The sequence below is a fragment of the Mus musculus genome, chromosome 6 (assembly GCF_000001635.26).
Source record: "Mus musculus strain C57BL/6J chromosome 6, GRCm38.p6 C57BL/6J".
In the NCBI taxonomy this organism is placed as follows: Eukaryota; Metazoa; Chordata; class Mammalia; order Rodentia; family Muridae; genus Mus; species Mus musculus.
In genome coordinates, this window is record NC_000072.6 from 76,287,976 (window position 1) to 76,360,064 (window position 72,089).

A 72,089-nucleotide genomic window follows, 5' to 3' on the forward strand; every position below is an offset into this window, starting at 1 on the left:
CTCTCTTTGGTAAATTTATTCTCTGATAGTTCTTACACTTCTCCAGTGATAAAACAAAGCACCCATTAAATAGCATAAAGGAAAATACAGTGTGGGTACTTTTCCCCATGCTGTGTTGTAGTATTATTCAAATATGTGTAGAGTTTTCAGACACTGACAAATTGTTATCTATATTTCAGCATACTAAAAACTAAAGAAAGATTGCTTCAAAATAAAATAATTTAGACTACACAGTGAATTCATGAAAGATGTCTTACATTTTTAGGATATATTCAGAGTCATTCAGCTTAATGCATCTTTCAGTGATCATACACATTGCTTGTTTAGTACTTTATTGGAAGGGATGAATGTCTGGAGTCCTAGAACAGGATGAATAATGAGACAAAATGTTTGTTATATGGTGTTATTTAGTAGCAAGAGGAGGAATAGACACAGGGACAGAAGGAAGGGAGAGAATGAGAGGAGAACAGAGAAAGATAAAATAGAGGAGAGAGCAGCAAAGATAAAAATGTTTAGAACCTAATTTTTCTATCTTTATTTAATAGAAGAATCACAGTTCCAATAGAAAAGTACTTTATAATAAAAAAAATCCATGTTTGGTTATTTTTGCACAGATAACTTTATAGGGCCAGTTTGGCTTGGAGTTGTCTAGGTGATGTTCAATTGGTCATTTGAATTGCAACACTATAGCTGATATTGTGATGCGTTCTCCATGGCACCATTATAATGAGATGTTATGTAATGATATCATCAGCACAGGAGTTTTGTTTATTTTTTTATTTAAGTTTATGCATATGTGAATGTATGTCACATCCAGTTAGGTGGCTGAACAATCTAAAAGAGGCTGTTAGTGCTCTAAGCGATTGAATTGGAGGCAGTTGTGAGTTGCTTCATTTGAGATCTGGCAACTGAACTTGGGTCACTTGGAATAGCAGAAGGGCATACGTACTGAGCCATTTCTACAGCTCAGGTATTGTTGTATTTTTTAATTTTTTTCTTTATTTTATGTTTATGGGTTTTTTTTGCCAGCATGTATGCCAGCACAACTTGTATGAAAGTCCAACAGAGCCCAGAAGACGGTGTCAGATCTGGGAATAGAGATAAAGACAGTTATGAGCCACTATGTCAGAGGTTGGAGTCAAACTTATGTCCTCTGGGAGAGCATCCAGAGCTTTTGTTTTTTTTGTTTTGGTTTGGTTTTGGTTTTTAGAGACAGGGTTTCTCTGTGTAGCCCTGGCTGTCCTGGCACTCACTTTGTAGACCAGGCTGGTCTTGAACTCAGAAATCCGCCTGCCTCTGCCTCCCCAGTGCTGGGATTAAAGGCATGCGCCACCATGCCTGGCCATCCAGAGCTTTTAACCACTGATTTTTTTCTCCAGTACCCTGCACCATGGTTTTAAATAATTGGTTTCATACAATTTGCAAGTACACTGTCTAGTGTATCACTTTACTAGTTCTATTTGTGTTGCTGCGGGCAAAGACAATAATAAAAAGCAAATTAAAAGCAGAAATGATTTACTTGGTTTACAATTCCAGGTTACAGTCCAGCATTTTATAGATAAATTTACAATCAAGCAGAAATATTACATCCACAATCAGGGACCAAAAAAAAAAAAAAAAAAAACAATGCATATCTTTAGTTGGTTCCTTATTGTTAGTGTTCAGCTAGGTTTCTGTTCTCGTTCAACCTAGGCAAATGTGTCTTTTAAGGTATTTATGTATAAATTAACAACTGAGGCAATCCCTTCCATTAATACCCATAGATAGATAATTCATCATTAAGCCTCTCTTCCCAGGAGATTCCAAGATGTGTCAAATTGAGAGTTAATATATATAGGAGCTAGGGAGATGACTCAGCAGTTAAGAGCACTTGCTAATTTTGCAAAGGATTTGGGCTGAGTTCCTATAATACCCATATCACAATGCTCAAGATCAAATGTAACTCTAGTTCCAGAGGAGATTTTGCATCCTCTTCTGGCCTCTGCAGGTACCTGCATACATATGGTACATTTGCATAAACTCAGGTACACACACACACACATTTAAAAAAACCTAAATAGCCTAATAACCAAAGGCAAATATAGAATCTACATATATTGCAATCAATAAGCATTACATGACACCAAGGCTACATAACTGGGATTAACCCAGAGGGAATAAATTCTAGTTTTCTACTAAACTATGTGACTCTAGATCAGAGGAATACATCAGACATTATAGGAGAAATAGAATTTTTAAAAACTAGAAAAAATAAATTATTTTGATCTGATCACAATATGTTCTATACATGTATCTAAATATTACAGTGAACTCTCTACATGTATAATTACATGTCAAAAGATGTATTGAAGATAAATAAATTTTAGAATCCTTTTGGTCTCAGTTATTCTACATCATGTGACTTTAATATAATATCTGCTAAGGGCTGTTGAATTGACTCAGTAGGTAAAGTTTAGTGGCCTTGCCTAAAGAATTGAATTTGATAACTGATAGCATAGAGTGGAAGAAGGAATTGTTCACTGACTTCCACACTTGTACCATGATATATGTACCCACACACTGTATACACAAGTGAACAAAGATATGTAATAATTTTAAAAAAAAGAACTGAAGCCACTTAAAAAGAAAGAGTTTCTTCTAGCTTATTTTTCCCAGATGGTAAAATCTATCACAAGATAGTGGCAATAGCATGGAGGTGTAGCATAGACATTCAGGATCCACAGACTGAAGAGGAATTGGGCCCTATTTATAAACCTAAGGACTCCTCTTCACCATCAGCTCTCTACCTTATAATGTTCTACAACATATTTTTTTATATCGAAACATGTTCTCTTTTTCATTTTTAATTTTATTTCTAATATTCAATTTACATCCTGCTTAGTACCCCCTTCCTGGATCAGCCCCTCCCACATCTCCCTTCTCCCCTGGGTAACCCCCACCCTGACTCTTCAAGTCTCTTTGAGGCTAGGCACTTTCTTTCCCACTGAGGCAAGACAAGGTAGCCAAGTTAGAAGAACATATCCCGCTAACAGGCAACAGCATTTGGGAGGGCCTCTACTCCAGTTGTTCAGGACCTACATGAAAACCAAACTGTAAATCTGTGTCATATGTGTCAGAAGGCCTAGATTCAGCCATTATATATTCTCTGGTTGGTGGTTCAGACCCAGAGAGCCCCAAGGGTCTAAGTTAGTTGACTCTATTACTCTTCTTCTTCTTCTTCTTCTTCTTCTTCTTCTTCTTCTTCTTCTTCTTCTTCTTCTTCTTCTTCTTCTTCTTCTTCTTCTTCTTCTTCTTCTTCTTCTTCTTCTCCTCCTCCTCCTCCTCCTCCTCCTCCTCCTCCTCCTCCTCCTCCTCCTTCTTCTTCTTCTTCTTCTTGTAATTTATTTATTTATTTATTTATTTATTTATTTATTTGGTTTTTCAAGACAGGGTTTCTCTGTATAGCCCTGGCTATCCTGGAACTCACTTTGTAGACCAGGCCGGGCTCGAACTCAGAAATCCGCCTGCCTCTGCCTCCCTAGCTCTTATGAAGTTCCTACCCTTTCGGGACCAGCAGTCCTTCTTCCTATTCTTTTTTAAGAATCCCCAACTTCCATCCACTGTTTGGCTGTGGGTATCTGTATCTGACTGAGTCAGCTGATCAGAGAACAAAATGCCTTTATCTGCAACCACAACAGAGCTTCATTAATAGTGCCAGGGATTGGTGTTTGCCCATGGGATGGGTCTCAAGTTGGGCCAGTTTTTAGTTTGGATTCCCTCAGTCTCTGATCCATCCAAATTGCCTTCATCTTCTGTAGAAAGAATAAATTTTGATTTGAACATCTTGAGGGTGGATTAGTGATTAGTGTCTCTATCACCCCTCTGAAGTTTCTGCCTGGGTGTAGAAGGTGACCCCTTTAGGTTACATACCTCCAACGTAGTGAGTGCCTCCCTTATCCCAATTCTCTGTCTCTCCTTGGAGATAGCCCCTACCTCATCGCCCCAGTCAGTTGCAGATTTCCATTCACATTCATGGCCATGGAATCAAATGGAAGACCCAGAAATTAAACACACGGATCTATGGACACTTAATTTTGATAAAGAAGCTGAAAACCATACAATGTAAAAAAGAAAGCTTCTCCAACAAGTGATCCTAGCCTAACTGGATGTCTACATGCAGAAGAATGAAAATAGATCCATAGTTATTATCCTGCACAAAACTCAAGTCCAAGTGGATCAAGGACCACAATATAGAAGAGAAACTGAGAAATACTCTTTAGCACATCGGTAGAGGAGACAATTTCCTGAACAGAACACCAATGGCTCAGGTTCTAAGATCATAAATAGATAAATTGGTACCTCATGAAACTGAAAAGCTTCTGTAAGGCAAAGGACACTGCCAATAAGACAAAAATGGCCGCCTACAGATTGGTAAAGAATATTCTTCCCCACCCCTACATCTTTCAGAGGGGTAAAATCCAAAGTTTACAAGGAACTCAAGAAGCTAGATACCAACAACCAAATAACCTAATTAAAAATGGGGTACATTCACACATCTTTCAGGTGTACCACCAGCTGAGGACTAAGTATTTAAATGGTTAAGCATAGAGGAGATAGTCCTCATGCAAGCCACAACTGTTACATCAAATGAAAACAGCCAAAGAAGAAATAAGGCTATGTGGCAAAATGTCATTTACATGAAAATTTAAAACCATAAACCAACATGTACACACTTATCCAAAATGTATGTTTATGAAAAACTGCATTTACTGTTGTGTAGAATTGAAAGAATGCAAAGGAGGAAAAAAATACAGAGAAAAAAGCAGGACACCTTTGGAAGTGAGAAGTGTGCTAATTGTCATGAGTACAGTGGCAATCACATGAGCTTATAAATATGTCACTACATAAGCTCCATAGCTAAATGTAGCCATTTTATGGTGTCAGTTTCCCTTCATAATGCCGCATCAGTTAAAGTCATCAAACTGTAAAAATGCAATTATATTTACTTAAAACAGGTTATTTGTTATATGACAATAAAATAATATCCATACTCTGAACAAACAAGACAAATAGAATATGAGTTTAAATGTGCTTTGCCAAACTGTGCCTTTCTTCCTTCTCATGGGTTCTGAAATGACTCTGCCCTTTGGGAATGTTTATCTAGATAAGTAAGCCTACTTAAAGCTTCCTGACTTCAAAGCACTGAAGTGTACTATTTAGATTCACATTTAAAAATAACCACTTGGATTTATGAAGATCTTTATATTCAAAGGGATTTAAGAACATCAAGGGTACACATGTGCACTGTAAGAGGGTCAAGTTTGTGAATGGTTCCACAGTATGATATTGCGCTGTGACCTCACAACACCCTAAACATATCTTCTTTAATCATTGCAAATGTTCTTACCAAGTTTTCCTGCAACCTCCCCAGGAACTTGTTGTGTCCTGTGTATCTTGGAATACCCTTCCCTGTTATGTCCACTATCAGCTATTCAGTTTTCATCTCCAATGCAACCTAGAATCCACCTAAACCCAAAGGTGCATATTTGTCTTATGCGATAAGCCACAACTTGGGACAATTTTGGAAATCATCATAATGCTCATTTTACCGATACGAATCTCATAAAACTCTTTGTCTTACTAAGAAATTCTATAGAATCTTCATTAAGGGTCTGGTAAATTTAACACACTGTAGCTGACAATTAAAACACTCTGGAGTTCAGTGTTGCATACTCCCATACTCCTACCAAGTAAAAAACTGAGACAAAAATTGTGGACTCAGAGACAGCATGAACTACATCATAAGGCCCTGCCTTAGAAACATTTCTTAAATAATAATAAATAAGGAAATAATTAAGTAGATCTTGAGACTTGGCTCCACCCTGGCTTTTCTTCCAGAGATCCTGGATTAAGCTCCCATAAGCTCGTGATAGTTTGTGACTCCAATTCCAGGGGATCTGAGGCTCTCTTCTGGTATCTTCTGCAGAGAGTACATGTATGTGGTACAAACATACATGAAGGTCAAATATGCATATACATAAAACAATAAAATAACAATTTGGAAAAAACAAAAGAGACTGTGTTTTTGTTACTGCTCATTCCTAATATCTTTATTTATACAAATGTTGTTTTCTCTCCATAGTATATTATGTCCATAATTCTCAATAAGACCTTACTAGCCTAAATTTAATTTTGGTATTAATGTATTGTATTGAGTAAATTAAGCATAAGATATATCTTTAAAGAATATTTCAAGTTTAACAATACTAGTGTTGTTGAATGGTATTTGTAAATTTGTTTAAAGCCTTGGAAAGGAGGTTGAGGTATAATCTTTATAGAAATGTGACCTCCTTCTACTGCTGTTCCATTATACAGCAAGATCGTATATCAATGACCAAGCTGTCTGCATTTCACTACTTTGTCTTGGCACCAGGATCTAATCTGTACACAAAAATAACAGGTTAACTATTGTTGAGGAATTCACAGAGTGATAGGTATTAGTTGGTGTGTACACTTGATGTGAAAGACTCCAGGATGCGTGCATTCACAGTGTTCCTGCTCAGTCCCCCATTCTTTCACCCAAAGGAGAATTTAACTAGCTATTATACAACCTGATATATGCATGACATTACCCAATTAAGTTATATTAAAGGCTGACTCCCTAAACCCATGTTGAGTTACTACATGAGAATTCCAAACAAAAATGTGCAAAACATTGTTCATGTTTGGTTTTCATGTGGTGCAATAAAACATTCGCCAAAGCTATCTTGGAACAGAAAAGGATTTCCTTAATTTTTCATATTCTAATCTGCCATTGAGCAAAGCCAGGGCAGGAACTGAAGGCTGGAAACTGGAAGTAGTAACTGAAGTAGCGACCACCGAGGCATGGTGCTTACTGGCTTGCTTCCCTAGACTTCATCATCTACCTGTTTCAACAACCCAAGGTCACTTGCCTGGGATGGCATCACTCAGTGTGCTAAACCCTCTGCATCTATTTGTCATCCAGAAAATGTCCCCACAGACATGCTCACTGGCCCATTTCATGAACGTAATTCCTTAACAAAGATTCCCTCTTCTAGATATGTTTTGGTTTCTGTCAAGTTGACAAAATCTGAGCAGTGCATATATCATTTTAAATGTCGTTGTTGTAGCATTTTTTGGAAAACTGATAAACACGTTGGAAATGGGTCAGAAAGTCATTCACATAAAAAGTTATGCAATTGTACTTTATACTCACATTCAAGTACTTTGAAAACTTCTTTAAAATAAGTTCCTATATCTAGAATTTTGACTATTTCTTTACAGAATATGTACTTTAAAAAATATGTGCCTGAAGAAGCATAAAAATGCTTGGTAAATTCTGTCAAAATAAAGCATGGCATATAGATTTCTTTTGCTCGGAATGATGGCAAGCATGAGTATATGCTTTCTGTACTGCAGATATCCTGAAACATTCACCTAGAGCTACTGATTAGTGATACTAATTAGAATTGGAGCTAAGGACCACCTGTAAAAATGCATTAGGAATAGATTTCACACAAGGCATCCTGTAGATATGGAAAGTGAAAAAAATGGGATGTACAGGTCTATCTCACGTACACTATACACTTATATATATATATATTTTTAACTTAAGCTGACTTCTATGACAGAAAAGTCAAGCATGTTCATATTTAATCTGAATTATATTTTCATTTTATTCTGTTATTTCTTTTAGTAGTTTGTATATTATAATAACCATTATTATTGTTTTAGATTTTCCCCATTTTCATCTTTCAATAACACCAAAAGTTATCATTACTCTTCATAATTTGGTTGGAAAAAATCAATACACCAAAAATTTTTATCTGCTTTTCCTGGTAACTAGTATTTTCTGAGAGTTATCAGCCACTGAAGCAAGCATGAATTATTGTGTGTATTGTGTGTCATTAAGTGCTTATTCCCCTGACGTCTTTCATCTTGGATCTTCATTGTTTAAACTGACCACACAAAAACCAGTGTGTTAACTATTCACCCTGTCGAAATCTAAGAAAGAACAATATAATTATTCAGTAAGTACTAAAATGCTTATTGAAAAATCTAATGAGAATGCTCAGTAGGAGTTTCTATTCACACAGCTCTTAAAGCAGACACAAAATTGATAGGTTGCTATAGATGTATGGTAAATTTAATATTAAAATGATCTTGTATAAAACCATAATGCAAAATTCTGCAGATTCATAATCACTAAATTGTTAAATGTATTTTAATAAGAAAAGACAAAAACTGTGTCATACCATGAGCTACTTAGTATCTATTCCTTACAAATCTTGTCAAAGTAGATCATCTATGAGTATTTTTCAAAGTATTGTACATTTTTATTGAACAACTAAACACTAGAGCAAGAAAACCTTCTCAATACACTCTTGAGACTTTCATATGCCAAAGAGTTTCTCAGCCCGTGTCTTCTTCCACTGTCATTGGATGCTTATAATTCACCTTTAAGAATTATTTGTTTCTTTGTTAGTTCTTATTATTTCTGAGGAACTTCCTTTTGTTTCAGAATCTCTAGGCCCTCACACTTATTCCTATGATGAAATAAACTACACACTTAATGAGGTGTGCCCATAGAAATCTTACACAAAAATGATTCACTCTGCTGAAATATTAAGTGGTATTCTTTTGAACTTTGCTTGTCCAGCAACTGGGGTTGCTGAAGAAAAATACAGCAATTTAAAGACCTAAAAAGTTTACTATTATAGTTCAAGGACATTCTTGGCAACTTAAAGAAATAGTATATCAAACTGAAGTACAAAAATAAGAAAGGCAAAAACAAAAGGATTGGCATATACCTCTGAAGTAAGAGTGGGAGGTTGTTCAACATGCATAAGCTCAATCGAAACTACTGTGATGAAATAAATAAAATGATTTCCTTTGTTCTTCTCCACAATATTCATTTTTTCCCATTATCCAAAGCTATCAATTACTCAGTCATCTCATTCCTTAATGATCTGATGGATTTAAATATTCATCAGTTAGTTACTTTTAAGAGCATCAAATCTGTACCGGTAAATGCAGTAGTGCACTTCACAGCTACCAAAACTCCCTCCAACCGAAATAGCCTTAGAAATTAATGGAATCGTCGAATATTTTTTCTTATTTTCTCCATATAATTTAATCTTAACATTCAAATCTATGAGAGCATGTTTCTGTAACCCTGATTATTGTCATCTCCTCCAAGGTCACTGAGAAGAAATGCCATCAACTCCACCATTAGACCAAGCTTCAATTTTGGAAATACTGCTAAGAGGCACTAGAGCCTAAGTATGCAGTTCTGAATCTCTTACCTAGCAGAAGGTTAAATTCATGAACAGTGCAGCAATGGAGATTCTACCATAGCTGCATTAATAAAACCATCTTGACAGGTAAAGTTAGGTCAAGACTGACATTATTTTGCCAATCACAACCCTTCCTTCCCTGAAATCCAGCTCCATCTAACAGCATGAGGATGCAGTTGGTACGCTAGAAGTTAATGACTCAGGTTTTCTCATTTCTGTCATGTTCTTGAGAATGTTGAAATTTTGAGTTATAGTTCTGACAGCCTAGGACTGACTATCAGCAGTTCTATGCATTAATTAGATTCTATTGGAAAAGACTTACTCTAATATTTAGACTGTATGTATATATTAATAACATTTTTTAAAAGAGACAAAAGAAGGAAGAACATCAGCTATGATAGGTTAAATCAGCATCATCCATATGTTACTATTATAAATGCACACATTGCTTTGTGTTAACCATTCAGTGGTATAATAAATCCAAGCAACCTATATAGTCTTCATTAAGACAAAAAATGAGATAAAGTTGCATACCAGTAAATCTTTTTACCTAAGATTACATTTTTAAATATCTTGAGGAAAGTAGAACAGGCAACATTTTCTGACAGCCCTATAGACTAGTTTTTCATTGCATTGACTCCCTAGAAAACAAAATGTACTATAGATCACCTTGCATGCCTGTAATATTGAAATAGGGCTAGCTTCAGGTAGGGCAATTGAATGTATGGATGCTCTCTATAGCTATGGAATGAACCATTCTTCTATAATAAAGGCAGAAGAGATCATTAACCCTTTGTTACCTTCTTGAGCTAACAAATACATTTACCAGATGTTGTAATTATATGTGTGTATAAGTGTCCCTTTATTACTGTATTAATGGTTACAGTCAATCACCACTAATTCACCATGTTTACAATACACTCTATGTAACAACAGGAGCCAAATTATGTTCGTATGTCCTGCATGGTACTGACATCATGAAAATGACTGATTTTGAGATAATAATATAACCTTATTGGCTATCATCCTGGAAAAAGCCGTATCTTTGACTTCATGGTTCATATATCTCCAAATTACTGCTATAGTCACGATCATTTTCCAACAAGATAAGACAGGACTTGACTTGAAAGAGAACACTGGTTCTCCAGAAGCCTTCACATGGCCATTCTTGATAGGAAAATCTGTGTGAAACATTGACTGCTTCATAGGTCAAACAGTTTCTCCTATGATATGGAGCCAAAGATGTTGCAGAAACATGTCTTTAGTAGAGTCAGAAATTAGCTTCAGCCTCTAGCAGAACAAATCTTGAGTAAAAAAATATAAATCTTTGGTGCCGTAAAGACAGTGTGCACGCCAATCTCAGTAACACTGTAATCAAATTTAGTTTGTTGATGTTTTTTAAATCTAGGCCCAACAAAACTTGCAAAATGTTACTTTGGTATTTATGTGTGAAAGTTTTTCATTCATTAGCATATGTGGGTGGGTGTTTGTGTATGTGTGAGCTGAAAAAGGGAATGTCACAACATAAAAAGTGCAGGCTGAGGTCAAAGAAAATCTTTGATGTCATTTCTTAATCATTTCACCTTATTTTATTTTTTAAGACAATAACTCTCATTGGTCTTTCATTGGTACCCTTGTTAGAGGTTGGTCAGCAAGGCCAAGGATCTAAGTCTACCTGTGGGAACCAGTGCTAGGATTATAAGTTTATGCCACCAAACATCATTTGTACATGGTTGCTCCAGAAGGAAGTCATGCTCTATTGCTCACACAGCAAGTTTACTGAGTAAATTGTCTTCATAGGCATATCCTCTGGTTTCTGGGTATCCCAAAATCTATCAAATGATGTTCATCTCCTACCTTTATTAAATTTAAATGCAAGGCCATACTTGTATACTTGTAACAAAAGGCAACAGTTCAAAGAAACGAATTCCTGGAACAGAGTTTGTATACATAGTTTCACATGTAGTAGGTACCCCCCACTATATAACATGTTATACTTCATACTCATCCAGTGCCATTCACTGGCCTTAGGAAGTTATTACTTCATGCTTATAGCTTTTAGATATCTATCTGTCCGTCTGCCTGTCTATCCATCCATCCATCCAACCATCCATCCATCTATTCGTCTGTTTGTCCATCCATCTGTCTATGTATCCGTCTATCTGATACCCAGACTGTGTTTTTTAGTTTTGAAATTTCAAGAACATGTGTTCATATTATAACCATAGTCTGCTTTTCCATTCTTTGAATATAAAATATTACATTTGTTCTTAGAGATTTATTTATTTTTATTTTGTTTTATAAAGCTTTTGCCTACATGTGTATTGTGTGTACCAGATGTGTTTCTGTTTCTGTGGAAGGAAGAAAAGGGCAAAAGAAAAGAAATGCACTTAACCATTGACCCGTCTTTCAAGTCCTGATTTTCTTAATGATTTCTCAAAATTGGGGAGAGACAGACAAAAGTTTAAAAAAAAAAAAAAAGACTATTAAGGGAAGCCAGCATTATATAAAACACATTCAGTCCACTCCCCAAGGAACACAATAACATTCTTTTGACATTTCTACCCCAGTCTTTATAGTAGTTAGTGGGAATAGAGAAAATACATTGATTTTGTTAGATTAAATAAAAATACAACGATCTCTTAGCCCATTTGGGGCATTTGAAATTATTATAGTCCCTTAGCCTATTTTCCCCACATTTTTTATTTTTCCAGTGTGTTCCTAGTCACAAAACTTTTATCACAGATAAGAATACACAGAGATCACAGTCTTGAAGCAAATATATAGAAACATCAATTGGACCAAGAATGCTTTTATAAATGACATCATGTGCATTATGACTGAAATAAATTCTATTCCAAGCATTGGTCTGTCTGGTCCCATATGTAGGATATACAACTTCAAGAGCCCGTGACAACTTCATCAGTAGAGTTCAACTCTCTCTTCTGGGTGCATGTCATAAGCAATCCGTTAGTCTGTCAGCAAAAAGATCAAGATGTGCTTAAAATGACTTACTCTGTGCAAACTCTGTTGATTTTTATGTCAATTAAACCATTTTTAATGTGATGCATCTTCTACTCACAGATGTCAGGGGGCATATGGGTGCTTTTTGGGGATTCAGAAGCCTCTTTTTAGAACTTTTGAAATGTCTTAAGAAAGTTGATGATTATTTTCCCAAGTTGTGAGATTTTCACCAGGCTCATTTCAACTTGGGCTTACTCTTCTCTGGATTAGTTATTGCACATTACTCAAAAAGTGAGGATTGGAAGAGAACAGATTGTGGAGATCAGATAATACAAAGTTTCCCATGTGTATTTTACACAGTCCACCAGGAGATATCCAGGGTAGGTGACCAAATAAGCTCACAATGGCTGGCAACTTCAGTTTCAGGGGATAGAAAGCACTATTTTGACCTCTTCAATCATCCACCTATAGATGTATATACATGTATATACACATGTATATACCAAAATAAAAATAAAAATAAATCTTAAAAATTCATCTAACTTTTTGTTAGGATTTTGTTTGAAAATCTTTCTGCAAAACTGCTTTTAAACTCACGGTTTTATTCATCTTCTACCCTTCCTTCCATATCATATGATATTTTCCACATCATTCTTTGTGTCATCATGCTTATTACTAGACTAGATTACTATCACTTAGGAGAAACGCTTGGTGCTGCTTTCCCTTTAGCTTATCTTCGCATTTTAAAGTGATAAAGTGAGTATGATCAAGGAAATAGCAAACATGCAGGCATTATAAACAAGAATGGAATATTCATGTGAGAAGTACAATTTATGCATAAGCAGGAAATGTACTGGTCGGAAATAAAATTAAAAATGTATTTCTTCCTGATACTAGTCCAATGGTCTAGAGTTCAAAGTTGCTATAAAAATGTTTAAAGAAGATAGATACTACAAGAAGACAATCCCCAGATTTTTTCTTTACTTCCAGCTGGTTTCTCAGTACCCTTTTATCTCTTTTCTTAGTCATCTGTCATGTTTTTACCTCTTGTATCTGCTTTCTGAGCCTGGATTATAGATGGGTCAATATTGATTCCTAGCAATTATATGTGTTCTGAAGATCTGAATTCTAATCCTCATGCTTGTGTCTTGAGTGATTAGCTTCTGAGCAGTCTCTCTAGCAACTAAAATTATATCTTTACATAAACTAGACAAGGTCTCACCATGTAGTCCAATCTGGCCTTGAATTCACTATGAAGACCAGACTGGCTTGAAATTGATAGAAATCTACTTACATCTGATCTTTTAGCTTCAGTTTGGAGAGAACAACCAATAGTCAATGGGGAGCCTCTTTATCCTATTGCAATGTTTGTGTTTTCATAGATTTCACTAATGGATTTATTTTATACTCTTTAAGGTCCTTGAGCATATTCATAATAGCTACAATTAAAGGTGTGCACTGCTATGGTTTAAGCACCACCACACCTGTCTCTAAAATAAAATTTTATGTAAACTAATTTATAATCCATTCCATTAAACAAAAGTCAGGCATACTAACATTTCTCTGCCTTGGGCTAATTTTGACCTTGCCATGGGAAATAATTATTAATAATCATATTTCTAAGATTGTCTAAATGTGCTCCATTTGCTCCCCAGCCAACAACATAAACACTCTATTCCTGAAAATCTGCTGGCTATGTTCACCAGGGCAGGTGCGAGGCAATCTTCACTATTCTTCCAAACCCCATTTCTAATTCTCCTAATTTTTACCCAGATTTGTAGCTCATCACATGTTGTAGTCACTACTTCCTCACTATATCCAGTCTCAAGGAACTACAAACACCATGCCATCCCTTTCTCTCACTCACAAACACTCAAGGTACTCTTTCCTTGGAAATCTGGTAACCACAGCAACCAAGAAATCAGCTTCTTTTCTCTTCTAGTTTTAAAAATGGAGTTCCCCAGTCTCATCGCTGACACTGTAGGAGATCTCTTAACCAGGGCCTGGATTTCCTCTCTTCCTCCACTTGCTAGGGTCTCCACAATTCCTCATGGCAGACCCAGAATTCCTCCCTTTTTAAAACCACCTCAGCCCCACACTCCAGCCTTCTAGCCTATCCTCCTTTCTTTCAGGCACTTCCTAATTCCTACAAATACATTCTGCCCTATAGCCCCAATGGTCAAAATTAACAGAGACTCAGAAATCAGAGGCAATCCCTACCAGGCAACCCACAGGCACTACACTCTCTTAAGATTTACAAAAGACAACAGAAACCAAGAAAAAGGCAACAAAGTCAAAACAAAAATATGTGGCCCTAGAATTATAACCACTCTAAACCAAGATGCCAATACTCCAGAATAAAAATATAATTATTCCCAGCCAGAACAAGGTCTTCACTGCAGCCTTGTAAGCCTTTCTATGGCAGGCCCTGAAAAATGCAATATATCAGAAAGACAGACAATGATTTTAAAATAGCTATTATGAATATGTTCAACAACCTTAAAATTCATACAAATAAATCTATTAATGAAATCTCTGAAAACACAAGCATTGTCATGGAATAAAGAAAATTGTTCAATACCTGAAAGTGGAAATATAATCACTAGGGAATACCAAACTGAGTTAAAATTAGAAATGAAATATTTATGAACTCAAAAAGGAAACTCACTTGCAAGGCTCAGCAACAAAGAAGAGATGGGAAAAGAATCTCAAGTATTGCAGACAAGATATAAAAAATGGATATCACCATAAAAAAGTGAAATCTAAAAAAAAAAAAAAAATCTTCAGACATATAAAACTTCCAGAATATCTGGGACACTATAAAATGTCCATACTTATTTATAATAGCAATAGGAGAAGAAATACAGGTCAAAGGCACAGAAATTATTTTCAACAAAATCATAGAAGAAAATTTTCCTAACCTAAAGAAGGACATGTCTATAAAGGTACAAGAAGCACACAGGACACCAAATAGACTGGACCAGAAAAGAAAGTTCTCACAACACATAATAATCAAAACACCAATAGCACAAAAGAAAGTATATTAAAAGCTGCACAGATGAAAAATAATACATAAAGTAAAATCCATTTGAATAACTTTGACTTCTCAACTCTAAAATCCAAAAGGGTCTGAATGGGTGTTCCACAATGTCTAAGAGACAACAGACACCCATGTAGATTATTATACCCAACAAAGCATTCAGTCAGGATAAATAGAGAATAAAAAAATATTCCACAATAAAATAAAATTTAAGTAATATATAATCTATAAATCAGGTTTTACATAAAGTGATAGAAGGAAAACCTAACCATGCAGAAGTGAACCCCACCCATAAAAACACAAGCTATACATATCACCAGACCAGCAAATCAAAGCAGGGAGGGGGCACCACAAAAGAATAATTGTAATCAATAGTCACTGATCATTGATAATTCTTAACATTAATGTTTTCAATTCTTCAACAATAAAAGTAATCTAAATCAAATCAGCAAATAATGAATAAGAGAAAGGTTCAATTGAACGTCTCTCGTCACTGAGTGGTGCCTCTAGTTCTAGAAATACTTTACATCTGGTCAGGTTTTGTGGCAAAGAGGCTCCATGATAATCCTGAAACAACCCAGTCTATTTCCATGACTGCTGGCTGTTCTCTCCAAACTGAAGATAAAGCCCTATAACTGAAGAAAACTCCTTAAATCTCACTGAACATGGAGAACCATATTTTATGAGAAAACTTTGAAAGATGATAGTGTTTAATGATAGTAAAACCATGGATGACATTCCTTGATGTGTATATTTTTACTGAGTATTTCTGCCTGATCAACTGAGACAATGCCACTATTGTCCTAAGACCAGGAAGCACATAATCTCACATTCCTTCTATTGATAAACTTTTTCTCTTAGACCCTTTTCTACTTTGAGACCAATTTTCTAAGCTGGAAAAGCAAAGAATGGTGATGAGTTTATTTTCTAACTTTGGTGGTCTTGGTTCTGATGTTTGCAGAGGTTTTTTTTTTAGGTCATTCTGGTTTTATGGTAGGCAATGCAAAATGCCATATGGCACTCTCAGCTGACTTAGAATCTTTTTATTTTAGTTGCCCAATCAGAATAATTCATTTTACATTTTCTCCATAGCTTAAAGAAAGACTGTTGCCAAAAATTCAGTGACTACACCTTGAAGATCAAGTTTCTTTCTAGATAAAAATAATGAAAAAAGTAAGGATAAAAATCCTCTTTATTTTCTTTAAGCACTTACAAAGATCTGCTTGAGACGTGAGGCATTGTCACTCACATTACCTTCCAAGGCTCTCTAGCTTCTTCCAATATTAATAACACATAGTCTACTATTTTCCCTTAGTAATCTCCTTTTTATAGGTATCATATGCTTGATTGAACAAACAACTCTCTAAATGAGTGCCTTAAAATAATAAAAAGAGTAATTTATTTTTAGACATCTTCAGTTTTCTCAACAGCCAATAACATTGGCCACTCATATAGGCTGTGTAGGATGCTACTTTAGTTTGGCAGTCCCGTATGATGGGCAGGTTATGCTGACCCTCCAGTGGGAGTCTCATTAGAGGTTAAGGAGCAAGGCATGGTATACTCTAATTCCACCTTCAAATAATTTCCAGAAGAGTTTTGTTTTGTTTTGTTTTGTTGATTGTTGTTTTGTTTGTTTTCTTTTCTTACACAATGACTACATTACAAGGTCTACTGTAATGAATCATTTTGGTTCACGAATGACTGATTTTGGAATGGATAAGAAGGCAGGCTATTGGGCATAACTATGAAGGATTTTTCTGATAAGATTATGTGAAGAAAGAAGACTAATCTTAAATGTGAGCAGTACTGTACCGCACTGTCCCATATCAAAGATAAAGCACGGAAGACTTACTTTTGCCTCCTTACCTTCAATCTTGCTAACAAATCCATCTGATTTATTTATTTTTTTTTTTTACTGCAGCAGTTTTTTCATTCCTTTGCAGGTATTAGGACCCAGGTTTAGGTTTCAGTTCTACAACATGCAAAAGACCATGCATGTTGACTCTATGAGTTCTCTAGACCTTCAGAACTGATTGTGCCTCTTGAGACATTAAGCTTCACATGCAAATGTGAGGCAGTCATTGATGAACTGCCCAGACCATATCATGAAAGCTACATTCATTCCATCATTTCTGTTGTCACAGATAACCCTGACCTGGTCCCCAAACCATAGTTGGAAACTCTAAGAAGTTATCTATCCTAGTTTCAGATTACATATAAGATACTGCTTATATCATTAAGTAGTAAAAGTATGCAATTGGCCTTAGCAAACATCATAAATAGAATAATGAATTGTGCTCCTTCCTACCCTACCCTGCCCTTCAACGCCAGTGTCTGTGTTTGTCTCTCTGATTTCAATATCTAAGATTATTGATGAATACTCATAATATAACTGTATTTAGTTTAAAATAACATAGAATAAGTACTATATGAAAAACAAGCAAAAATAGCTCACTGATTTTATTGGTAACAAACCTTTATAAACACTGATCTATCCCATCCACAGGTATTTTCTTTAAACTTGAGATTCTGGGAACTTCATGTAAGCATGAACAGACTCTCAGTTTTCTTCTTTATGCATACATCTTTATACAAAGTAACTTTTAGAGCTTTTCAAAAACCTAGGCATTTACAGAAAGATTTGAAGTCAGCTTCTCACTAGTATATATCTAAAGATTTTACTGTATCTATACATTGAGAAAAAAATAAAATAATTTATTTTTCTGTCTTAGGCATTGAATCTGTGCTCAACACTGTCTTGAGCTTTTACCTATAGCTGAACTTGAGTATCTATAAAAGTATGGAAGTCTAGAGTACTCAGGTTCTTTGTAGTCCTACCTCTCATATCAGATTTAAAACATAATTGTGTAATGATATGAATCTAAATTTAGGCTCATTGGAACAAAAGGCATATGAAATAATTTATAAGATAATAGAGCAAATGAAGGGCAAAAGGGAACAAAGGAGAACATTTTGTATGCTACAAAAACTCAGTTAGTATAAGTGTAAATTAGGTGGTTATAAATGTAAAATGTTAATATTATACTTTGGTATGTTGGGCAGTTATTAGGCAAAAGGATATACTATTTTATACATTACATATAAAGGCAAGCCTATCAGAATTATACCAGATTTTTCACCAGAGACTATGAAAGCCAGAAGATACTGGACAGATGTTATACAGACAATAAGAGAACACAAATGCCAGCCCAGGCTACTATAGCCAGCCAAACTTTCAATTACCATAGATGGAGAAACCAAAATATCCCACGACAAAACCAAATTCACACAATATCTTTCCACAAATCCAGCCCTTCAAAGGATAAAACAACAACAAAAAAAAATTACAAGGACAGAAACCACGTCCTAGAAAAAGCAAGAAAGTAATTCTTCAACAAACCTAAAAGAAGACAGCCACAAGAACAGAATGCCAACTTTAACAACAAAAATAATAGGAAGCAACAATTATTTTTCCTAGATATCTCTTTATATCAATGGACTCAACTCCCTAATAAAAAGAAATAGACTAAAAGACTGGCTAAACAAAAAGGACCCAACATTTTGCTTCTTACAGGAAATCCATCTCAGGGAAAAAGACAGACATTACTTCAGAATGAAAGGCTGGAAAAAAATGTTGTGTCCGGCCAGCTGACTACATGTTTGGGTTCTAGGCTAGAAAGGCATTTTGGAAACCTGGAAGAGAATAAGGGCTAGGCAACGAGAGAAAATGATGTAGCTAAGTCAAAGCAGATTCTGACCAAAGCTCAATTTTACTATTCCAACACGCAGTTATGAAGGAGGGGAAGGAGGGCTGATTCCAACCAAATAGTCCTGGGGTCCAGTAGCAGGGTGACCACGTGATGGCTTTGGAACAGGAAAGCAGCAGGATCCAGAACCAAGCAAATGGTCTGAAGAAACAAGCTGGAGTAGACATTCTAATATCTACTAAAATCGACTTCCAACCCAAAATCATCAAAAAAGACAAGGAGAGGCATTTCATACTCATCAAAAGTAAAATCTTCCAAGAAGAACTCTAAATTCAGAATATCTATGCTCCAAATACAAGGGCAGTCACGTTCATTAAAGAAACTTTAGTAAAGCTCAAAGCACACATTGCACCTCACACAATAATAGTGGGAGACTTCAACACACCACATTCACCAATAGAGAGATCATGGAAACAGAAACTAAAGAGGGACACAGTGAAACTAACAGAAGTAATGAAACAAATGGATCTAACAGATATCTACAGAACATTTTATCCTAAAACAAAAGGAAATACCTTCTTCTCAGCACCTCATGGTACCTTCTCCAAAATTGACCACATAATTGGCCACAAAACAAGCCTCAACATATACAAAAATGTTGAAATTGTCCCATGCATCCTATCTGATCACCATGGACTAAAGCTGATCTTCAATAACAAAATAAATAATAGGAAGCCAACATTCACATGGACACTGAATAACACTCTTCTTAATGATACCTTGGTCAAGGAAGGAATAAAGAAAGAAATTAAGGACTTTTTTAGAGTTAAATGAAAATGAACCCACAACATACCCAAACTTATGGGACACAATGAAAGCATTTCTAAGAGGGAAACTCATAGCTCTGAGTGACTCCAAAAAGAAACTAGAGAGAGCACACACTAGCAGCTTGACAACACACCTAAAAGCTCTAGAACAAAAGGAAGCAAATTTACCGGAGGAGAAGACTGCAGGAAATACTCAAACTCAGGGGCGAAATCAACCAAGTGGAAACAAGAAGAACTATTCAAAGAATCAACCAAAGGAGGACCTGGTTCTTTGAGAAAATCAACAAGATAGATAAATGCTTAGCCAGACTCACTAGAGGGCACAGGGAAAGCATCCTAATTAACAAAATCAGAAATGAAAAGAGAAACATAACAAGAGATCCTGAAGAAATCTAAAATACCATCAGATCCTTCTATAAAAGGCAATAATCAACAAAACAGGAGAACCTGGATGAAATGGACAAGTTTCTAGACAGATACCAGGTACCAAAGTTAAATCAAAACCAGGTTAATGATGTTAACATTCCTATATCCACTAAAGAAATAGAAGCAATCATTAATAGTCTCCCAACCAAAAAGAGCCCAGAACAAGATGGGTTTAGTGTACAGTTCTATCAGATCTTCAAAGAAGATTTAATCCCAGTTCTTCACAAACTATTCCACAAAAAAAGCAGAAGGTACTCTACCCAACTCATTCTATGAAGCCACAATTACTCTGATACCTAAACCACAAAAAGACCCAACAAAGACAGAGAACTTCAGACCAATTTTCCTTATGAATATCGATGAAAAATACTCAATAAAGTTCTCTCTAACTGAATCCAAGAACACATAAAAATAATCTTCCATCCTGACCAAGTAAGTTTCATCCCAGGGATGCAGGAATGGTTCAGTATACGGAAATCCACCAACGTAAGCCACAATATAACCAAACTCAAAGACAAAAACCACATGATCATCTCGTTAGATGCAGAGAAAGCATTTTACAAAATCCAACACCCATTCATGATAAAAGACTTGGAAAGATCAGGAATTCAAGGCCCATACCTACACATGATAAAATCAATCTACAGCAAACCAGTAGCCAACATCAAAGTAAATGGTGAGAAGCTGGAAGCAATCACACTAAAATCAGGGACTAGACAAGGCTGCCCACTTTCTCCCTACTTATTCAACATTGTACTTGAAGTCCTAGCCAGAGCAATTTGACAACAAAAGAGATCAAGGGGATACATATTGGAAAGGAAGAAGTCAAAATATCACTTTTAACAGATGATATGATAGTACATATAAGTGACCCTAAAAACTCCACCAGAGAACTCCTAAACTTGATAAACAGCTTCAATGAAATAGCTGGATATCTAATTAACTCAAACAAGTCAATGGCCTTTCTGTACACAAAGGATAAACAGGCTGAGGAAAAAATTAGTGAAACAACACCATTCTCAATAGTCACACATAATATAAAATACCTTGGCATGACTCTAAGGAAGTGAAAGATCTGTATGAAAAGAACTTCAAGTCTCTGAAGAAAGAAATTAAAGAAAACCTCAGAAGATGGAAAGACCTCCCATGCTCATGGATTGGCAGTATCAATATAGTAAAAATGACTATCTTGCCATAAGCAATCTACAGATTCAATGCAATTCCCATCAAAATTCCAACTCAATTCTTCTACGAATTAGAAAGTGCAATCTGCAAAATCATCTGGAATAACAAAACACCTAGGATAGCAAAAACCCTGCTCAAGGATAAAAAAGCCTGTGGTGGAATCACCATGCCTCACCTAAAGCTTTACTACAGAGCAATTGTGATAAAAACTGCATGGTACTGGTATAACAACAGACAAGTAGACCAATGGAACAGAATTGAAGACCTAGAAATGAACTCACACAGCTATGGTCACTTGATCTTGACAAGGGAGCAAAAACCATGCAGTGGAAAACAGCATTTTCAACAAATGGTGCTGTCACAACTGGCGGTTATCATGTAGAAGAATGGGAATTGATCCATTCCATTCTCCTTGAACTGACGTCAAATCTAAGTGGATTAAGGAACTCCACATAAAACCAGAAACACTGAAATTAATAGAGGAGAAAGTAGGGAAAAGCCTCGAAGTTATGGGTACAGGGAAAAAAATCCTGAATAGAACAGCAAAGGTTTGTGCTCTAATGTTGAGAATCTACGAATGGGACCTCATAAAATTGCAAAGCTTCTGCAAGGCAAAAGAAACTGTCAATAAGACAAAAAGGCCACCAACAGATTGGGAAAGGATCTTTACCTATCCTAAATCAGATAGGGGACTAATATCCAACATATATAAAGAACTCAAGAAGGTAGACTCCATAAAATCCAAAAACCCCATTTAAAAATGGGGCTCAGAGCTAAACAAAGAATTCTCACCTGAGGAATAGGGGATGGCTGAGAAGCACCTGATAAAATGTTCAGCCTCCTTAATCATCAGGGAAATGCAAATTAAAACAACCCTGAGATTCCACCTCCCACCAGTCAGAATGGCTAAGATCAAAAATTCAGGTGATGCTGATGCTGATGCAGATGCTGGCAAGGCTGTGGAGAAAGAGAAACACTCCTCCATTGTTGGTGAGATTGCAAGCTTGAACAACCACTCTGGAAATCAGTCTGGTGGTTCCTCAGAAAATTGGACATAGTACTAGTGGAGGATCCTGCAATACCTCTCCTGGGCATATATCGAGAAGATGTCCCAACCAGTAAGAAGGACACATGCTTCACTATGTTCATAGCAGCCTTATTTATAATAGCCAGAAGCTGGAAAGAACCCAGATGCCCCTCAACAGAGGAATGGATACAGAAAATGTGGTACATTTACACAATGGAGTACTACTCAGCTATTAAAAAGAATGAATTTATCAAATTCCTGTGCAAATGGATGGACCTGGAGGGCATCATCCTGAGTGAGGTAACCCAATCACAAAAGAACTCACACAATATGTAGTCACTGATAAGTGGATATTAGCCCAGAAACTTAGAATACCCAAGATATAAGATACAATTTGCTAAACGCATGAAACTCAAGAAGAAGGAAGACCAAAGTGTGGACACTTTGCCCCTTCTTAGAATTGGGAACAAAACACCCATGGAAGGAGTTACAGAGACAAAGTTTGGAACTGAGATGAAAAGATGGACCATCTAGAGACTGGCATATCTGGGGATACATCCCATAATCAGCTTCCAAATGCTGACACCATTGCATACACTAGCAAGATTTTGCTGAATGGACCCAGATATAGTTGTCTCTTGTGAGACTATTCCAGGGCCTAACAAACACAGAAGTGGATGCTCACAGTCAGCTCTTGGATGGATCACAGGGCCCCCAATGGAGGAACTAGAGAAAGTACCCAAGGAACTAAAGGGATCTGCAACCCTATAGGTGGAACAACATTATGAACTAACCAGTACCCCCCCGGAGCTTGTGTCTCTAGCTGCATATGTACCAGAAGATGGCCTAGTAGGCCATCAGTGGAAAGAGAGGCCCATTGGTCGTGCAAACTTTATCTGCCTCAGTACCAGGGAATGCCATGGCCAGGAAGTGGGAGTGGGTGGTTGGGGGAGTGGGTGTGGGAGTGTGTGGGGGACTTTTAGGATAGCATTGGAAATGTAAATGAAATAAATACCTAATTTAAAAAAAGAAACAAAAACATAAGGAGGTAACTATTATAACTGCTTAGAGGTACTATTATTAACACTATAGTATGTTTATTTAGCCTTGCAATAATCTTTCTTTGTATAGCTATGTAATGTTTTAAATGTTTGCTATTGAATGGGAATTAGACTTTCAAGCTATTTTATTTCCATTGTTAATGTGTATATGGTATGTGTGAGTATGTGAATGCATGTTTGCTTGTATAGGAACACATGTATGTATAGATACACATCTGTGTGTCTCATGTTCAACCTGTTTTTAAAGTCTATTTGTCTCCCACAATAGTAAATGATTAACATTTGCTTTGATATGTAAGAGCCATAGAGTGAGCTCTGATGCTAGCTCATCTGCATTTGAATTTTGACTGTCATTTAGCTCTTGGACATGTCCTTTGATTGAAATAATTACTTTACAGATTTCTGAATTGTAAAGTTCGGGCCACTAATAATTCCTATTTTATACAGTTGGGAGTATCCAAGGGAGTAGTTGCCATGTGCTCACAGTAGTGCTTGTCTGAGATGAAGGACTTTGAAGGGTTAGCTACAGTGATGATTTTTTTTTAACATTCTTTTAAAGACTAGATAGGATTCCATTGTTTGAATGGAGCACAGTGCAGACATTGTTGGATAGTTTTGAAGAGATGTAAGATGCTTCTTTTTGGTGGATAAACACGAGTGACACAAATATTCTTTTCCATTGTGTTTGTGTGTTGATTTTATTGTGCATATTTAACACATACAATGTGCTTTAGAATAATATATACATGTAATAAAATGGGTATTATAGAGAAAATAAAAAGAGCAGCATGATACAGCATTGATACATAGAATACAAATGTATCAATAGAGGGAAATCACATTAATAATCAAAGAAAAATAGCCTGTTAGAAGGTTAAAATATATATAAGGAAGTAAAGAAAATTGTAAATATAAAAAAATTCATAATCAGTAGTGAAAAATCAAGTGACATTTCTAAAAATGAAAAACACAAAGAGAAAGGAGAAGATAACAAGAACTTGGGGTATTTTAAAGGAAAAAAAAGAGACAGGTTGGGATGAAATTTCCTATGATACAAATAATTGGTATCCTTAAAAGTATTAAACTAACTGTATTTGGAGGAGGGATTTTTTTCTTTTTGAGAGAGAAGCAGGAGAAGTACATTAAGTCGAGTTGTCAGGGAAGTAGGGAAGACATGAGACGGTTTGGGGGAAATGAAAATTGTCAAAAAATATTGGATGGAAAATTTAAATATTTAAAAATTGAAAGTACCAATTAAATATGGTCACAAATACACACTAAATCAAAAATATAAATAAGAATATTTGAGCACAAACTCAAAAAACTTGGATAGAGAAGCAATGGTTTCACATAAGAGAAAATGGGGGTTTCAAGTGGAAAGGAGAGGGCTGGAGAGTCAGGTCTGTGGTTAATAGCACTTGCTGCTTTTCCAAAGGTTCTGGATTCAGTGCCTAGCTCCCATATCAAGCTGCTCACGACCATTTATAACTCCAGCTCCATGGGATCTGCATCTGTAGGCTCCTGCACTGAAGTGTACAGATGCACACACCTACACATAATTAAAATTAATAAAAAATAAATATTTTCAAAATGGAAAGGGAGGGGAAACAACAAAAGCAGCATTTAAGCAAGTACTTGTCTGAACTTTTCTAATTTAATAAGACAATACAGCATCTTACATACTAAAGAAGCTTGTCAAGGAATGAAAGATGAGACAACATAATACACACACACACACACACACATATATATATATACAGAGAGAGAGAAAGAGAGAGAGAGAGAAAGAGAGAGAGAGAGAGAGAGAGAGAGAATCTCTACATGAAAGGTGCTGAAAACCCGTGATACAAAATTCCAAAAGCTCTCGACACACTGGGCTTAGAGGAATAAAAACAGAAATTGCAAGCGAATTATTATCAGAAAGTATGCAGGGCAGATAGCTTTAAAGTACTGAAAGAATTTCAAAACTGTCAACCTGTAACACTATGCCAGGGATGCATATTTCAACACTTAAAGCAACAGAAAGATTTATCAACTCAGCAAGGATAAGAAAATTCTTGCAGGCAGAATCAAGCAATGTTATGGTAAGAATGGCATAAAAGTTAAAAACAATAAAAGGAATGTAGGTACAGTTTTAAGGATGCTGTGCAGAAAGAAAGGTGCAATGATATTAATGGAGACATCCATGAATTTTTAAATAGACCTAAAATCCTGTAGCACCTACCAATATAATAGAGAGGATATGTTGAGACTGAGTGAAGTGCAAATGAGTAATAGGAAAAAATATATGGGACAGATAGTTGAGGAAACTACATAAAACATAAGTGCAACTGCATTGATAATTTTACAAATTGTAAATTATGTAAATATTCTATCCTCATTGTTTGTCAACTTGAAAACAAACCTATATGTATCTGGTAAGATGGAATCTTAACTGAGAAAATGCCTCCATAAGATTGCCTGTAAGGAAGGCTATGCAATATTTTCTAAATTAGTGATTGATGTGGGAGGTCTGGGTCAAATGTGAGTAGTGACACTCTCTTGCACGTGGTCTTGGGTGATATAAGAAAGCAGGATGAGCAAGACATTAAAGTTTTCAATTACTGCACATTAATCAAGGCTAAAATATATAAATGAAAGGAAATTATGTAGCAAAAAAAATTAGTAACCCAATAAAAAATTAGAACTTGTTCTATAAAGAAGCAAGGTAGATTCAATCAGGAATATAAACAAAAGTCTATAAAGAAATGGGAAGACCAAGGGACAATTAATTTAGAAACTCAATAATCATAAGTGCTATAAATTAAAACAGAGTTCAATAATACATAAAGCAAAAAAAAAGCCATAATGAACAGAAGAAAATGAACTAACTACAAGTAGAGCTTAAAAATTCAGCACTGTCAATTATTGATTAGAGAGAAAAAAAGTTTATAGAATACTCAGACAGCACATTCACTTAATTAATTTCCATGACAAACTCATTCATATTCATATTTTCCTCTTAAACAATTTATGGAAAATTAAAATAGAAATCAGATAACTATGGAATCATTTAAAATAGAAAACCAAAGCTCTATTTTTGAAAAGATCAATAGAAATATAAAAGTATTTGAGGTTCAGATATAGAATCAAATATAGATGTAGGTGTAGCTATTGATGTAGATGTAGATGTAGAGAACGAGATGTAAATATAGACACAGATGCAGTTAGATATGAAAGTGTATGAGGACCCCCAACACACATACAGCAGAGAACTGCCATGTATGGACTTAGTCAGAGAAGATGCGCCTAACACTTAAGAGACTGGAGGCTCCAGGGAGTGGGGCAGGCTGGGGGGTGGAGGATGGGAGCGGATGTGTCTATAGATACAGATGCAGATATCGGTGAAGATGTAGATGTAGATACAGATTCAGATGCCTTAAGAGATGAAGATGTAGGTATAGCTTCAGTTACAGATATAGATGATGTCTTAGATACAGATATGGATGCAGATACAGATATATCTCATGCTATTAAACAAAAGAACCAATATTGATTTTGAAGAAAAAAATAGCAGGAAAGTGTGCGAGTCTGAGTTAAAGATTTCTATAAGATATTATATAAATGCTATTGCATAAATATACATTTTACATATGTATTTTTACATTTATCTCCTAGTATATTTTGGAATCATCAAATTTATGTTTTGAAAGCAAGAAAAGTTTTCTAATCTATTTTTTTACTATTATCGTTTGTGTAGTGTGTGTGAATGTGTGCATGTGGCAGGGTGACTGTGTATGTGTTTGTTTCTTATGTGATTGTGTTTGCTATTTTTGTCACTAGGAGGCAGGAACAGGCACATGTCTGGGCTCAATTTGACACTTCCAGGAGGTCAAGTTATACAGAGGATAACTTACAGCCAATGGTTTTCTTTTCACCTTGAATTATAAGGATCAAATTAAGATCATCAGTCTTGGTCACCAAGTACTTTTCCCAAGTGAACCATCTTATTGGCCAAAGTGCTTTAACATTTGGCAAATTATAGTTGTTTAAAATTCGTCTTAAGAGTCTGCAACTCCTCATTTTTAGTAGTGAATCAAGGTGATTCTTCCTTCCTACACCACCTTTTCAAGTTGGTTTAAGCCAGTTCCTTATAGTTGGCAAGCAAGTGAAAAAATAACTACCGAGTTAACATAACTGCTCAGGGTGATTTGTACGCTGCTGCTGTTTTCTGAAGCTTTAGGAGGTTTGGGGCTACTCAAGAATTCTATTGTGCAAACCTCTCACCTTGTTTTAAGTGTTTCTGGTATTCATATCATTTCCTGTGTGTTACAGCTTCTCCTATGGATTACTCCTTCCTCTACAAATTGCATCTGAGGAGGTAAACATTGTAGTGCAGAACACGATATATGAACCCAGGTATTGAGAGCCATACAGAGAAAATGATATACTAAATGAAACACTACATGATGTATGAGATTATATCTATGCCCATTATGTAACATAGAACATTATCAAACATCCCATGACTAAGGACTGAGTCTGCATTGCTTTGCATTGCTGGGAGAAATTTAAATCGAATTCTACACTGAGTGAAATGTATGGTTCTGTCAAAACATTAAAACATTTTGTCCATAGAATCTTCAAGGATAAAAGTTTGATTCTTCTGGTTCAGAAATGGAAAATCTATATATTCTTCAAACCATGTAGTCATAAAACTATGGAAATGACTGGAAAACTTAGGTTTTTTTTAATCTATTGTGTTCTGTGATTATTGCCATTAAAATGGACCTTCTACAAGATTACTTAAACCTTCAGATGGATAAATATTTGTGTTGCTAATTCACTGTTATTCTGATAATGGTACTAACTAAATGTTATGTAGATTAGAATTCAGTTAATTTTTTAAACATTTCTTTTAAAACTCCAGCCACCAACATATTTTACATACAATAATTCTTTAACCGTTGAGTGAAAATAGGTTTTGCCAGGCATGGTGGCGCAAGCCTTTAATCCCAGCACTCGGGAGGCAGAGGCAGGCGGATTTCTGAATTTGAGGCCTGCCTGGTCTACAAAGTGAGTTTCAGGGCAGCCAGGGCTATACAGAGAAACCCTGTCTCAAAAACCAAAAAAAAAAAAAAAGAAAGAAAGAAAGAAAGGAAGGAAGGAAGGAAGGAAGGAAGGAAGAAAGAAAGAAAGAAAGAAAGAAAGAAAGAAAGAAAGAAAGAAAGAAAGAAAGAAAGAAAGAAAGAAAGAAAGGATTGAGCAGCCAACTTTGTGTGTGTGTGTGTGTGTGTGTGTGTGTGTGTGTGTGTGTGTGTGTTATAAAAGGTAGTTACACCAGATAATTACTTCTACGCAACAATTTCTTAAGTGAGAGATCATGAAAGAAACACACTTATTGTTTGACTTGATAGAATTTAAAACATAAGAAGTCTTTAAAACTTAATGAAAGAAAGGAAAGAGCTTAGCATCTTTGGCAAGAGAATTGTAATTTCACAATAAACAAATTAACATATTGTGAAATGCCTGCAAGATAAACTTGTGAGTTGACAACCACAGACTGACTGCAAAAGCACATATGACATTAGAAATGAAAAAGAGAGAAAAAAATAACATTTAGTTTACCAACAGTGGAGCAGCACAAGACAGAAAACAAAGTAAGTAAACTTCTTACCCTAGGAATCAGCCGATAGACTCCAGAGGCTGAGAAGTAATTGTAAAAGAAGAAATCTTAATTTGCTTTTCACTAAAGTGTTACAGTTTGAGCCTGTGATATTTTCGAGACCCTTCAAAATGCACAGGGTTCTTTTCAAGTTAAGTAAACACAGAGGAGGGCCAGTCTCTCCTTTGAAGTTTAAGAAAAAAATGGAATTTGCATTATCAAACACACATGTGTTGTTCTGAGATATAAAATTACTTGGGCTGTAACAGTTCGGATTTGATGCTCATTCTGTTCTGCTTTTCTTTCTCTTATTAATGCATTTATTTGTTATATTTTAAGTGCTTCAATGTTTTGCCAGTATGTATATGTGTGCAAACCATACATATCCGATGCCTACAGAGGTCAGAAAAGGGTGTCAGATCTGCTACTGGAGCTACAGATTGTTGTGACCTGCCATCTGGATGCCAGGAATTGATTATGACTCTTCTGTAAGAGCAAATATTCTTAGCTGCTGAGACATCTCCTTAGCCATTGGTTCTGTTTCTTCTTCCCTTCTTGAGATTTGCCCTAATGGTTGCCTATTGCTAGAACAGAAGCAGTCTTTAGAAAACTATATAAACCAACTTCTGTCTTGATGCTGCCATAGAGTCACACTGATCCTCTCAAGGCATACATTTTCTATGCTTTGATTTGAAGAAACCTTGCTTCAAAGTTGTTTCTAAATATTTGACATCATTTTACTGAATTTAGTTTTCAAATCTTGAATTGACTGTGGCATTTCTTTCACTCTATATTTGTGTTCATTGCTATTATCATTATAATCATTGGGTTTTTGTATCTTCTTTAAACTCCCTTCTTTGATGATGCTTACGTATATTCTTTTAATTTGGGGGCACTTACATTCATATAGGTAATTCCCATTGGAGAACATTCTTAATACTGGTGGATTTGGGGGGAACTCATCCTAAGCCTTCTTATTGTTTGTTTTATTGTACTGAAAGCTGGGCGTGTGACTTCTTTCATTGACTATGTATCTGGTTGAGAGGCTAGGATCCCTCAGTTGGGTAGAGGTTTTGTTTTATTTTTGTTGTGACCCAAGCTTGTTAGACTTCATATAAGATATGAAAATCTTGTAAGTCAATCCTTCACATCCTCAGTGTTGATTTGTGGCTGAAGGAACATGAGTGATTCCATTTAACTCACCAACAGAAGACCATGTGAATAGAACAAATGACAGTTTCTACTTGGGATGGTGTGCAAGCTGTGTTGCCTGACCCTTGACTAGAAGTTTAAAGAAAGTTTGTGTAAGCAAGGGTCACAGATACTCACAAGGCTGAACTGGCATGACTTCTGCATGAGAAAAAGGTTAGTCCTGATGGTTGAGGATGGTGCTTGCAGGCACCTTCTTCTGACTTCTGCAGGCATTAGCCATGCACTGTTTGCACATATGTGCTAATCACTCACCAGGTTGGACCAATGCAATAAAATAAAATAAAGTCTGTAATACAGGTTATGCTTGGAGGTTGCTATGGCTTGGGTGTGCCAAACTGGGCTGGTCTACAGGAGGAGTGGCTTGGGGGTAAGTGTAAAGTTTGGGGCAAGTATAGGTCAGGTAGGATCTAGGAAAATAAATTAGATTGGATCAGAGCACAAACTGCGTGACACAGGCTAGATTTTGAAGATGGATGTGGTACAGGAGTACTCACCATACTGGGATGGTGTACATAATGTACCAAGAGATTTGGAACAATACAGATGAGCTAGTGCCCTTTACAGAACATACCACAGTAATTTGAGTGCTAGGTGGTTCAATATCCTATAAAATCAACATTGCTAACTTTCACATGCAGAGGAAACCTGTATAAAATAACAGAATAATAGGAAATCGTTGAGAACTACACTGAGAGCAATAATAGTCAGAACACTCATGAGCAAGGTAAGATGAAGAATTGAGAGGATGTGGAACAGAGGGAAATATGTTGACCAGAGGTGGATCTTTCCCTCTGTGTCTGACACAAAAATGAGTACATTTCCATATGTGTTTGAAAGTGTATAACAGAAACCCAGAATTTCTTCCAAGCAGAGAGAGAAACAAGTGTCATCATGCAGAAAGAAATGTGCAGGCATAAGAGGAGACAAGTTGGCTTTGAAGAGAGCTGAGCAGTTGCTCACAGAATGGGATTCAGTGTGACAACAACACAGTACTGGGGACTTGTTATAAATGTCAGTTCTCTGATGTCACTCAAGAGTCATCGTCTCAGTGGGTGAGAACTAGCAAAGGTTCTCCAGCAAGCAATCTAGTGTGCTGATGCATATAATACAATTTGCAAAGTGTGTGGTCAAGCTGCTAGTGTGTGCTCTCTCTAGTTTTTTTTTGTTTTTTGTTTTTTTTTTTTGGAGGCACTCAGAACTATAAGTTTCCCTCTTAGAAAGGCTTTCATTCTTTCTAATAATTTTGGTTATATTGTGGTTTCATTTTCATTAAACTCTAAAAAGTCTTTAATTTATTTCTTTATTGATTCCTTGACCAAGGTATCATTGAGAAGAGTGTTGTTCATTTTCCACGTGAATGTAGGCTTTCCATTATTTATGTTGTTATTGAAGATCAGCTTTAGTCCATGGTGGTCTGATAGTATGCACTGGACAATTTCAATATTTTTGTATATGTTGAGGCCTGTTTTGTGATTTTGGTCAATTTTGGAGAAGGTACCATGATGTGCTGAGAAAAAGGTATATCCTTTTGTTTTAGTATAAAATGTTCTGTAGATATCTGTTAAGTCCATTTGTTTCATAACTTCTGTTAGTTTCACTGTGTCCCTGATTAGTTTCTGTTTCCACGATCTGTCCATTGATGAAAGTGGTATGTTGAAGTCTTTCACTATTATTGTGTGAGGTACAATATGTGCTTTGAGCTTTACTAAAGTGTCTTTAATGAATGTGGCTGCCCTTGCATTTGGAGCATAGATATTCAGAATTGAGAGTTCCTCTTGGAGGATTTTACCTTTAATGAGAACGAAGTGTCCCTCCTTGTCTTTTTGATAACTTTGGGCTAGAAGTTGATTTTATTAGGTATTAGAATGGCTACTCCAGCTTGTTTCTTCAGACCATTTGCTTGGAAAATTGTTTTCCAGCTTTTCACTCTGAGATAGGGTCTGTGTTTTTCCCTGAGATGGGTTTCCTGTAAGCAGCAGAATGTTGGGTCCTGTTTGTGTAGACAGTGTGTTAATCTATGTCTTTTTATTGGGGAATTGAGTCCATTGATATTAAGAGATATTAAGCAAAAGTAATTGTTGCTTCCTATTATTTTTGTTTTTAGAGTTGGCATTCTGTTCTTGTGGCTGTCTTCTTTTTGGTTTGTTGAGGGATTACTTTCTTGCTTTTTATAGGGCGGGGTTTGTGTCCTTGTATTGGTTTTTTCTGTTATTATCCTTTGAAGGGCTGGATTCATGGATAGATAATGTGTGAATTTGGTTTTGTCGTGTAATACTTTGGTTTCTCAGTCTACGGTAATTGAAAGTTTGGCTGGGTATAGTAGCCTGGGCTAGCATTTGTGTTCTCTCAGTGTCTGTATAACATCTGTCCAGGATCTTCTGGCTTTCATAGTTTCTGGAGAAAAGTGTGGTGTAATTCTGATAGGTCTGTCTTTATATGTTACTTAACTTTTTTTCTTAATGCTTTTAATATTCTATCTTTATTTAGTGCATTTGTTGTTCTGATTATTATGTGTTGGGAGGAATTTCTTTTCTGGTCCAGTCTATTTGCAGTTCAGTAGGCTTCTTGTATGTTCATGGGCATCTCTTTCTTTAAGTTTGGGAAGTTTTCTTCTATAATTTTGTTGAAGATATTTGCTGTTCCTTTACATTGAAAATCTTCATTCTCATCTGCTCCTATTATCCCTAGGTTTGGTCTTCTCCTTGTGTCCTGTATATCCTGGATGTTTTGAGTTAGGATCTTTTTGCATTTTGCATTTTCTTTGATTATTGTGTCGATGTTCTCTATGGAATCTTCTGCACCTGAGATTCTCTCTTCCATCTCTTTTATCCTGTTGCTGATGCTTGCATCTATGTTTCCATATTTCTTTCCTAGGTTTTATATTTCCAGTATTGCCTCACTTTGGGTTTTCTTTCTTGTGTCTACTTTCCTTTTTAGGTCTTAGATGGTTTTATTCAATTCCATCACCTGTTTGGACATGTTTTCCTGTAATTCTTTAAGCAATTTTTGTGCTTCCTCTTAAGGTCTTCTACCTTTTTAGCAGTGTTCTCCTATATTTCTTTAAGTGAGTTATTAAAGTCCTTCTTGTTGTCCTCTACCATCATCATGAGATATGCTTTTAAATCAGGGACTATCTTTTCGGGTGTGTTGGGGTGCCCAGGACTAGGTGGGGTGGGAGTGCTGCGTTCTGATGATGGTAAGTGTTCTTGGTTTCTGTTAGTAAGATTCATATATTTGCCTTTCGCCATTTTGTAATCTCTGGAATTAGTTGTTGTAGTTGTCTCTGGTTAGAGCTTGTTCCTCAGGTGTTAATGTTACCCTCTATCAGCAGACCTGGGAGACTAGCTCTCTCCTGAGTTTCAGTGTTCAGAGTACTCTCTGCAGGCAAGATCTCCTCTTGCAGGGAAGGTGCCCAGATATCTGGTGTTCGAACCTGCCTCCTGGCAGAAGTTGTGATCCACTCACTGAGGTCTTAAGATCCCGTGGAGCGTCCTGTGGGTACCCTGCTGGTGTCCGCAGACACTGCGACCAAGGTACCCAGGTCTGGCAGGGACCAGAAGGGACCCAGCATTTTCAACAAATGTTGTTGGCACAACTGGCAGTTATCATGTAGAGTAATGCCAATTGATCCATTCCTATCTCCTTCTACTGAGATCAAATCTAAGTGGATCAAAGAACTCCACATAAAACCAGAGACACTGAAACTAACCAGTACACCCCCCCCCCCAGAGCTCTTATCTCTAGCTGCATATATATGAGAATATGGCCTGGTCGGCCATCAGTGGAAAGAGATCCCATTGGTCTTGCAGACCTTATATGCCTCAGTACAGGGGAACGGCAGGGCCAAGAGATAGGAGTGGGTAGGTGGGTGGGTTTGGGAGGGTTTGGGATGGTTTGGGAGGGTGTGGGGAACTTTTGTGATAGCATTGGAAATGTAAATGAAATAAATACCTAATAATAATAAAAAAGAAAGAAAGAAAGAAAGAACCAAATAAAAGAGAGAGAATTTCATTTTAAAATGGTAAAGAATTTTGATGATAGATGGGAATATTGATCCCATGATACTGTGAATGTACTTAATGCCATTCAACTATCAACATAAAAAGTTAAACATGATAGCTTTTATATTATGTATATTTTACAAAAATAATAAATGTCCTCCCTCACAAAAAAAAAAAATGAGACAATGAAACTTATAGATGAGAAAGTGGTGAAAAACCTCGAAGATATGGGCACAGGGGAAAAAATCCTGAATAGAACAACAATGGCTTGTGCTGTAAGGTCGAGAATGGACAGATGGGAACTCATAAAATTGTAAAGCTTCTGTAAGGCAAAAGACACTGTCAATAAGAGAAAAAGGCCACCAACAGTTAGGGAAAAGATCTTTACCTAGCCTAAATCAGACAAGGGTCTAATATCCAATAAATATAGAGAACTCAAGAAGGTAGACTCCAGAAAATCAAATAATGCCATTAAAAAATGGGGCTCAGATCTAAACAAGGAATTCTCACCCGAGGAATACGGAATGGTTGAGAATCACCTGAAAAAATGTTCAGCATCCTTAATCATCAGGGAAATGCAAATCAAAGCAACCCTCAGATTCCATCTCACACCAGTTAGAATGGCTAAGATCAAAATTTCAGGTAACAGCAGATGCTGTCGAGGATGTGGAGAAAGAGGAACACTCCTCCATTGTTGGTGAGATTGCAAGCTAATACAATCACTCTGAAAATCAATCTGGCAGTTCCTCAGAAAATAGTACTACCGGAGGATCCAGCAATACCTCTCCTGGGCATATATCCAGAAGATGCCCCAACTGGTAAGAAGGACACATGCTCCACTATGTTCATAGCAGCCTTATTTATAATAGCCAGAAGCTGGAAAGAACCCAGATGCCTCTCAACAGAGGAATGGGTACAGAAAATGTGGTACATTTACACAATGGAGTACTATGCAGCTATTAAAAAGAATAAATTTATGAAATTCCTAGGCAAATGGGTTGACCTGGAGGGCATCATCTTGAGTGAGGTAACCCAATCACAAGAGAACTCATATGATATGTACTTACTGATAAGTGGATATTAGCCCAGAAACATACAATAACCAAGAAACAAGATACAATTTGCAAAACACATGAACCTCAAGAAGAGCGAAGATGAAAGTGTGTACACTTTGCCCCTTCTTAGAACTGGGAACAAAACACCCATGTATGGAGTTACAGAGACAAAGTTTGGAGCTGAGATGAAAGAATGGACCAACTAGAGACTGCCATACCCGGGAATCCATCCCATAATCAGCCTCCAAATGTGGACACCATTGTATACACTAGCAAAATTTTGCTGAAAGGACCCTGATATAGCTGTCTCTTGTGAGGCTATGCAAGGGCCTAGCAAACACAGAAGTGGATGCTCACAGGCAGCTATTGGATGGAACACAGGGCTCCCAGTGAAGAAGCTAGAGAAAGTACCCAAGGAGCCAAAAAGATCTGCAACCCTATAGGTGGAAGAACAATATGAACTAACCAGTACACCCCAGAGCTCATGTCTCTTGCTGCAAATGTATCAGTAGATGGCCTTGTCTGCCATCATTGAAAGAAAGGCCACTTGGTCTTGCAAACTTTATATGCCTCAGTACGGGGGAACACCAGGGCCAAGAAGTTGGAGTGAGTGGGTAGAGGAGTTTGGGTGGGGAGAGTATGGGGGACTTTTGGGATCACATTGGAAATGTAAATGAAGAAAATAGTAATAAAAATAATTTAAAACAAAAAGAGTAAATTTGTTAATTTGATCACCTGGGTAGTCATTTCTAAAATCTCGTCTGTCATTCACTCAGTTAATACCTGAGTAAAAGCTTTAAGAAACCTAAGACCTCAGCCGTGAGATGTTCTCTTATATTTACAGGAAGAACTCCAAATTATAAAGCCAAGGCTGAGGAAAGTTATTTTGGTCGCAGTAATTTTGTTACTCTATCAACAGCAAATATATTGGCCCATGAATTCTCTAATTTTCTATTTCTGTATTCAGACAATTGGGTGGCCTCCAGTCTCATCCAGTATCTGATTCTGCAAAGCTTAAACAAATGCTCCTCTTTTCGATTTTGATGCACTGTCCCATTGAATCCCCTCACCCGCAACACAGGTGATGCTCTATTATGCATGTGGACAGGTTCCTGTTTGTTCCTCCCTGAGTGGATAGATTCCCCCTCCTCAAATATAAGATTTCAGAGGTATTTCTCCAAGGGCCCTCTATTCCGACTCTTTTGATTGATTAAGAGGGTCTATTTCCCCTACACTAGAGATTTGATAAATCTACTCATGATTGACTCTATCATTTTATTAATATTAATTATTTCAACTAAAAATAATACAAAAATACATTTAAAAACAGTTACCACATTTTATTACTAAGATGGCTTTATTTTATTACTAGTGTGCTAACATCCTCTTACTGTATTTAGTTTATCTTCACCATAGGAAGGAAGCTTGTGTCAAAGAAGGCGTGTGTGTGTGTGTGTGTGTGTGTGTGTGTGTGTGTGTGTGCAGACAGAAAGTTTCTGGGGAGAGACTGTATTAAGATATTTTCCTATTAGTAAAAATCACTAGGAACTAGGAGACAAACTTAACATAGCTGCTACACTTAACTTTTACATTAGTGTGTCTTGATTATTTTTAATTTATCAGATACCCTAAAGTGACTATTCACTGAAGGACACAAGAGTGAGAAAATTGTTTTGTCTATCTACTCCTTTCAAAAGAGAAATAAATTTAAACTGTAATTGCATTCATTTGTTTGTTACTTGGTTGGTTTATTATTTGATTGTTTGGTTGGTTGGGTGGGTGGGTGGTTGGTTGGTTGATTGGTTGATTGGTTGGTTGTTTGGTTGTTTGGTTGTTTGGTTGGTTGGTTTGTGGTTTTGTGAGTGCATGCGAAACAGCACACATGTAGAAAATAAAAGTTAATTCTTCAGATTCAATCTGGTCCTGCTGTCAGCTGATCTCTTCTCATAAAATCCAAGCCATCAGGTCTGCATATAAATCGCTCTGCTCACAGATCCATGTCACTAGATTAACTAGATGTTTTGTTTTGTTTTGTTTTGTTTTTCATATTCTTTATGTAGCATCTTGAATATTATTGGGATATAATGGCACCATATTATTATCGAATAATATACTTGTCTCTCCAGTTTTCAGCAGAAGATATCTAGAAATACTCTTTTTTAATTAGCTATTTTCTTTATATACATTTGAAATGCTATCATGAAAGTTCCCTATACCCTCCCTTCACCCTGCTCCCCTACCCATCCACTCCCTCTTCTTGGCCCTGGCATCCCCCTGTACTGGGGCATATAAAGTTTGCAATACCAAGGGGCCTTTCTTCCCAGTGATGGTCGACTAGGCCATCTTCTGATACATATGCAGCTAGAGATACGAGCTCTGGGGGTACTGGTTAGTTCATATTGTTGTTCCACCTATAGGGTTGCAGACCCCTTCAGCTCCTTAGGTGCTTTCTCTAGCTTCTCGATTGGGTGCCCTGTGTTCCATTTTATAGATAACTGTGAACATCCACTTCTGTATTTGCCAGGCACTGGCATAGCCCCAAATGAGACAGCTTTAAAAGGATGCCTTCAGCAAAATCTTTCTGGATTAGATATGCACTCACTGATAAGTAGATATTAGCCCAGAAACATAGAACACCTATGGTACAATTTGCAAAACACAAGAAAATCAAGAAGAGGGAAGACCAATGGATAGATACTTCATTCCTCCTTAGAATAGGGAACAAAATACCCATGAAAGGAGTTACAGAGACAAACTTTGGAGCTAAGACAAAAGGGTGGATTATCCAGAGAATACCCTGCCCAAGGATACATCCCATAATCAGCCACCAAACCCAGACACTATTGCATATGCTAGACATACTCTTTTAAGTTCACATTTATTTTATTTCATAACATTTTATCAGGAACCAGCTTTGCAGATCACCTCCAAACCCAGAGATGTTGGTGATGTCTCCCATAGGCGACAGGGACCCACCCATCTGTTGGCAGGGCAATCACCATACATTCCCAGTGTCCATTTGATTTATCTTTCACGTTTTCCTGCAAGCAGTTACATCAAAGCCTAAACAAAAGGCACACCCTCTTGAGCTTCTCCCTTTTTCCTCTTCTTTCTTTTCTTCCTTTGTGTCTGTCACCCCTTTCCCCTACAATAAACCCCTCTCCCATGGAACTGTATTGACCTGGTATTGTCTGTCCAGACAGAAGCTGTGATTCCAAAACAACTATATATATCCTATATCCTGAAGGAATATATGTGCATGCCTGGTGCATACAAATGTCAGAAAAAGATTTTGGATCTCTTGAAACTGGAGTTATGGGAGGTGGTGAGCCACAATGTGGGTACTGACAATTGAAACCCAGTCTACTGAAGAGCAATTGATCTCTCTCTCTCTCTCTCTCTCTCTCTCTCTCTCTCTCTCTCAAGTAAAAACAGTTACCTCTAATTATGAAATAAAAGATTGTTTCCTGTTCCAGGAATTTTGCAACAACTTAAATAGAAAAACAAATACAGCTATATACTTGATGTGCAATTTCTAAGATTATTGCAGAAGGCCTTGTCATTGTGCCTTTTCTGCAATAAACACAGCACAGATGTATATGTCTGTTTCAATTATTTTGGGATGACAGCAAGAAGAGAAACAGTAATGATGGAATGTAGAGTCTAGACAGGCAATTTGCTCCATTTTCTTCACTCAGTTACATTATCCTTCCCGGCATATAGCCTGTGACTTTCCTGCTCCAGAACATGGAAGCAGAATGTATCTCAGGTGGTGAAAGAGCAGGAGAACACTATTGCTTAAGTGTTTAGTCTCCACAAAAACTCATGGTGAAATTTTATTACCAGGGTAAATTATTAAGAGCTGAGATTTGGAAAGTAATTGGATTATGAGGCTTCCATCTTCCATTAGCTGCTAGTTTACAATCACTTGTGAGAGAGCTAACTCCATCTGCATGTCACCTTCTATCCTTGCAGTATAGAATGAGCCTTTCCTTGGAAAGCCCCACATTGTTAGGTACCATGTGGAAACTGAAACTATCTCTCTGCTAGATAGTCAACACTTGTTAATTCCACCTTGGACTTTATTTTATTTCCTTTTGTTGAAAATAGATTTTTTTACCTCACGTAATATATCCTGACTGAAGTTTCCTCTCCCACCACTCCTCCAGGTTTCTCCCCATTCCTCCCATTCAGAGCCACCTCTTTCTGTCTCTCCTTAGAAAACAAACAGGTAAGATAATAACACAATAAGAGATAATAGTAAAAGAACATATGCCGGGCAGTGGTGGCGCAGGCCTTTAATCCCAGCACTTGGGAGGCAGAGGCAGGCGGATTTCTGAGTTCGATGCCAGCCTGGTGTACAAAGTGAGTTCCAGGACAGCCAGAGCTATACAGAGAAACCCTGTCTTGAACACCCCCCCAAAAAAATAATAATAAAAATAAAATAAAAAACATAATAAAATAAAATGTGATAAGGTGAAACAAAAGATATCTCATAGGAATGTAGTACACAAACAGAAGGAAAAGAGCCCAAGAGGAGGCACAAGAAACAGAACCACTTCTTCACACACTTAGGAATCCCATAAAAACACTAAGCAGGAAGCCATACTATATATGGAAAAGACCTGTCAGTTAAAATGGAACAATAAAAAACATGTAAATAAAATGAAAAACAATAACAATAAAATAAGTTGTTTGTGATAAAGAAAATTTGTGACATTGTAACACATAAATATTCAAAGATGCCCTTGAGTTCCTTTTGGATTGGTCATCTGCTCTAGTGGGCATGGACCTGAAACATAAGCGTTCCTTGTGTCCCCAGGGAGTCTACTTTGGAAGAAACTACATTTTCTTTTGCAAGTGTTTATCAATTGCTTCTGGGCTAGGGAGTGGGACTTGCCTCCTCTTCTTAACCCAAGGACCCCATCTGGTTCAGACCTTTGCAGGTCCTGTGTGTGCTCCCTTGGTGTCTGTGAGTTCACATGTATAAGGCTCTTGTTGATTTAGAGGATGTTGTTTCCTTTGTGTACTACATTCCCTTGGGCTCTTGCACTCTTTTTTCCTCCTCTTCCAGAGGCTTCCTTGAGCCCTGAATTGAAGGATTTGGTGGAGACATCCATTCCATTTATGGCTAAGTGCTGCAAGATCTCTAACTCTCTGTTTAATGTGTGGCCAGTTGGTGCTCCATTGTGTAAATATACCACATATTTTTTTTGTCCATTTTTCTATTAAGGGACATCTAGGTTGTTTTCAATTAACTACTACTACTAATAAAGCAGCAATAAACATTTTTAGTATGTCTCTCTGTAATAGGATATAGACGCCTTTGGGTATATGCCTAAGAGTATAAATTGTATAGATGCGTCTTGATGTAGATTGACCACATATTTCTGAGGAAGTCACACATTGATTTCCATAGAGGTCATACAAGTTGCACTCCTACCATCAGTAGATGAGCACTCCCCTTTACCTCACATCCTCACCAGTATGATTTGTCACTTGTTTTTATTGATCTTAGCCATTTTGACAGGTGTAAGATGAATTATCCAAGTAGTTTTGAGTTACATTTCCCTGATGGCTAAGTATGGTTAACAATTCTTTAAATGTTTTTCAATCATTGGAGCTTTCTATTTTGAGAATTTTGTATTTAGATATGTATTCTGCTTTTAATAGGATTATTTTGAGGTTTTATTTGATATGTATTTTTAAGTTCTTTTTATTTTTATATTACCTATTGGATATGTAGTTGTTACATTTCTTCATTCTGCAGGCAGAAACTTTGTCTGAACGGCAAGGTCCTCTCCCATGCAGAAGCTTATCAGTTTTGTAAGGTCTCATTTATTAATTGTTCATGTTATTATCTTGCTAACCATGTTCTGTTCAGAAAGCCTTTTCCTGTGTCAGTGCATTTAAGGCTATTTCTCATTTTTGCTTTTATCAGTTTCAGTGTAAGCAGTTTTATTTTGAGGTCTCTGATCCCTTTTGACTTGAGTTCTCTGCAGGATGCTAAGTGTAAAGCAATTTGCATTCTTCTAAACGAAGACATCAGTCTGACCAGCACCATATGTTTAAAATGCTTTGGTTTTTTTCAGAGTGTATATGACTTCTGTATCAAAAATCCGGTGTCCATAAGGGTGAAAATTTATGTCTGGATCTTCAATCTGATTCCAAAATTGAAGTGTCTGTTTCTGTGCCAATTCCTTGCTGTTTTTATCACTATAGTTCTGTAATGCAACTTGTACTGAGCCATAGTGATACCTTCAGCAGAATTGTTTCAGCTCTCCTGGGATTTTGTCGTTCAACATGAAGCTGAAAATTGTCCTTTCATGATCTGTGAAGAATTGTGTTGGAATTTTGATGGGGTTGCATTGAATCTGTAGATTGCTTTTAGTAAGATGGCCATTTTTACTGTTAATCCTACTGATCCATGAGCATGGGAGATCTTTCCCTCTTCTGGTATCTTCTTCAATTTCTTTCTGTAATATTCTAAACATTTTATCACACAAGTCTTTCACTTGGTTAGTTATAGATTATAGCAAGATATTTTATGTAATTTGAGGATGTTGTGAAAGGAATTATTTCCTTTATTTCTCAGTCCATTTATCATTTGTATATAGGAAAACTACTGATTTATCTGATTTAATTTAGTATTGAGCTATTTTGCTCAAAGTGTTTATCAGCTTTAGGATTTTCTCAGTGAAATTTTTAGGATACTTTATATTATAATATCATCTGCAATAAAAGATACTTTGATGAATGCTGTTCAAATCTGAGGCTGAAGTCTGACCCTGGAGAGCCAGTCGCTGGTGTGAGCCTGTTTTTCAAAGGCTAAAGAAGCTGGACTCACAGGAAGTTGGAGTCAGATGCTCAGGGTTGATGGCAGTGGCAAAAGTCTCAGCCACTTGAAAAGAGTCCAGCTTTCCTATGTGAACCTGCTGTTTGGATTGTCAAGTGTGGGTTTGGGCTTTCTTCCAGTGGTGGTTTGTGTTTCGCATGCCAGTTGGACTAGACATCCAGGGCAGGTCTTCCCCACTCAGTTTGCCTACCCTCATGCCAATCATCTCTAGAAATACCCTTGTAAACATTTCCAAAAGTAGGTCTTAACTAACTTTCTAATTTTTTTCAGTCAAGTCAATAACCAAGATTAACAGCTAAAGAATTATATATTTACATGAAAACAGCCTTAGTTAGCCCTGTATAAACTGAAAAAAAAAAAGGGAAAAAAAGATACTTTGACATCTTTCAAAATTTTAATGTTTTTCTGTTGTCTTATTGGACTAATATTTCAAGTGCTTTAAGGAAGTTGTTTTTAGTTTCTCTTCACCTAAGTTGATGTTGTCTATGGATTGATTTAAATTGCCTTAATTTATCATTGAGTAGACTGCTCCAACTGGGATTCTATCCTACATACAGTCACCTAATCCAGACACTATTGTGGATGCCAAGAAGTGCTTGCTGAAAGGAGCCTTATATAGCTGTGTCCTGCGGGGTTCTTCCAGAGGCTGACAAATACAGAGGTGGATGCTCACAGCCAACCATTGGACTGAGCATGGGGTTCCCAATAAAGGAGTTAAAGAAAGGACTAAAGGAGCTGAAGGGGTTTGCAACCTCATAGGAAGAACAACAATATCAACCAAATAAATCTCTCAGAGCTCCTAGGGACTAAGCCACCATCCAAGAAGTACACATCGAGGGACCCATGGCTCTAGCCGCACATGTAGCAGAGGATGGCCTTGTCAAGTATCAATGGGAGGAGAGGCTCTTGGTCCTGTGAAGGCTTGTTGGATGCCCCAGTGTAAGGAAATTCGAAGGCAGGGAGGTAGAAGGGGGTGGGTAGGTAGGGTAACACCCTCATAGAAGCGGGGGGGGGGGGAGAGATAGGAGATTTCCAAGGTGTGTGTGGAGGGGAGCAGGGAAGGTGATAACATTTGAAATATAAATAAAGAAATTATCCAAGAAAAAAAAATTAAGAAAGAAAGAAAGAACAAAGATGCCCGAATTTTGGTAATGGAGTATAGTTGTTAAATTTCAAATAATAATAACAATAAAAATAAAAAATTGCCTTAATTTTTATGAGGTCTGTCTTTTGTGTCTCTAATATCTCCAGTACTTTTCTCATAAGTGGATGTTGGGTTTTTGTCAAAGATCTTTTTTATTTTTATTTTCTTCAGGCATCTCTCAAACCCAGAGACCTACTCTTAAATGAAGACTCGGGTATACATGCTAGCAATCAATGTCTGTAATAGGAATCAGCATAGAAGAAATTCTTTCCAGAGTTGATAGAATTCACTGTGACATGGAGCTATCCATGGAGATAATGAAAGCAAAGGAAGTGACTATCACTGAAGAAACTGAGATCTTCATTTGTAGACTATCATGATAAAAACAGTTAAGAGTCAGATATCTGATTCCATATATTTCCACACCCTGTTTGCCACTGAATTAACGATGATGGTAATAGAAAGAAAAGAACTCAAACACTTTTCTTTAAGGCAATCACTTGATAAATGTCTGAGAATTTTGAAGTGCCCACTTTGGTTATCCCCTGCAGATGACAGCTTAAGGAAATCAAGCGATTGTCACACCCCACCACATGCAGGCAATCAAACAATTCCATTATCATTTCAGGGAGTATTCAGTAAATCCTCCACAGAGAGATGGATCTGTTCAAAACCATATACTTATCAGTAGCAGGATCACTAAGTGAATATCTTTTTGTTGCTGCCTGAGTGTTATGGATTGAACAGTTGTCCCCAGAATTTGATGGTGATGGGTGACAGGCTCATTAGGAGGTAGTCAAGCTTAAATAAAGACATTAAAGTAGATCTTTCATGATGTCCTTCGTTTCCTCAGTAGAACAGTTACCTGAGGGCTAGATATGTAGCACAATGATTAATAGCACTTGTGTTCTTTAGGAGACTAGATTACAATTTCCAGCATATACATCTGACAGGTGAAAACTTCAGCTCCAGGGTCATGTAATACCGCTGGCCTCAGTAGCCTTAGCAGGCAGCTGCACTCATGTGTAGATGCACATACCTTCCTATCTTTCTTATGGAAGAAAATTATTTTTTAAAAAAATCAACTGGAAGTTGGGACATTTTCCTTGGTCTACCACATGATGACAGAATGACAAAATATCCACCTCAGAGCCAGAAAGTGAGCCCTTTGCAGAAACTAGAGCTATAATTTGATCTAGGGACACCCAATGCTCAGAGTTGGGGGGAGGGGAGGATTGTTTAAATTATCCATGATTTTTATGGCATTTGGAACTGACAATAGCAAAATCTCCGCACCCCCCCCCCCAAACTTACCAATTGTTGCAAAAGGGTCAGGCTGTGAATGAAGGAATTTTTTTTTTCAAAACAGGGTTTCTCTGTATAGCCCTGGCTGTCAGGGAGCTCACTCTGTAGACCAGGCTGGCCTTGAACTCAGAAATCCACATGCCTCTGCCTCCCAAGTGATGGGATTAAAGGTGTGTGCCACTACTGCCCAACTTTTTTTTTTCTTTTTTTGAAACATTTATTTTATTTATATGAGTACACCGTATATGGCTTCAGACACACCAGAAGAGGGCATCATAACCCCATTACAGATGGTTGTGAGCCACCATGTGGTTTCTGGGAATTGAACTCAGGGCCTTTGGAATAGCAGTTAGTGCTCTTAACCACTGAGCCATTTCTCCAGCCCAAAGGAAACATTCTTAAACTCTCTGTGCCACAGACCCTCTGGGTCCCTTGTCTGCATGGAACGAGTCTCTGGTGCAGGTGGGCAAGGAGTTGGAGGGAATTGACAGACAGACCCGACACAAGAGAGTGTGGATCTGAATGTAATTTGTCAAATCGAACATCAAACTTTTTATACAGAAGAGAATAGGGAAGTTGGGTGACACACCGGCAAGGTACAAAGAGATTACTGGATTCTTACACAAAACAAAGGAATACAAACATGAAAGAACTGGCAGGAACCAACTGGGGTAAAACTCAATGTTAACAACTGAGATCAAAAATAGCTCCACCTAAGGTCCACTTAATCTTAGAAGCCAGGGGCAAGGGCTTTGTGCCCTTGTCTTAGTTCCTACTCCACTCTATTGTATAGTCCACCTTCCCCCTAGGCCATTGTAAATACTTCTGTATGGGTGGTATAACTCAGCTACCTATAGTTCTAAGTATCTACTCTGGTTCCTCTTTAGGTCACAAACTTCCTTCTTCCTAGATAAGGGATAAATTTCTGTGCAGGGCAGTGACTTAGCTATCCATGCCCAAGGTCAGATCAAGGACTGCCTAGAATCTAACTTAGCTATATGTCAAAATAGCAATCCTTAGGAGCACTTGTAATAAAGCAATATTAAGGGAAAGCACACAGATCTGTTTACCAACTAAAGCAAGGACATTGGAGCATTCTTTATACAGGATGCTACGATTCCAGGAGACTAAGTTTCCATGAACTTTTTGCCTCGGGACAGTGCCCAGGTTTTTGGGGCCTCTCACACTTGTCACTACTGGAGTGGATGTAGCAGTTCTGCCTTGACTTACACTGTGGTTTCAAAGTGGTTTCTCTCCTAAACTCAAATACTGGTATAGCAACAAGAATGTAGGCCTTTAAGAAGTGGTTAGACCATATACAGAATTAAAGGTCCTGAGGAAGAAGAGCCACCAAGTATTTTCACACCAGTAAGGGCAAGAAGGCATCCCTTTGAGAGTACCCAGCAGACAAATCTACCTTGGAAAAAGGAACATCTGTCAGCAGACACCATACCTGCTTGTACCTGGATAATGAATTTCCCAAACTCAAAAATTGTGGGGAAATTATTTTTAATTGTTCACATTAATTTGTAGTGTCCACAGGCTGTTTCCTCTCATTCTCTTTGATCTCCTGTTCTTTCTCTTCTTTCACCTGAAAGGATCATATTAATGATACTTTGAGTAAAAGATTCTGCAACCTCCAGGAGAAGGTTAAATGTTGTTGTATGCTGAGCTTCTCAGAAGTACTTTCTCTTGTCATGTTTCTCCTACTCTACAGAACCCACAGCCAAATGTAGCCCTCCAAAGCAAAGTCTTTCTAGACTATGTAAGACGAAAATATTCATTTTTAGTATATCCTTTGCCAGACAGCATGTTTGTCATTTTAAGAAAGAGGGGGAAGAGAGGGAGGGGAAGAGGGGGAGGGAGAGAGGGAAGGGGGAAGGAGAGGGAGAGAGGGGAGGGTGAGGGAGAGGGGAAGAGGGAGAGAGGGAGAAGGGGATAGGGAGAAAGGGAGAGGGAGAGAGGGAGAGGGAGGAGAGGGAGAGGGAGGAGAGGGAGAGGGACAGAGGGAGAGGGATAGAGATAGAGATAGAAGGAGAGGGACAGAGGGAGAGAGATAGAGAGAGGGAGAGAGGGAGAGGGATAGAGAGAGGGAGAGAGGGAGAGGGAGAGGGAGAGGGAGAGGGAGAGGGAGAGGGAGAGGGAGAGGGAGAGGGAGAGGGAGAGGGAGAGGGAGAGGGAGAGGGAGAGGGAGAGGGAGAGGGAGAGGGAGAGGGAGAGGGAGAGGGAGAGGGAATACCTCCATATTAAGGACCTTGTGAAAACCACCTCTACCCATTAGCTTTAACTGTCACTTTGAAACAGACCGGAGTCATCTGAGAAAGGAGTCTCAAGGGATTGCCCAAATGAGACTGGCCTATAGGCATGTGTGTGGGAAACGGTCGGGTTTGTTCATTAATTTACAAGGACCAAGTCCACTGCTCTCACCATATGTAGATAGATAATCTATATATAGCTAGTCCTGGATTGAAGAAGAAAGCTAGCCAAGCATGAGAGACTAAGACAGCCAGAACCATTCTTTCATGAATTCTACTGTATATTCTTGGGAGTAATTTTTCGGCTCAAAGGTAACATTCATGGAATAGTAAACAGGCTTGCCTTCCAGTTCTTCCCTTAGGTTCCTACCTTGATTTCCTTCAATGCTAGACTGTACTCAGGAAGCATAAGGTAAAATAAACCTTCTACTCCCTCCAAGTTGCTTTTGATCAAAGTATTTTATCACAATAACAGAAAGGAAGCAAGATCGACAGCCCATTATCCTGATTGTCCTTATGAGTTGCTCTGGTCTCACACATTCTTTTGAGTCTTATAAGAGATTCTTGAATAGCCACAAATACTTGGACATATTTCTTGAAAATTGTGTTGTAAATACTGAAAATAAGTGTTAATGAAACAGGAGATGAAAATTAAGAGGAAGCAATTTATACGAATAGGTTATTATTTAGCCACACAAATAATGAAATCATGTCATTTGCAAGGAAATAATTGAATTATAGATCATCTTGTCAAGAAATATTAGGTGGTTTCAGGAAGAAAATTAACCCATGCTATTCCTCATATACAGAACCTTAAAAACCTATGACATGAAAGAAAAAGAAGCTGAACAGATACAAGCTGGAGCAGAATGAGGAAGATGACAGTGATGACAGGTCCAGGTGCAGTGGACCTGTGTGAAACTATCAAATTGCTACCTGTACTTAGAATGCCCTAAAATAAACTTTATGTCATGAGAAGCAACACATGCTCTACTTATACCAGAAAAGAATCATAAAATTAAGGAAGGATTGGCAAACACTGATTACCAAAACTTAATGAAGTTATAGTGAGGAAGGGTCAAGTATTGACAATATATTTTTTAATTAAAATTATGTTGAAGCTACTCAGGTTTAGGTCAGGATACACACACTGCTGTACAGTCAAAGTCTAAATAAGTATCTCTGGATGCTGAAACAAAATTCTTAAACCAAAAGCAACTGTAGGAGAGAAAAACTATGGCTGCAGAGTTACAAAGCTGGAAGTGAGTCAAAGAGTACTGTGTATTCAATTTGTCTTTTCTTTCTTAAGGTCAAGTCCTCTTATTTTTTCTTCTCACTGAGAAAAATAAAATATATATTGTCCCGATATTCTTCAGTATCTTCACTGTATATACTGAAAAGAATTGAATGCTCAGTTTAGGACTATACATTTGCTTCCCAGATACATTCATCTTCCTTGTCCTAACTCAGTGACAACATATAACATATATACCTTACATTCCTCATGAAATTTTGTAGAGCACATAATATGCACTATGTAACATTATTAAAATGTATACAGTAAAAACATTTTGATATATCTTTAAATGAATATATATAATACACACATAGACATATACACTCTTACATGAGAGACAGAAACAGAGAGAGACAGAGGGAGGGAAATTAAATAATAATAAATTTAAAGAAGAACTTATTTTCTGCTCTTTGTAAACACCTTTAACACAGACTGATGGTTTTCTAAATTCTACATTGTAGAGTCAAAAGTACAGGGCAGAGAATTGGCTGGCATAGCTGGAGGCATATGGGCTGGTTTCTCTAAGGAAGGAGCTTGTCTTTGAATTGGAGGGAAAGAAATTGAGCAAAAAATATAGCTTTTACATGTGCCCTCTAGTTTTATTTAGCACATTCCAAAATGATTATCTAGAAAACCTCTTCATTTTACAAACCACTCTAGTGATCTTTGCTTCAGTTTCATTAAGTAAATTCACAAAGTCATTTGCATAGTAGTTTCACAGATTCTCTTTCTAAGAATGGGAAAGGAGTGACATTTCCTTGTAGGATGGACTTTCTTTTTCTGACAGTTAATGATATTTAGTAATTTCTGAAATTTCTATGTCAAATTTCTATGTTTTCTTTTAAGAAAAGTCTTTTCATATTTCGTCCTATTTTAACTAACTGTTTTTATGTGTCCTATTTTGTAATTGAATTGCTTGATCTCCTTATAAGTTCTGGTTTTTAACAGTTGTTAAGTATGTTGTTTACATGGATCATTCCTGTTTTGTAAATTGTGTCTTCATGCTCTTGTTTCCTGTGCTGGGAAAAGCTCTTACATTTGATGCCATCGCATTTGTCTTTGTTTTTCATGGCTGTGCCCCTGGGGTCCTACCTAAAATTCCCTTGTGCATATCAGTATCATGTAGTATGCCCTATCTTATTGTAGCACATTCACACTACCAGGTCTTAAAATTGAGTTTATTTGAAACTACACAACAAATGCTTGTGGGCTGATGAAGAAATGGAAGACACTATATGGTAATGTAAATTAGTAAAGCCATTATGGAATAGAATATGGAGACTCTTAATTTGGAAACTGAGGGTGGAACTATCATATATGGTAGTAATCATACTACCATAATCATAAATACTACCAAATGAGATGCAACAATTACAGCCAAGAGTCTGATCCATTTTCACATTACTCTGGAACCACTCACACTAGGCAAAATAAATTTCCATTAAGAGATGAGCAGTTAAATAAAGCACAGTATTTGTAAACAGTGGCTATTCACCTATTAAAAATGAATTAGTTTTTCAACAATATAGATGCACCTGGAGATTAAATGAAATATAACAGATATAGAACAACATGACCACATAATCTCATTCATAGGTATAATATAAACTTTTCATATCTTTGAAAGATGGTACAATTGAGGTTACTAGAGGTTAGAAACTTTCTTGAATGAGGGGTACAAATGAATATAATATTATACTTACATAGGAATGATAATATATCACTCAACAGATATTCCAGTTACCCAGATTATTACACAATGTATATAATAATTAAAACATTCACATTATCTATTCTGAACAGCCTATATCATTATATTGTTAAAATATCAATATATCATTAAAAATACATAAAGTGAAAACATTAAATATGTAATAAGTCTAGAAAATAATGTTTAACACTCATATCATAATTATTGTTTATAATATTATAATATAGAGTTAATAAATTTTATATTGACTTTACTACACAAAGCATTGTTAGTACCACTTCATTTTTTATTGGATATTTTATTTATTTACCTTTCGAATGTATCCCCTTTTTGGGTTTCTTCTCTAGGAAACCCCTATACCATCCCCTCTCACCCTGCTTTTAGGAGGGGACTCCCACAACCACCCACACACTTCTGCATCCCCACCCTAGCATTTCCCTACACTATACACTGGAGCATCAAGCCTTCACAGGATGAAGGACCTCTCCTCCTGTTGATGCCCGACAAGGCCATCCTGGCTATCACAACTTTAAAATAAATAACTAGATACCAACACACATAAATGGCAAAAGACAACGTCAGGATTTGGAGCTGAGAATGAAGTTTTTGTTTTTTGTTTTTGTTTTTTGTTTGTTTGTTTTTGTTTGTTTGGTTTTTTTTTTTTTAGTTTAAAAACTATTCTACATCTAACATAACAAAATTCTAAAAAAAAAATATTTATTTTCATTTTATATGTATGGGTGTTTTGCCTGCATGTATGTATGTACACAGTGTGTGTGCAGTGCCTGCAGAAACCAGAAGAGGGAATCTCCTAAAACTAGAGTCGCACATAGTTGTGCACTACCATGTGGGTCTTGAGAACTAAACCTGGGTCCTCCACAGGAGCCACCAGTCCTCTTAATCACTGAGAAAATTCTCCAGCATTAAGTGACAGTCTCATTGTTATTACTATAATTATTATTTTTTTGGGGGGGGAATGGGTTGCATAACTGAATGTCTAAACTGGTAAAAACCAAATGGAACTTTCCATGTGTTAATTACAGAAAATTAATAATACTCTGTTTTGCATGTTAATAAAGTATGTATGATTGTCTATGTTTCTAACTTAGTATGAATATCTAAGATGGAGCAAGTTTTAGAAGAAATTAATGTAAATTTAATAAATATTTGAAATCTGTACCTGCAGTGTTATAGAGAAGAAAGTTTATTTACAAGCCTGTGGTTGCCATGTTTTATCAATGGTGCTACAGCCTCCTCACAGGAGGAAATCCCCTCCTTCTAGAACTTAGCTAGAACATTATATACTGAGTTCCTTGAAGAAATTTTAAATTTTACTTCATTCTTCATAGTCTTTTATATTTCCTTAACTGTTCTTCCATCCTGGAATCTCCAAAAAAAATAATGATTTACTGTCCTTTTCTTCTCTGATATAAGAGAGAGAGAGAAAGAGAGAGAGAGAGAGAGAGAGAGAGAGAGAGAGAGAGAGAGTCGGAGACAGCATAGAGAAAGAGACACAAAGAGAGACAGACAAGTTCATGTGTGTCTGTCCAAAGAAAACAGACTTAGTTCTCTTTTTTCACCTTTGTAGTTCCGTGGTAGTCTGACTGAGAATGTTTTTCACTGGCTGTTGCATTCAAACACTCATTCACCAAGTATCTGCACTGTTTCGGGATGTCTAGGAGGCCAGGCCTCTTTGCAGGCAGAAATATGTCACTGGACTATTCCCAGTTCAATCTCTGTGTCCTGATGACAATTTGAGAGATAACCCCTCATGTTCTATACTGGCCACCATACCAAGCAACTTCTCTGTCATGATGGACTCTTATTCCTGGAGAACCAAAAGCTCAGGTCAACACTTCCTTCTCTAAGTTGCCTTGGTGTTTATCACAGCAATAAAGAAGCGAATACTACAATCCTGAAGATAAAACTCGGATCATCAGGCATGGCAACAAGAACTTCAGCTGATGAACTACCTTGCTTACCAAATGTGTATATTTCAAAAACAAATAATACAAATAACAAATAATTACAGTGAATGATAGATGACAAAAGAAGATTCTTATAATTTGCATATTCAATTCTCTACAGAAAATTATTTTATCTTCAAAAGTACTAAGTACAAATTTTCACCATTAAAAATTTTTAATAATGTATTTGTATGCTCTTGGCACAGAAAAATAGACATCTTAAAATAATTCTTGTTTACCTTTTATGGAGTCTTTTCCAAAGATTATCTACATAATAATACTATTTTTTAAAATACTATTATTTTTCTAAACAAATTTTTCTTCTGATGTAGTACTTAAACATAATTGTCTTTAAAAATATACTTGATTCCAGATTTTCCTTAAAATTTTTACTGTTAACCTATTCTCTGCCATACTGTACTATCTGTTGTGGGGAAAAAACAAACTTTGAATAGGAGGTTGGGGCATGAGAAGTGGGGAATGCACAGTCTGTGTCCTCCTTTGCCAGACCAGAAGGAGAAACAGAGTGGTCTCCAACTAAAGCTGTGGTTCTTGGCCTCCTCTCTGGACACCAGTGTACCACTAAGAGTCAGGAATGTGACTGGGGAAAGAGGGCTTTCTGTGGGTCTACCTTTCCATCTGGGATCTGTATGCCAGGCAGAAAGGTGAGGGGGAGGCAGAGTTTAGGACCAGAGGAAACAGGGCTGTGTGGGAGAGAGGCTCAAGTATACCCCAGGTGCTAGAAGAAAGGAGGATTTCCTCAGGAAACTTTAAGACAAAGGCCTTCTCCAAGGCCATCCTTAAGGAAGAGACTATCTTTGCTTGTTCATACTGGTTTATTTGATGGTGGATATAAATGCATACACTTTATTGGGGTGTTTATGCTATGATGACTGAGTGCCATTGGTCCTCAGTGTGGTGTCATGGAAACCTGTTTCAGAGCAGGTAAAGGCAGGTAGGGAATGGCTCCACAATTCTGAGCTCCTTCAGCTCTACCATTTCTTAGGTCTGTCTGGTAACAAGTTTCCACACGCCCCACAATTGCTGCACTAGATGATACATCATTCAAATCTTAAAAAAAAAAAAAAAAAAAAGATGGAGGATTAGTCTGTAGAGGTAGTAATTCTGACCCTGAAGGCACCTTTTTTCCTTACTTTTCGGCTTGTTTTCATGAGAACATAAAATTGTATCTGGAACAAGAAAAGCACAAGAGGTCTAGCTCTATAAGAGTGTATAAAAGCACTTGCTTTGCAAAGCAATCTGATCTGTTGATTCTGCATAAAATATTGAATACCATGGTGCACATCTATAATCCCAGGGCTCCCATTGTGAGATGGGAGACAGAGACAGGAGGAGTTTGCAGTGAAGCAGCTGAAACAGGAGAGATCCTCCCTAACAAGCTGGAGTGAAAGCAATGAGTCTTCAGTGCCTTCTGACCTGACACACATGGTGTGGCATGCTCATCCCAGTACACATACATGAAACCTATAGTGATAATAATGAAGTAAACTGAAGAAATTATCTCTGTCTTTATATGGTGAGTAAAGCATACCAAATATTTAAAATATATCACATATTATTTTGTTCTTAAAATAATTATGTGGTTCAAATTGACTTTAATGTCGCTAATTATTTAATAAGATAGGTTTGATTTAAGGTACAAGTCATGAAAATAAATGGATGTATGCATACCCATAGTTTTGTAAGTTTCCTTTTCAACAAAACACTTTGTTTTTAGAAAATCTATTCAAAAAGCAAATGGCATTAACAATGTGGTATAATTTGTGGGGGAAAACATGCTTACTGAAAATTAGCTTATGTTGTTTGCAAAATGCAGGTGACCTAATTTCATGTTCCATCGCCAGGGACTCACTATGTGTGGACACAGTCCATAACCTCTGTCATTTATACTTTGCCAAATGGAAATGGGAATAATTATATATTGCATGCCAGCAGGTGGCTGAACTTTCTGAAGCTTGAGTTTGCTCAGAGCTGTGATTCCATGGTGATGCCAAGGCTAAGATTTTGATCAACTGTTTCTTTGATGTTTGTTTTAGTTCTCATGTTCTTGTCATTTACTTATAACTTGCCACTTGTTGTTACTTATGAAAACATCAGAAATATCAGTCTTCCAGTATCATTATAGAGGACTCAGCGCAACCACGGAGACATTCCTCAATGGATAAGAGATGCTGATGAGCTGAAGAATCTGTGTTTGATTCCTGAGATCCTCATGGCCCAGAAAGGAAATTGTTTCTTGCAAATTGTGCTCTGACCTCGAGATGCATGCCAATGTAATGTATAATAAATAAATTATAATAACACTAAAAACTAGGACTCCTTCATACATTAAAGTGTATCTCGATATAGAGCCAATGTTACAGAACAAAAGCATTACTCCAGCATATATTAGCAGCAATTCTCTATTAGTTTGCTATTTACCTCCTCTTCCCTTATTTTATTGTTGGACAGATGCTATCAAATAAGAATAAACATTTATACAGGGCATTGAATTTACATCAAAAAGCAAAACCAAAAATAATCAGAGTGACAATCTTTTTTCCTATTTAGTGTTACTTTTTCCAGTGTCATAGATGATTTGGGATTCTATATAATAAGAGACTCAGAAAATCTGCATCTCTTTTAGACTGTTATCAAAATCCCAGCTCTGAAATTTTAGTAAGAAATGAAAGTTTTGTCACTTTTTCTCCATGTGAAGTTTCACATAATGAGTTATTATTTTAAAATACTATTTGTATATATTGCTCTGTTTCTGGCAAAGTGGTACAAGAGCATTAGAATACTAATGATAGATAAATGCTAAATAAAAATGCGTTAAATTTTTTCGGACCCTGACAGATGAGCTTTGCATTAATAAGTCTTGCCTCCTATGCCTCCTGTGCCCTACATTTTCTGCTCAAACTCATGACACCCTCTACCTCTCTACAGATCGACTGCCATGTTCACTTAGTGTCAGTATTATGTACACGTGTCCAGAACTGACTGCGTGAGATGGAACAAACAGTGTGGAAACTCCTCCCTAGAGGAAATCAGTTCTCCTTCTCTTAGCAGCAATTATGTACCCGTAGCTCCTCATGTAAGAGCAAATATGTGTGGAACACTGGCTTTCAATTGATGCTGTCTTCATGGTGGTTTGTTCAGGAAACCGCGTTGTTGGGGATCATAGGTTTGTTTTCCTTTTCCTGTTTAAGAAACACTTGTAAAAAAGTGTCTTGGACCTCTAGTTGTTACAGTCTTTCTGCCCATCCTCTGTAGTGAAAAAAATGCAAGTAAATAAACAGAGCTAGAAAATACAGCATGTATGGTTAAGGTAACTCTGATCCAGTAAGAAAAATGCCAAATGCCCTCTCTTATTTATGGATCCTAGCACCAGATTGTTAGATATGAATATTTAACATGAAATAACTGAAGAATCTGGGAAGTTGAAAAGAACCACAGGGAAAGAACGAAAGAAAGAACTCTGGAGACTAGGTAGTAAGAGACAGGTGTCACCTACAAGTTTGCACTCCCAGCAGCAATGAAGGAGTATTCCCCTTTCTTTATACTCTAATCAGCATGTGCTGTCCCTTGAGTTTTTGATCTTTGCCATTCTGATGTGTGTAAGCTAGAATCTCAGAGTTGTTTTGATTTGTACTTCTCTTATGACTAAGGACTTTATAGGCTGTCATTTCTTTTCCCTATTGATGGTATCATTTGCCTTACAGAAGTTTTCAATTTCATGAGGTTTCATCTATTAATTGCTGATCTTAGTGCTTGAGCTAGTGGTGTTCTCTTCAGGAGGTTAACTCTTGTACCAATGTATTCAAGGCTATTCCCCAGTTTTTCTCTTCTACTAGACTTAGTATATTCAGTTTTATGCTGAGGGCTTTAATCTACAGGGACTTGTGTTTTGTGTGAGTTTATAAATACGGATCTATTTGCATTCTTCAACATGCAGACACTCACTTAGAACAGTACTATTTCTCGAAGGTGCTTTCTATTTTCCATTGATCAATGTGTCTGTTTCTATACCAATACCATCCAGTTTTTATTGCTACTGCTCTGTAGTACAGATTGAAATCAGGGATGGTGATACCTCCAAAAATTATGTTATTGTACATGATTGTTTTAACTATCGTGTTTTGTTTTGTTTTTCCACATGAAGTTAAAAAATATTATTTCAAGGTCTGTAAAGAATTGTGTTGGAATTTTGATGAGAATTGTATTGAATATGTAGATTAATTTTGGTAAGATGGACACGTTCACTATGTTAATCCTACTGATCCATGAGTTTGGGGGATCTTTCCATCTTCTGAAGTCTTCTTCAGTTTCTTTTTTCAGAGAATTGAAGTTCTTGTCATATTGGGTCTTTCACTTACATTGTTAGAGTTATACAAAAATATTTTATATTTTTGTGGCTATTGTGAAAGATGTTATTTCCCTGAATTCTTTCTGAGCCCACATATTATTGTTATAAAGAAGGGGTACTGACTTTTTTTAGTTAATTTTGTGTGCAGCCACTTTGTTGCAGGTATTTACAAACATTCTGGAAATCAACCTTCCAGTTTCTCAGAAAATTTGTCATAGTTCTCCATCAAGACCCAGATATACCCCAAAAGATTCTCTACCGTACTACAAGGACACTTGATCAACTATATTCATAGCAGCTTTATTCATAATAGTCAGAAACTGGAAACTACCCTGATGCACCTCAACCAAAGAATGGATAAAGCAAATGTAGTTCATTTATACAATGGAATACTACTCAGCTATTAAAATGGGGACATCATGAAAATTGCAAATTGCAGGCAAATGGAGGGGAACTAGAAGTCTTCATCTTGAGTGAGGTGAGGTAACCCAGATACAAAAGGACATGTATGATTTGTACTCACTTATAAGCAGTTATTAGCCATAAAGTACTGGATGTATATGCTATATTCCACAGACCCAGAGAAGGTAAATAAGGAGGGCACAAGGGAGGATGATTGAATTTCATTCAAAAGAGGAAACAAAATAGGAGGGTGGGAACGAGGGAGGAAATTGGTGGGAAAGGGGCATGGGAGAAATCTTTTGTAGGTAGATTCTAGGAAAGAAAACCAAAAAATTGAAGGGAAATATGTATCGCGCAAGGGGGAATTTTAGGACTTGCCAAAGACCAGTGATGGTGCAGGTTCTAGGAAATTTATGAGAGTGACTGTAACTGAGACTCCTAACAGTGGGGGATATGGACCCTGAAGTGGCCACATCCTGTAGCCAGGCAGGACTTTCTATGGAGAGATCAGAACACCCAACATCCTACAAAGCCTTCGATCCAAAATTTATTCTGCCTACAGGAAGTTCAGGAGCAAAGATAGAGCAGAGAAACTGAGAGAAAAGTGAGCCAATGACTGGACCAACTTGAGACCCATCCCATGTGCAAGATACAATTCCTGATACTATTAGAAACTCTGTTATGCTTACAGATGGAAGCCTAGCATCTCTGATCTCTAAGAGGTTTACCCAGCAGTTGAGGTAAATAAATTTGGAGACACCCAGCCAAACATTAGGTAGACTCTTTTATATATACAGTTTGCGTGTCCAATGGGCCTCTCTTTCCAGTGATGGCTGACTAGGCCATCTTTTGATACATATGCAGCTAGAGTCAAGAGCTCCAGGGTACTGGTTAGTTCATAATGTTGTTTAACCTATAGGGTTGCAGATCCCTTTATCTCCTTGGGTACTTTCTCCAGCTCCTCCATTGGGAGCCCTGTGATCCATCCACTAGCTGACTGTGAGCATCCACTTTTGTGTTTGCTAGGCCCCGGCATAGTCTCACAAGAGACAGCTACATCTGGATACTTTCAGCAAAATCTTGCTAGTGTATGCAATGGTGTCAGTGTTTGGAAGCTGATTATGGGGTGGATCCCTGGATATGGCAGTCTCTAGATGGTCCATCCTTTCGTCACAGCTCCAAACTTTGTCTCTGTAACTCCTTCCATGGGTGTTTTGTTCCCAATTCTAAGGAGGGGCATAGTGTCCACACGTCAGTCTTCATTCTTCTTGAGTTTCATGTGTTTAGCAAATTGTATCTTATATCTTGGGTATCCTAAGTTTTGGGCTAATATCCACTTATCAGTGAGTACATATTGTGTGAGTTCCTTTGTGAATGTGTTAATTAGGTAGATTCTTATAGACAAGTTATGAGAATGATTGAGGGGCAAGGAGGGGATAAGGACTCTACAAAAACACCAACAGAGTCAACTAACCTAGAACCTGGGAGGCTCCCAGAGACTGAATCCCCAACTGAAGAGCATACATGGGCTGGAACTAGGCCCCCTGCAAATATGTAGCAGGTGTGCAGCTTGGTCTTCATGTGGATCCCCCAAACAACTTGAATAGGAGCTGACTCCAACTCTATTGCTTGCCTGTGGTTTCTGATCTCCTAATTAGGCTGCCTCATCTCACTTCAGTGAGAGATGATTGGCCTAGTCCTATAGTGACTTGATGGACCTCGGGGAGTTGGTGTCTGGGGCAAGGGGTGCTCCTTCCTTATCAAATCGAAGGGGAGAGAGATTAGAGGAAAGACTATGACATGGGGGACTGAGAGGAGAAGGACTACTGTGATCAAATTATTAAGTGAATGAATGAATGAATGAATGAATAAATAAATAAATAAATAAATTTGTTAATTAATAAATGTGAAAAAAGAGATACGTGTTATAAGTAGAGTAATGGAAAAATCACATACTTCAATGTGGGAGGAAGCAAAAATACACCCTTAGATATTTTCAAATATAAAGATACATATTAGACTTTCTGGAGTCCACCTATCCAAACAAAGTCTTTAGGGCATGAGTCTAATTGTTTCCTCTGCAGTCTCCTGTCCCACTAGGCCCAGACTGCTGCACAGTGACTTTATCCTATCTAACAGTACCCTTGCTACATTCTGAGCTGCCATATTTTCTCTGCCAAGAAGGATTGCCCGGGCTCTCTGACTGTCAAACTTCTCTGATTCTTTAAAGACTCAATTCAGTTATCAATACATCTAGAACCTTCCACAACAAGGTGTGGCCAAGTTGGGGGCTGCTCCACTGTGCTTGGAAAATGTTCAGGACATACTCCTATCAGTGCCTCCATCTCTTGAGAACAGGGCCTTAATTTATTCTTACTGCTATTTATGAGCAATACCTCAGACTGTTTGTTCAAACAAACTGATGAAGTTTTGCAAGTGGCAAGGTATAGATGCTCACTCCGGGCAATTTTTAAATTGAATATGAAACTCTGCTTGGTCAATTGTTTGAAGGATATGGTGAAGGAATTGTTCACATATATCAAATATCCATGTGGTTACAGCCCTGTGTTTGAAGCTATTATATTCACATTCACAGTCATTATAAAGATGTGCTCTGGTTGTCAGTGTGGCTTGATGCACAGTCTTTTTCAAGTTCCGCTAATATTTGCTATTTCTCCCGCTTACACAAGATTCTTCTATAAGGTTAGGCATAAATGGCAGGACCTAGAGTTGTCTTGATTTAAAACCAAATTGATGTAAATCTCCATGCTAAACCCTGTGACAGGGAATAAAATCCCTGTAATATAATGTAGGGTATATCACCATTTCTCCACTATATGCCCATTTTATGTTTGTTTGTGGGTTTGCTTTATGGTTTTGTGGTGTGTATGTGTGTGTGTGTGTGTGTGTGTGTGTGTGTGTGTGTGTGTGTTGCAGGAGGGTGCTGTTGTTTTTTTCTGTTTTCGAACTTTTGGTTTGGTTTGGTTTGGTTTGGTTTGGTTTGGTTTGGTTTGGTTTGGTTAGGTTTGGTTTGGTTTGGTTTTTTGAGACAGGGTTTCACTGTATGAGCCTGGCTGTCCTATACATTTAATTCAGAGGTACCTGCCTAGGCTTCCTGAAACCTGGGATTAAAGGAGTGTGCCACCACCTCACAGCTATTTGTTTTGTTTTGTTTTGTTTTGTTTTCTGCTTTGTTGTTGTTGTTAATATAAAATCTTAATGCGCGTGTTTTTAGTACCAGAAACACCGTTTCCTTTCATTAATTTTGCAATAATAATTTATGTGAGAATATTTTAAATTGAATTTAATATATTTAGCAAATCAAATTGTCATTGCTTATTTAGGTTTGAGGATGAAATGCACACTTGCAGTTGTTGGTTGTTTACACCTAATGTTTTTTTATTTAGTATGAGACAATATATTGCACTCTGACTATACCTACTATCTGAAAGGGTTGAAAGAGTTTTCTGTTGTTCTAGCATAGCAGACATTTTCTTTGAAAACGAAGGTAACACTAAGTTTTGACTCTTCCCATGGTTGTTCAGTCTGACTTGACTTAGTCACGTCATTTTGCAAGTTCAAATTTGTCCGTCTTGACTATCATGTACCACAATTCCATTTTCTTCTTTATATTTTTTGACAGAAGGATGTTCCTATCTTCTCCTGAATGGAACAACTTTATTCATATCCTCAATGCCAATTATCTCTATTTTATCTTCTCCACATCACTCATCACCCAACCCGAACCTGTATCCTAAGAGGCTATTTCAGAAAACTTACAGATGAACAGATTTTTTTTTGATTATAGTAAAACTAAAGACTGCTGTTATCTAAGTGAAACAAGAGGTGCCTGCTTCTTAAATGAAACGTCTTACTAGTTTTTGTTTACATAAATACAGAGCACTTGAGTGATGATTGCTGAGTCAGCAGGAACAGAATGCTGACCTGACTTTCCCAAGTGTAAGCTTTCACTGGCTGTTATCTGTGGATTAGAAATGAAATATGTCTTCCAAATCAATCTGCCTAATGTTCCCTCACATTCCAATTTGTCTGTTAAGCATGCATTATTTCAAGAGAAATGGGTAGGGGCAAAAGATAATTCTCAAGTCTGCAGAATAGAAGTCGATTTCAAGAAAGTGCACCAACAAACGCTTTTTGTATTTCTTATGTACAAAGAGCATCTAGCCTTTAGCAGCAGACTTCTTCCATGCATGACATATTTAACTTCTGAACTAAAATTGTTTTGCTTTGTGTCTTTACATCCATCTGTAACTCTGTGGCCAAGTGCTCTTCCAGTTTTATGGTCTGACTTGCTTTGAATGGTTGAAAGTTAGCAAAGGGACTAAATCAGGTCCTTGCTAGGGGAGTCCTGACTTTCGTCTTCATTACACATCATAAGCATAAGCAGTAGGCCACTTTTCCAGACTTCTCTAGTACCAAACTTAACATGTATTCTTTTGAAAATCAATCATTTGTGGAAATAATTTTAATAGAATCATGCATGAAACCTGAATGTTTATGTCTCAATTTCAATGCAATGTTGACTTATGATTCACATGCTCTCTTTATGTTGTCATGCATATAAGCATTTGACTATAATTGTACCTCCTTCTTGGATATTGTGTCTTAATACAGGTCACTAGGCATATTGACAAAAGATTTTTTTGTAGTTAAAATACTGAAAACATATTTACAAGGTCTCAATCTCCTTAGCAAAACTAAGTTTAAAAATTTAAGATCTCTCTCTCTCTCTCATATGCAAGATAGTATATGTATATATGTAAACACTCAGCACAGACTTATGAAAAATATGTCACCTTAATATGTATTTCTATTTCTGCTTTTAATTATAAAGTTTAGCACCCCATTCCTCCTCAGGAAGTGACACTGACCATAGTTTTTGCAAGGAATCCTTCCTCCCTCCTACAAAAAAAAAAAAAAAAAAAAAAATTAAAATTAGAATTAAATTAAATTAAATTAAATTAAATGGCCCAGGATTTTTTTTTTAATCTTAATCATTTTACACTGCCACTATTCTTGGGTTCACTTCTCTGACAACCTGTGCTAGTCTGGGATGTTGTCCTTGTGAGATGAAAACACTAACCATTCCCTTTGAGTTTGTTCCCCTTTGAGCCTTGAATTCCCTTTTCTTTTTATACAAGGTTGGAAGCACTTATATTTTACTCATAACATTATCTTATATTCTATGTTTTGTCTATTTACTCATTCTAAAGGCAGAAAAAAGTAAAATGTGTGTGATAATATGACTGTACATCTGATTCAGTGTGTCGACAATTAATGTACAACTATAATAATACTTTCCAGACATCCATTGCTATTTCTGGGGCTTCAAATTGGTGTTTGCATCATTTGTCTAATGTTTTCACAGCATGAATGGTTGGTATGCTGAAAGGATTGTCACAAATCAATTCAAAGTTAATGCCTAATTTTGATAATAAGAAGATTGTAAAGACCAGCAATCTTCAAAGATTTATTTTCCCAAATGAATCTTAAACTCTCATAAGCATGCTTCAAATAATATCATCATTTCCTATATTAAAATATAATTTAACTTTGTACATGCAGACAAATCATGATCAACACAGGGAATAAAAGCTATTTCTATTTCAATGTAATTTATGTCACATTAATTATTAGGTGTGATTCATGAATTCATTATCTTTGGTGTGCTTACAATACAGATGCTAGTCAAGCTTTGTATATATTGTTAAAATGTTGTTACAGAAAAGAATTTTGAAGCATTCTTCTCCCAATAATGCCATGCACATTGGCCAACCCCATTAGAAGACTTACAAGGAATCACAAGATTATCTCATTCCACCTAGTATATGAAGAAGAAGGAACATGGCTGAGGTAAATACTTGTCTTTTGTTGTCACTTCCTATGGAATTTTAGTTTCTAAGATTTCTATGCCTTTCCACTAGCCTGACTTCCTTAGTCGCACTATCCTCTGCCCCATATTCCTCAGGAGTCTTCTATCACATTCTCAAATGAATCAGCAGAGAATTTCTATATTCAGAAGCTCTTGGGTCACTCAACTATGCAGAGATGGCACACTTGATTGAGTTTCTGGCCTGATTCTAGAATTCTAAGTTTTTCAGAATTTTAGATGCCATAAATTGGACTTTCTATTATTTAGGACAGGTAATGAGAAATATGATGCCTCTTTGAACTTAAGAATACTATGGAACAGTGATATGCTTATGAATATTCAGGACCAGGAGTCTCAGAAGAAAGGACAAAACCCATGATCATCATTCTACTCATTACCTAGTTTGGGTCCTAGAGCAGTAGTCATTCCCTATTCCATAGGGCCTATTCGATAGTAACTTTATAAACAGTTTGTTTCCAGAATCTTATCAACGACCATTATTAATTGGCTATTTTACTAGCATTTCTGATATGCAAAGAGTAAAACATTATGAATAAAGTCTACTCAGGAATACAAGGAAAATTTTGAGAACCATCTTGTGTACACATACACACACACACATGCACACACACACACACACACACACACACACACAAAATGTGCTCCTCCTTTTTACACTTTATCTTTTTTAACCTTCAAAAACATCATGAACAAAGTTTATGTATTTGAACCTCTTACTTAAAAACAAACAAACAAACAAAAATCAGCAACAAAATGAAATCAAGAGCTTAAGTTGCTGTGTGGTCCCACATAGAAGATGCTGTTGAGAATTTAACCATAATGTCCTTTTCTGTAGCCTTAGACCACATTAAACTATTTGCACTTGAATATTTAAAATGTAGAAACTAATGAGATCTCTTCCAGGCCTCAAACTTCTAATAGGAATGGGTGCTGGATCCCATCCAGCTATCATGCGCTCGGACTCAGTCAATTATGCTCAACAACGAGATATATCTGAGTTTTATTTTCTCTCTCTCGTTAATGATAGTTATTGAAGATCTCATCCTAGTGGGCAGTAATTTGTCAGTTTTTATTCTAGCCAAATTAAGATGCTCATGTATTCAAATGCACATTGTAATGTGGATTCCTTAATGAGAAAAGAGCTCTTCAAAGATTTTTCTTTTAAATATCAGTGACCTAAAGTTTTGACCATAGAAGGATGATTAGCACAAGTTGAAATAGTACTGCAGGCACATTGATTTGGTGATGAAGATACAAGATACTACAATACAACTCACTGAGATTCAATTTATGGCTGGAACTAGCTTTTATTCCACAATACAAAACTAATTGGGGAAAGTCAGGCAGTGATGACCACACATGTAAGAACTTCTAGAAGAATATAGAAACATAAATGATATCAGAGTAAATCTGGGATGGAATTCCACAGTTGCCATATTTTGAACAAATGTTAGATTTTGCAAAGTAATGAGACAGTTATAATATGAACGCCTTGTTCAGTGTGAGACCAGAAGGCTATGGGTATCATACATGCTGTGGGAAACCCACATGGCTACAAGGGTAGACCAAGGAATAAAGGTATTCCACGGTTTCAGGGAAGGGGTGAGTTATGCATAGAGTCAGTCAAGTGAGTACATTCTGCCTACAGTAAACAGTAATTCCCATTGTCTCTAATGAACTCAACAATTAACATTGGAACCTTGGTATATAGACTCTGTTATTGATTAACCATTTTAAGCTACCTTTGTGATAAGAAGCAGCACTACAAGTCTGTGAAAGAAAGATCCAGTGAAAGGTTTACATGGTCTAAAAGGACTCCATAAAATGAATGCACCGAGAAATTCAGGTAATTGACCATTTTGTCAAAAAATGACCATAGGACCAGTGAGATGGTCCATTAGATAAAGAGTCTTGCTACTAGTCTTGACTTTGACCCAGATCAAACATTTACCGTGTGATGTCTGTAAAGCCTGTGTGCACATGAACACACACACATACACAAGCACATGAGTGCATAAATAAGTAAGCCTGACTTCATGTAGTTTCAAATCAATTGTAATAAATAAAACATTCACAATACGTTTTAGCTATTTTAATTCTGAACTGGCTTATTCAGTCAGCAACAAGGTTATGGGATTCAGTACTTTCCTCCAAAAGTCCCTCATGTATTATAAAATAGCTTCCTCTGTTTCTACAAATAGCAAATAAGTAGAAGGTAGCTCAGATTAATGTGAAGGCTTCTGGCTTCTCTGATAATAAAAATATGGTTGGGTTTGTTTGTTTGTTTGTTTGTTGTTTGTTTGCTTTTGCTTCTAGATTACTAGGTGTGGTAATTTTAATGAGAATTCCCCCAGAGGCTTGTATATGAATATGCTCGATCCACAGTTATGAGAACTGTTTGAGAAGGATTTGTAGGTACAGCCTTGTTGGAGAAGCCTTGTCATTATGGGAGGCGGGGGGGGGGGGTGTAATTGGTGCAGAGACAGACACATTGATCAACAGAACAGAATTTAGGACCCAGAAATAAAACTGCACACTTATGGGCACTTGATCTTTGACAAAGAAGCCAAATATATAAAATGGAAAAAAGAAAGCATCTTCAAAAAATGGTGCTGGTCTAACTGGCTGATGATATGTAGAAAAATGAAAATAGAGCCATATTTGTCATCTTACACAAAGCTCAAGCCCAAGTGTATCAAGAACCTCAACATAAAACCCAATACCCTGAATCTAATAGAATACAAAGTGGGAAACATTGGCACGGGGGAAATTTCCTAAACAGAACTCTAATGTCTCACACTCTAAGATCAAGAATTGATAAATGGGATCTCAAAAAACTGGAAAGTTTCTGTAAGGCAACAGATATAGGCAATAAGACAAATCAGCAACCTACAGGTTGGGAAAAAATATTCACTAACCCCACATCTGATAAAGGGTTAATATCCAAAATATATAATGAACTCAAAGAAGCTAACCACCAAAAACACAAACAACCCAATCCAAAAAAAATATAAATAAATAAAAATAAAAATAAATAAATAAATAAAATAAAATAAAAAATAGCAGGGTATAGAAGTAAACAGAGCATTCACAACTCAAATGGTTGAGAAACACCTAAAGAAATGTTCAAAGTACTTACTGATTAGAGAAATGCAAATCAAAACGACCCTGAGATTCTACCTTACACCAATCAGAATGGCTAAGATCAAAACCTCAGGTGGCAGCACATATTGCTGAGGATGTGGAGAAAGAGGAACACTCCTCCATTGCTGGTGGGATTGCAAACTGGTACAACTACTCTGGAAATCAATCTGGAGGTTTCTCAGAAAATTGGAAATAGATCTACCGAAAGACCCAGCAATACCATGCTTGGGAATATACCCAAAAGATGCCCAACCCATAACACAGGGGCATACTATTCATTATGGCCTTGTTTGTGATAGCCAGAAGCTAGAAACAGCCGGATGTCCCACGATTGAAGAATGGATACAGAAAATGTGGTTCATTTACACAATGGACTACTACTCAACTATTAAGAACAAGGACATCCTGAGTTTTGCAGGCAACGTATGGAACTAGAAAATATCCTGAGTGAGGTAAATCAGACCCAAATTGACATGCATGGTATATACTCACTAATAGACCTCAAAAAGACTAACAAGCTGAAGAGCCCAAGTCAGGCTGCCTCAGTCCCACTTGGGAGGGGCAAGAAAGCAACCAGAGGGGAAGGGGGGACCTGAGAGGAAAAGGGGATGGGGATGTGGAGAGGGGAACATGGTCGGATACTGGGTGGGGGAAAAGGATTGAAATCCCTGCGGGCCAGCAGAAAAATTGGAAACATGAAACCTCAGGAAGTAGGAGATTGGGGGGACCTGCCAAAATGTACCAGAGACATGGGAGGTGAGATACTCTCAGGACTCAGTGAGAGCAACCTTAGATGAAATTCCCTACACTGGGGAGAGGGAATTTGTAGAGCCCACCTCCAGCAGGAGGCAGAGCATCAAGTGAGGGATGGAGTTGCCGTTCTACAGTCACAACTCTGACCCATAATTTTTCCTTTTTGAAAGAACTGTAGGGATGGAAGTAGAAAGGAGACCGAGGAAAAGAAGGTCCAGCAACAAGCCCAAAGTGGGATCAAGCTCAAGAGGAGCCCCCAAGGCCTGACACTATTACTAGGCTATGCAGTGCTCACAAAAAGGACCTATCATGATTGCCCTCTGAAAGACCCAACAAGCAGCTGAAAGAGTCAGATACAGATATTTGCACTCAACCAATGGACAGAAGCTGCTCACCCCTGTGGTCGAATTAGGGAAAAGCTCAAAAAAACTGATGAGGAGGGCGACCCTGTAGGAGATCCAGCAGTCTCAATTATCCTGGACTTTAGAGATCTCTCAGATAGTCAGATACACCAACCAGGCACCATACAACAGATGATAGGAGACCCCTAACACATGTACAGCATAGGACTGCCGGGTATGAGTTTAGTTAAAGAAGATGCACCTAACCCTCAAAAGACTGGAGAACCCAGGGAATTTAGAGGTCTCATGGGGTGGGGGTGGGTACATCCTCATGGAGACGGGCAAGGAGGAGGTATGGCATGTGGAATACTTGGGGGTGAACTGAGAGGGAATTAAAATCTAGAGTTAAAAAAGAAAGAAAGAAAGAAAGAAAGAAAGAAAGAAAGAAAGAAAGAAAGAAAGAAAGAAAGAGAGAGAGAGAGAGAGAGAGAGAGAGAGGGAGGGAGGGAGGAAGGGAGAGAGAGAGAGAGAGAAAGAAAGAAAGAAAGAAAGAAAGAAAGAAAGAAAGAAAGAAAGAAAGAAAGAAGATTTGAGATTTCGAAGGCCTATACTGAAGGCTCAGTCTCTCTCTCTCTCTCTCTCTCTCTCTCTCTCTCTCTCTCTCTCTCTCTCTCTCTCACTCTCTCTCTCCCTGCTGCCTATAGATGCAAAGTTCTCAGTCTGACCCAGAGACTTGCCTGTCTTCTTCTCACCATGAAGATCATCATCTAACCCTCTAAAACTTTAAGAAAGCTCTTGATTAAATTCTTTCTTTGTAAGCATTGCCTTGGGGGTTATGTCTTTAACCACATAACAATGACTACGAGAGTAATTATCTTCGTGCCTCAGCTTCTCCAAACAGGTAGACTCATTATCTACTGCTGCAAATAAAATGGTTTAAAATAATTTCCATTCAATATTTCAGTTTCTACAGAGCAGGAAGGTGATGATGACCATGGCTTCACTCATCCCTCAGTGTCAGCATCGTCTACAATTCTTTCTCAGAGACTGAATCAGGGTGGGAGCTCCTTGTTAATAGTGATTGGAGAATTCACTTTCTCATTGGCTGATGCTCTGAAGGCCCATTTTCTCCTTCGCTAGTCCTATCATCCCATTTTTCTTTTGTGTTGGTGTTAAAAATGTTCTGACAACACTACAGGAAGGCATTCCTTCAGCTCATGATTCCTGTTTGCAGTCCGTCATTGTGGGGAAGCCAAGGCAGTAGGAATTTGAAGCCGCCAGTAAAATCACATCTACGGCTAAAAGCAGAGACAGGATGAATACATACATACCTATGGTCAGCGCACTCTCCCTTCTCAATCAGTTCAAGACTCAAATCTGAATGCTGTCACCCACTTTTAGACTTGCTTGGTAATCATCCTAATCCTCTGCAGATATACCCAAGGGTTAAGCTGACTTAAGCAATCCATCATTGAGAATCTTTTCTCAGATAAATCTTGATTGTGTCATTGGCCACTGAAAGCAACTACCACACAAATACTGCAGTTGCTTCATCAAAGCCTGAAAGAAGTCCCTAAATACAAGGGTTATGCCTTATTGTCTTTGTCATACTAAACTTCAGAAAAGAAGGGAATTACATAGGTGTGTGCAACCTTAGGGGACTGTCATTTTAAGGGCTACCATTAAGTAAAACTATATATGATAATTATTACCTATTATTATTTCCGCAAACAATAACATGTGTTTGGATCGTGTGTCCCTGGTAAAACATGAAGTAGTTAATATCTTATTCCGTTTGATATTTTGCAACATGGGTAGATAACTAAAATATTTTTATGCTTTTTTCAAATATGAAGATATTGGTTATCAGAAGTTAATTTTTAACATTATTGTTATCATTGTTGAGTAGTAGTAGTAATAGTAGTGGGGAGTAGCAGTGTGGTGGTGTCTGTGTAAGGGGTGCCATAGTGCAGAGGACAACTTCCTAGGGTATTTCTCTTCTACTACCTTTACATGGACTCCAGAGCTTGAACTCAGGTCCTTAGACTTGCAGAAAATACCATACCAACTGAGCCTGAGAGATCTTGCTGACAATAAAATTAACTTCACATGTAGCTATTTGTTACTGAATCTCAAAGGAAGCATGCTAAAAGACAGAAATCACACAGGAAAATATTCAATGAAGCATCTTTGTTGTTTTATACAAGGAGGAGCTTGTGGATGGAGCTCATGCATAATCTATGTTACAACATTGTAGGACATCTTATAAACAAGAACACTTGTTTATCTCACACGATAGAGCTTCCTAGGATCATCAGAAGTTCCTGTATACAGTTCTCACACACCTACAGAGATCAGGGTCTTCATCCCTATGAGGTAGAGCTTGGGGTGGAAAGTACTTAGCAGCTGCTGGGTGAGGGAAGGATCTTGGTTAGGCATGATGATGGTTGAAGTGAGCCCACAAAGATTTCATAAATAAAGCCCTTGGGGCTTGGTTACAATATTAGAGGTGATCTGGACTCTTAAGATGGAAATGCAATAAAGGGTAATCAAGGTATTTTAGGTGCTAACCTCAGAAGAATTTGATTTTATTCTGGGGATACTTTATAGACTTAAGTCCTCCAAAGGGAATTAATTTGATTCCTGTGAAACTCTGGACATCACCCTCCAAAATTAAAAGCTTTTTCAGCTTCTTTTCTTTATAAAATATACAGCCTGGTGTGATGCATTATAACAGTACAAATTTTGACTGTTCCAGAGAACTAACAGTGGAAGTATTTCCTCTGCTTCTGTTTCCCCTCCCTTTATTCAATCCCAGTAATGTCCTCAAGACAGTAGGATTTTATACATGACTGAGAATTCCAAAAGCAAATAATCCCACATAAGATAAATTACACACAAAATGGATTTTGCTTTTAAATTCATTTAAAGTCACGAAATACTACTTCCAACTTTGAAGAAGTTACAAACCCTTAGCGGAGTTCAAGGAAAAGAACATGGAAAATACCCCTTTCATGAAAGAAAGATAAACATTAAATTTAAGTCTTCAACTATCACACCACACTCATATATGTAATAAAATACAAATAACACCAAAGCCTGCTGACCTTGTCCTTTATTTTATGCATTCTTTTTGGATTTTCCATATATCTCTCTTTATATTAATTTAAATATTACTAAGTCAGAAGTTTTCTTCCAAATTCACAGGTTTCTCAGTTTTGCTCAATATTTTTCATGGGTTATCTTCACAGTGAATTCAGAGAGTTCAAAGCATGAGAGACACCATTAACTGAGGCCACTGTACCATCAAATCTGCGCACATCTCTTTTATCATGCTTTGACCGGTGTTTGTCTCATCTCCCTTGTCCTCATTATTTCTCTTGACTGTAAAGATCTAATGCTTCAACAAAATGCTGGGATATCTAAAGCACACAGAAAGTGTCAGTAAACAAGAATTCAGAGATTTTTTTTTTTTTGGAGAGTTCCAGAGATTAAAGTTGAGAGAAGAAAAAAGGGAGTGTTGCCTTCAGTGACACAAGACAACATATGCTTTGAGCATGTCCTTCCTCTCAGTAGACCAAAGAGCCTAAATGAGAGAAAAAAATTCACCATTCATATTTTAATTTCATTATCAAGGTGTGGTCTTTACTTGTCAATTTTATTGGATCTGAGGTCAACTAAGAGACATGCATCTAGATAGGTTTTTGAGGGCATTTCCTTGATGAAATAATAGAGAAAAGAGACCCTCCTAGGCAGTTGGCTATACCTTCCAACGGTGGCCTAGAGGTAAAGAAGTCTAAAGAAAAGTAGAGCTTGTGGTTTTGCCTGCCCTTTTCCATGGACATGTTGGGAAATCCATGCACTCTGTTGCTGTTGCTCTTTCCATCCTGGGCTAACATCCAAACCTAGCTTACTCTGACATCCAACATGAACTGAAAACCAATGCTTCTCCAGGAATCCTTCAGACTGGTACTTCAGTGATATTCTGCTACATGAACTGTGCAGCTTCTAAATACTCAGTCTCTCTCCTGTGTAGATCTCCATGGTTAGAAGCCACAGTCTGTATTCTGTAAGTCATGCTAAAAATGTCATGTGTAATGTGTGTGTGTGTGTGTGTGTGTGTGTATGTGTGTGTATTATTAGTTCTGTTCCTCAAGAGAATACCGACAATAAACAAGCCTTCATATAAAAGAGCTACATCATTTTCAGAATTTATTATGCACATTAAATATCATGGGTTTCAGAACTAGAATGTCAATCTTAATAGAAACATGGGGATGAATGGACAAATAGTGTGGTAAGTCTGCCCTGCTTGCAAGTTTCTTTTTCTCTGCCTCTACATTTTCCCTGTTTTACAAATTAATTTTTCAATTCTAAAGAAAATGATTTTCCTCTGTTGATTGAAGATCATCACCAAAATAAGAAAATGCATAAAAACCCTACCAATGCCCTTCATTTAGTATTGACCAGAAACATAGCTGCAGTTAAAGAAATTGGGTGTTTTATGTCTTGCAGTGAGGGAATATGCATTCTGTGGAAATCCTGGGGCTTTGTATTAATGTAGTTCAGAAAGACTAATTACAGACCTAATGTTAATAAGCTTTGAACAAAGTTTTAGAAGTGAAGCTTAGCTCTGCTTGGATGCTGTTATGAATAGGGCTAATGGCACAAATGCCAATACCCCTAACTCTTATCTAGAAAGAAGGAAGAGTGGGCCATTTCTAATGTTATAATAGAGAATCAGAGGCACTCACTAGTGAGAACAAGAAATTATTTGGTCATGCTTAGAATGACCATTTGCATGTTTGAGACCACCAAAATCTCATAAGGATAGAGAGAAAAGATGTTTTTCCTTGTTGATGTTTAAAAATTCAAATTGTTATAGCCATTTGGAAAACCACATAGGCATTTTCTCACAAAACAATATTCTTATCACAGGCCATTCTGGTCTATTAGTAGTTATCAAATGGAGTTTGAAACAGGTTCATATAACATTTACACATGAATTACATAGCAGTTTTATTTGTGTTTGTTAAATGTGGGAAGCTGCCAAGATGCCAAGAAAGAAGCAAACAGAACAGAGACTAATGAAGGAAAAGAACAAGCTGATGCCGTTTTCTTGCTGTAATAAATGGAAATGCAATAAACATGGATGCAGGGATGAGGGAGAGGGCTTGCTTGGTAAA